Consider the following 72,089-nt stretch of genomic DNA (forward strand, 5'->3'; position numbering starts at 1 on the left):
ACTCGAGTTCCTTTAACATGGTGGACATGGTTAACTGTCTATTGCTGACTTTGCTACATTATCTAGAACACCAACACTGAAGTCGTTTTCCACACACCCCGACTGTCTGAACAGCGAGGGTTCCTGCGGCAACATACCATTAGCATGTTTTAGTGGTTTCCCACTAAAGTTTGGTAGGAGCTGGTTTTTCCACCATTTCTCACTGGACGCTGAGCGATAAAACAGTCTCTAAATCCCCTGGAAGTGCAAATGCCCAGTACATATAAAGACTGATAATGGCACTGAGGGTATCAACAAGTGGGGGTCTGAGTCTGAGGGTCAATAACAATTGTCTGTTTTTTTGTCAAAAATATTTACATTACTTTCACATTTACAGCATTTGGCAGACACCATTAACCAGAGCGACATACAAAAATGTATCTATCAATGAATAAATCAACACTGGTTCACTAGGTTTCTGACTTAAAACTCTGTTCAGTGCGATTATGCTAATTTAAGTGTTTCATGAAAGGTACGGTTATTAGAACACTGGTTATATAGTGTATCCTATAAGACGTGCAGCAGTGCCACCTATAGTTGCAGGGGCAGGAATTTATTCTCATATTTCTAAAATATGTTGTTCTATAAATATTATGCATCAATAAACACAATTCATGAAATTTGAAAATATTGTTACAGCTGCCAAAAGTCTATAAATACAATTGTATATATAAATTATATCCTTGGATTATTATTCCTGATCATCGACCATTAACTATTAATAATGACGTCTTTCAAAATGGTTTAGAGACAGTGGCATTGAGTAAAAGACAGGAGGTGGAGCTGAAGGTAGCAGAGCTGAAGATGTTGAGGTTTTTGATTAGGAGTGAACAATGATGGACAGGATTAGAAATGAGTTTATTAGAGGGCCAGCGCATGTAGGACGTTTTGGAGACAAGGTGAGGGAGGCGAGATTGAGATGGTTTGGACATGTTCAGAGGAGGGACATGGAGTATATCAGTAGGAGAATCCTGAGGATGGAGCCACCAGGAAGGAGGAAAAGAGGAAGACCAAGGAGGAGGTTTATGGATGTGGTGAAGGAAGACATGCAGGTAGTTGGTTTGAAAGAGGCAGATGTATGGGACAGTGGGGGTATGGAGACAGATAATCCGCTGTGGCGACCCATAATAGGAGAAGCCAAAAGAAGAAGAAGAAGAAGAAGATCTTTTAAAAATACTGGTATTTTTATTGACCTTGCTGGTCTTGAAAGCATTAAGTATCAGACTATAATGAAAATCAGTAGCTCATTTCATCTCTCAAATCATCTCTCATTTCTAATAGTAGGAGTCCAGTGTTAAGGGCATTCTGCTGTACAGACTGAAGTACAGAGTAAAGTGGAATCTTATTGAACAGTGCCCTCTAGTGGATGATGACGCCAATGAGCTCTCTTTTGTTCTTAAATTGAGCTTGAAACCGTATAACGATTATATAATAGTCTGTAATTAAAATTGCACTGATTAACAACTGTCGTTATCGATTTCTCTCTCCCTCTCTCTCCCTCTCTTTCTTTTATTTTCCTCAGTTTTCCTGGATAAAGTGAGGTCCCCCCCCCCCCCCCCCCCTCATGATTGTGAGCACTATGTTTAAATGTTGATAAATTGCCCATTTGGGGAATAGTAATAGTAGGCTTTATTATACATAAAACAAAGCTGAATTTATTGCCTTGTGCAATTGTCTGTATATGTGTCTTTGGTTTGGCTTTCATTTGCAGTTTTTCGACGAGGAGCATGTCAATATCCTGTCATGTTTCGGTAGGCGGAGATGATGGTTTTATTTGACTTATGGGAAAACAGTTAATTCAGGACCAGAATTTGGTCAATGTAAAAGCTTTAATCCTTTCCTGTTCTGCCACTCCCAAGTGCAAAATCGGGCCTTAACCAAGGCCAAAGAGTCCATTTTGACCAAAAGCAAATAAATCCTGTGAAAGGAATGAAGACATCTGACCAGAATATAGCATGTCTAAAACTCTTCTCTTAGCCTTTATTTTTTAACTTGGAATAAGAACAGTGAAACTAGAAGACTCAATGTTCCTAGTGTATATATTCATGCACACTTTGGGAAAAATGGGATAAAACCTCAAACGGTGTGAATGAATATTGTTCCAAAAAGTAACAGACATTTCTTTTTACAGCATTACATTATATAATATTAAGGCTAATATCAAGAATTTGTGAAAATTATATTTAAAAAAAAAAAGCAGATCAAAAGAAAAGATTTCACTCTTAAGATAAATTAAATCCTAGACCACAAATTGACCATTCATTCACAATTATTCATCCAAGCCTCACAAGATTTTTGGAAGCAGCTCAGAATTTGCAGTCATGAAACAATGCTGCAAGTATGTGGTTTGTGGTTTAAGTTCAGTGTGATCATCTGTTAATCCAACAAATCGAACTAGAGCAAAAAAAAAAAAAAAAACCCTGGATGCTCAAAAGACTCAAATGTTACTCTGTGGCTAAGAGGTCTGAGCTTATGCAGCGCTTAATGACTTTCTCACATGCATGTGGTCTAATTGTTTATAAATCCTCTACAGCGTCACGCAAACTAAAACAAATCGGTGAAATCATCATGCACTTGGTGACCAAGTCAAAAGCCTCAAAGCACTTATATGTGTTTGGAAAATGAGCATTTTAACTGACAGGCCTGAAAATCTCATTGTCATCCATGTTGACAATGAAGTCATGGTCTCGTCCGGTTTGATTGAAGATGAGCATCTGAAACCTTCCCTCTTTTTCTCTCTGCAAAAACACTTTCAGAACTGGGCCTGTGAAAGTGTCAGTTAGGTCATGGTGGCATGTCAGGAGACTGTCCTGAAATGAGAGCCAAACAGACAGGGCAACATTACCATCAAAATAAGAATGCTGCCGTTTCCATTACATCAGAAATTGAACACAAATATAAGATGGTAACACTGAATGTTCTGTCAGACCTCAGGTTTTCGTTTTTTGAACTGGTTCCATGAGCTATAAGATCCTTAGACAACTACAAACCATATGATGTTTTGAATCTGGTTTTGCTTTTTTGTCTCTCTTTTTGATTAAACATTGGCATCTAAAGAAGCTAATTCCAGGCTAATTCTCAGCGCCTGCACTGCCACCCTGTGATCTGCTTCTCTTGAAGAACGTCAGACTTAAACAGAAAGGCCGCATTGCACCTAAAGTTTCCCATGCCCACCAATTATACTTGTGTTTGTTGAGGCAAGTAAACCTGTCTGGGACTTCCCGTTGCTGAAGCGTGGCTGTGTGTTGCTTTCTTAATGCATGCGCAATAAATGCTGGTGACCTTTCGCATCGTTGCCAGGTACAGAACGGCTCGTGTCGGATGATGATAATAGGCTGCACTTACATTCATGTCACTTGTATATTTACAAAACTACTAAACAGAACTCAGAAGGTCTGCACCTTGTCTGTGTATGCAGGCCTTGTTTTAACAATACTTTCCTCAAATTGCTACTTGGTGTGAGGTTACAATTATATATATATATATATATATATATATATATATATATATATATATATATATATATATATATATATATATATATATATATATATATATATATAAATGTGTCTAAGTTAAGCTAGCAGAGCATACATGAACAATGTGCTGAATTTTGTGGATGGTAAGATTCACCAATTCGCTTTGGTGCATCAGCGTAAAAGTTAATGGTGTGATGCATGGATTTAAAAGTCAAGAGTCAAGTTAAGAAGCTTTTTATTGTCATTTTAACCACATATTGCAGACGCAGTACACAGCGAAATGAGACAACGTTCCTCCAGAACCCTGGTGCTATATAAACAACATCAATTCTGTACATTCATTTAAACAATATTTTTACTCTGTACATATTGCATTATTTAATTGTCTGGTTTACTCTATTGTTACATTATGTCTGTACTTTCTCCTGCACTAAAAGCTCCCGATGCCAAGTCAAAATCCTTGTGTGTGTAAGCATAATTGGTAATAAAGCTATTTCTGATAGCTTCTGATTCTTATGAAGCTACATAACAGAAAGACACAGAGCTAAGCACTAGTAAAAGGTCTGCCAGATGGAGGGTCGTTGCGATTGCATCGTCCTTGGAGCGGTTGGGACATTATGCGAACTCCATGGGGTCCAGTGAGTGTGGAAGCTGGGTCTTGATGTGCCTCATGAGCAGCCTTTCGAAGCACTTTATCACGATGGCTGTGAGTGCAATGGGACAATAGTCATTGAGGCAGGAGACTGTAGACTTCTTAGGCATGGGGACAATGGTCATCATCTTGAGGCACTTAGGAACTGCGCTGCTCAGGGAGATGTTGAAGATGTCGGTAAAGACATCCGCTAGCTGTTCTGCACATTCCCTGCCAAGAATGTTGTCTGGTCCAGCAGACTTTCATGGGTTAACTCTGCATAGTTTTCCTCACTTCAGCTGTGGTTAGACAGAGCACCTGGTCACCGCGAGGAGGCATGGTCTTCCTCACCGCCATGTTGTTTTGCACTTCAAACCGGGCGTAAAAGCCTTTCAGCACATCTGGGAAGGAGGCGTCATGGTCACAAGCAGGTGAAGTTGTCTTGTAGTTCGTGATCCAGGTTGCCATTTGTATCATGGTACATCATTTTTACCATATTTGCATCGGAAAAAAACCTCTTTATTTACATACAATTATTAGTAGATGTGTTATACTTTCATTATTTAGAAAGTGACCAATCATTTTGTGACCGATATTTTCTGTGTAGCTTGATTTCTCTTCGCTAAACTGTTAAAAGTTCGCTAAAAGTTTTTGTCTTTATACTTAACTGAAGTAAAATAATGAGCATATTTCCACTTTGAGAAACTCATCTTGCTCTCGCCTCGACTCGCCATTACTGCCGCACAGACCTGAATAAACGGAGACACGCCCACAGTGCGTCTTCTTCGTGGTTACAGTGGTTCATCCACCAATCCTACAATGTGACGCTGCTGTAAACAGGTCAGACTGTAGTCTACACTTCAGCCGAAATTTATTCATTTATAAAAGTAACCGGTAACGCACCATACACTAACGGAGTTACTTTATTTTTAAAAGTAACGCGTTACTACCCAACACTGCACAAAACTATGGAGGCGTGTCCTGAGAGTCACACAGAATACAGATTAACATGGTAGAGGTAGAGCTGCATTTTTCTGAAGCCAGAACCGGAAAAGAACATCTGGTTTTATTTAATCTTTGTTTATGCACTTCAAAGTCCTGTGTGTGAAGGCACTTAAGTAAATGTATGTTTTGCTGTCTGTCTGAACCAAAGAAATAAAAGCGAACTGTCTGTACCATATTGAATTACATTGCACCATATTTTTTCCATTGTATGGAAAAAATATTTACATTGTGTTGAATCAAGTCGTAATCAGATCGCATTGCTTTATAGCAGGGTGAATTGTATCGCATCGCATCGTTAGCTGCTTCATATGTATCGTATCATTGGCATGCATCAAGATGAGAATTGCATCGGCCTTAGATATGGAGATCCTCATCCCTGCTAACCAGCTTTGATATGACACTTCAGAGTATCCACTTTGTAGATAATGATGCAGAGAATTCAACAAGCCATGTACAGACTAGATTAATGTGTCATGCTGTTGAAATATACTGACCTAGGCTTTTGCCCTATCTCTATATTGTAAGATACATTATGTAAGACAAAACCATGGTATATGCTGGGAAGTAGCTCAATAGTTAAGGTAGTGGACAGCAGATTACGAGTTTTAATACCAGCTCAGCCTTTAACCATCAAATACATTAAATATTTGTAAAAAATATATAAATAAATCACAGCAGATGCAGAATTTCGATCTAAAATGCAATGAAATAAGAGTTTCTACCATGTGCCCCAATCTTCTTCTTCTTCTTTCGCCTGCTCCCATTAGGGGTCGCCACAGCGGATCATCCGTCTCCATACCACCCTGTCCTCTATATCTGCCTCTTTTACACCAACTACCTGCATGTCTTCCCTCACCACATCCATGAACCTCCTCCTTGGCCTTCCTCTTTTCCTCCTACCTGGTGGCTCCATCTTCAGCATTTTTCTACCAATATAATTCATGTCCCTCCTCTGCACATGTCCAAACCATCTCAATCTCGCCTCCCTCACCTTGTCACCAAAACATCCTACATGTGCTGTCCCTCTAATAAACTCATTTCTAATCTTGTCCATCCTCGTCACTCCCAACGAAAACCTCAACATCTTCAGCTCTGCTACCTCCAGCTCCACCTCCTGTTTTTTACTCAATGCCACTGTCTCTAATCCATACAACATCGCAGGTCTCACCACAGTCCTATAAACTTTCCCTTTCATTCTTGCAGATACTCTTCTATCACAAATCACTCCTGTCACTCTTCTCCACCCACTCCACCCTGCCTGCACTCTTTTCTTTACTTCCCTAACACACTCTCCATTACTTTGCACTGTTGACCCCAGGTACCTGAACTCCTCCACCTTCTCCACCTCTTCTCCCTGCAACCGCATCACTCCACTGCCCTCCCTCTCATTCACACACATGTACTCTGTCTTACTCCTACTGACTTTCATTCCCCTTCTCTCCAGCGCATATCTCCACCTCTCCAGGCTCTTCTCAACCTGCTCCCTACTCTCACCACAAATCACAAAATAATCTGCAAACATCATAGTCCAGGGAGACTCCTGTCTGACCTCGTCCGTCAACCTGTCCATCACCACTGCAAACAGGAAAGGGCTCAGGGCCGATCCTTGATGCAGTCCAACCTTCACCCTGAACCAGTCTGTCGTACCTACTGCACACTTTACTGCCGTCACACTGTCCTCATACATGTCCTGCACCACCCTCACATACTTCTCTGACACACCTGACTTCCTCATACAATACCACAACTCCTCTCTCGGCACCCTGTCGTACGCTTTCTCTAAATCCACAAATACACAATGCAGCTCCTTCTGTCCTTCTCTATACTTCTCCATCAACATCCTCAAAGCAAATAAGGCATCTGTGGTGCTCTTCCTCGGCATGAAACCATACGGTTGCTCACAGATGGTCACCTCTTCTCTCAGCCTGGCTTCCACTACTCTTTCCCATAACTTCATGGTGTGACTGATCAACTTAATTCCCCTGTAGTTACTGCAGGTCTGCACATCTCCCTTATGCTTAAAGATCGGTACCAGCACACTCCTTCTCCATTCCTCAGGCATCCTCTCACCTTCCAGAATCCTGTTAAACAATCTGGTTAAAAACTCCACTGCCATCTCTCCTAAACATCTAAACGCTTCTACCGGTATGTCATCTGGTCCAACCGACTTTCCATTCTTCATCCTCTTAATCGCTGCTCTCACTTCCTCCTTACTAATCCTATCTACATCCTGCTTCACCAACTCCACATCCTCCAACCTTCTCTCTCTCTGATTTTCCTCATTCATCAGCTGCTCAAAATACTCCCTCCATCTTCTCAACACACTCTCCTCACTAGTCAACACATTTCCCTCTCCATCCTTTATTGCTCTAACTTGCAGTACATCCTTCCCAGCTCGGTCTCTCTGCCTGGCCAATCGGTATAAATCCTTTTCTCCTTCCTTAGTGTCCAACCTCTTATACAGCTCCTCATATGCCTTTTCCTTGGCTTTCGCCACATCCCTTTTAACCTGCTGCCGCATCTCCTTGTACTCCTGCCTACTCTTCTCATCACTCTGTCGATCCCACTTCTGTTTTGCCAATCTCTTTCCCCTAATGCTCTCCTGCACTTCCTCATTCCACCACCACGTCTCCTTGTCTTGCTTTCTATTTCCAGATGTCACACCAAGTACTTTTCTAGCTGCCTCCCTCATCACTCCTGCAGTAGTTGCCCAATCATCCGGCACCTCTTCACCACCACCAAGCCCCTGTCTGACCTCTTCCCTGAACCTCACACTACACTCTTCCTCCTTCAGTTTCCACCATCTTATTCTTCTTTCAAACCTTACTTTCCTCCTCTTCTTCTTCGCCTCCAAAACCATCCTACAGACCACCATCCGATGCTGTCTAGCTACACTGTCCCCTGCCAACACCTTACAGTCTCCAATCTCCTTCAGGTTGCATCTCCTACACAGAAGATAATCCACCTGTGTGCTCCTTCCTCCACTCTTATACGTCACCCTATGATCCTCCTTCTTCTTAAAATACGTGTTCACCACTGCCATTTCCATCCTTTTAGCAAAATCTACCACCATCTGCCCTTCCACATTCCTCTCCTTAAAACCATACCTACCCATCACCTCCTCATCACCTCTGTTCCCTTCACCTACATGCCCATTAAAGTCTGCCCCAATCACCAATCGTTCTTTCCTAGGTACACCATCTACCACTTCATCTAATTCACTCCAGAATCTTTCTTTCTCCTCCATCTCACAGCCAACTTGTGGAGCATAGGCACTGATGACATTTATCATCATCCCTTCAACTTCCACCTTCACGATCATCACCCTATCAGAAACTCTCTTCACCTCCACTACACTCTTACTGTATGCTTCTTTCAGAATCACCCCTACACCATTTCTCTTCCCATCCACACCATGATAAAACAGTTTAAACCCACCTCCAATGTTCCTGGCCTTACTCCCTTTCCACTTGGTCTCCTGAACACACAACACATCTACCTTTCTCCTCTCCATCATATCAGCTATCTCTCTCCCTTTACCCGTCATAGTACCAACATTTAAAGTACCAACCCGAACCTCTACTCTCCTACACTGCTCCTTTTCCTGCCGTCTCTGTAGACGCCTTCCTCCTCTCCTTCTCCTCCTTCGGCCAACAGTAGCCCAATTTCCACCGGTACCCTGTCGGCTAATGATACCTGTGGCGGTCGTTGTTAACCCGGGCCTCGACCGATCCGGTATGAAATTCTCATTTGTGATCCGCATATTTGATTTGGCACATGTTTTACGCTGGATGCCCTTCCTAACGCAACCCTCCCCATTTACCCGGGCTTGGGACCGGCACTAAGAGTACACTGGCTTGTGCCCCCCTAATGGCTGGGTTACCATGTGCCCCAATCAATAATGCTAAATAAATACTATTTTACCACTGTATTGCATTTTAGATCGAAATTCTGCATCTGCTGTGCTCTGAGTCATAGTGTGACTAAACCCTTAAAACACTAATAGTTGGTTCTCTATAATTCGTTTTACTGTAATGACATTAATTCTTAGATATATTGCATACAGATGTTTTACCAAACCACAGGCTGACTGACAAGATCAGGGAGAAATAGTATAGGGATGGTTTTTTTTTTATTTTACACAATGAATCTGGCAGCCAAAAGACCATCTGGCATTTACAAATGATTCAACTTTGATAATGGAGTGGACCTTCACAAACAAAATGTCTATAAATGTAGAAAGGATTAATTATAGCACAGAGCATTAAGGGATATAACAGGAATTTGGCATTATGTACAAGACATCCACTTTTAAATGCTCCAGTATTTATTGTGGATTGATCAAAAAGTTGTATGCATCCTAAGATGACTAGTGAGTTCCACATAATGGAAACGGCAGAGTTGTTAAAAGAGTACCTGAAAAGCATACTTGAGTCAAAGTATAGAGACCTTACTGCAAAATTTAGTACATTACAAGTTAGCCCTTTAGCCCTGTGTTTTCTGTGATGTAGCTCTATGTTGTTTTATGTAGCATCAGGGTTCAGGAGGAACGTTGTTTCATTTTACTGTGTACTGCGTCAGCTATATATGGTTGAAATGACAATAACAGCTTCTAGACTTGACCTGACTTGACTTGAGTTACCAATTTCAATAAGACTCACAGTGTAATATGTATCTCACAGTACTTAAGTTTTTCATGCACATTGAACCTAGGCTCAAAGATATACTAGTCCTCAACATAAAGACATGTTAGTGAAAAGCCAAAACTGTTGATTTTTGAGGTTTCATTTCAGAAAATACAAATCAAATCGTACAACACAACGTTAAGATAGGATAAGATATACCTTTATTCGTCCCACAGTGGGGAAATTTCTCTGTTACAGCAGCAAAGAAAAAGAAATGCAAATATATATAAAAAAAATTAAGAGATAATATAATTTACAGTATCTACACAACACAATGTATAGACCACTAGTAATTAGTTACGCTAACAGACATATTGCACACAGGTAATGTTGCATGTTTTTTTTAAATGTATCTTATTGCACGTGTTTTTTTAAATACTTTGTTATTGTTATTATTGCACAGTTTAACAGTATTAAAAGTGTTTATTAACCGGGATCATCACAAAGGCCTCGTCAACATGCCAGAATGAAACAAAAGCCAAACAAGTCGGGGAAAAAAATAAGACCAAGTAGTTAAGTAATCTTCAATTAGTAGAAAAGTAGAAGAATTACTAATATCAAAGGACAATGGACTAAAGTTAAACCAAATATTTAGAGGTGACTGTGATTTGATGTTCTCCGTCTCAGAAAGGGGCAACATTTTTATTCAAATTCAACAAAAGCTGGTTCTTAATGTTTTTAGAATTATTCTAGCCTTTTTAAACTGAGAATGAGGCTAGCAGTACTAAAATAAATTCACTCAAGTATTAGATGTGGGTAAGGTAGTGTTGAGCTTTAACAACATCTTCAACAGAGATGCCAAATATAATGGGCAATGCTTATTTTCAATTAAAATATAGTGTAGTCAAAAGTACATATATTGAACCATAGTTGTAGCTGTTGTAGTAGAGATTAAATGTTGCTTTCGTGTATCTTCAAAACTCAGTAAAACTAGAAAGTGGGCAAAAATGACTTAAGTACAGTAACAATGTACATTTACTCATATTTTACACCACTGAAAAAGACAAGACTCTGAAATGGCACATTCTTGGCCTCTTCTATTGGGCATGCTGGGTGGATGTGAGAAAGGGTAAATGCCTTGCCATTTTTTGGATCCAGGATCCAAAACTTATGAGTGGAAGAAGCCCATCTTTATTGGGACCCTTCACAAAAATGTGCTAAATGTAATATACACACATACACCAGCCCAAACTACTCGTGTCTCTGTGGTTATGTGCCCATTGTAGATTCAGATTCCAGTTCTTTGCTAACCAGAGTGGAATGTGATCTTCTGCTGTTGTAGCCCATCTCCCTCAAGGTTCAAAGACTTCACATGAATGAATGAATAAAAGTCTGGCTGTTCTAAAGGGACTATCTAATTGGAAACAGGTGTCTTGCATTAGTAATCAGTGACTGTGATCTGGGAAATGAATCATGTGGCTGGTCATGTGGCACACTTCGTAGTCTGTTTGGTTCTTGGGAAATGGAGTGCAATGCAGATGTTTTTAGGACTGGAATTCTGAAAACCCCTACCCCCCCCCCCCCATGCATTTCTAGATGTAATTCAACATTATATTGTTCCAGTGGACTGAAAAGTTTTATAGACTCTTGGATGACAAGTAAATAATGAGCTTAAGTGTTTAAAAGAATGAGGAGGTGCATACATTATCATTGGGATATTTTGATGTAGGTTTTTGGTTTCCCTGTGCGTCCCGCATAGTGTCACCAAAAGACAAGACTCTGGAATGATGTGTTATTGGCCTCTTCTCTGAACATGCTGTGTGGATGAGAAAAATGGCATATTCCTTGTTGTTTTTTGGATCTAGGATGATAGAGAGATTATAAATTAAAACCATAAGAAGAAGAGGCCCATCTTTCTTGTTTGGGGGGAGGGGGGTGTAAATTGTTTGCCAGTTTAAAGATACTCCATGTTCTTGTGGTCTGTGTAGTTGACAAACAGATGTTCGGTTCATTCCAGCCATTGACACTGCTTCTCTAAAACTTCACCGCCTGTTTCCAATGTCATAGTTATGGTCTATTGGGAAACATTTTCTGGGAAATGAAGGCTGTTGGGTGAAGGTTGGTGACATGCCTTCTTATCTCTGAGTCTGTTTGGTTCTAGTTTTTAAACCATCAAGTAGCTTGGTGCTGGGATATAAGGATTTATCTATGATGAACGCATCCTTGGGCTTGTCATAAGCTTGATCTTATTCTATGTGAATTTGCATAGACATTCGGGGTGTGGAAGGGTGTTGGAATGGGGCTAAATCTTTTTTGGAAAAATTTTTGGTGGTCTTTTCATATTTACTAGCCATTTGCTGACATTATTGCGTTTGGAATGGTCCAAAATCATCCACACCAAGTACATAATCCAGGAGCATGATTTAGGAGATTTTATTTTTACAAACATCAATTACATTTACAGCATTTAGCAGACGGCCTTATCCAGAGCAACGTACAAAAAGTGCTTTGAAGTCTCTATCAATGAATAAATCAATACTGGTTCACTAGGTGGCAAACTTAGGAGAACTTAAGCCTAAAACTCTGTTGAGAGGAATTACAGCACACTTTTTTTTTTACACAAAGTTGTAAAGCAAACAGGGAAATGAGACAGCTGCCTCTCTAACAGTCTAGCCAGCACTTATTTGGTTCACTTGACTGTGCATGAATGGAGAATAGGCCAGAATGTTATCAGTGTAAGTTATGAAGAATCTTTCTAGCGTGTCACAAAAAACATTATTAATGAATGCCTTGGGGCATTATCAAGTCCATATGGTACCATCCAGAACTAATTTAAAAATAAGCTATTGTCTCATGATTTCATTAATGGACTTGGATCACATTAGGCACATCTGAGATTGAGCTTCTCCAACATACAAGCATTTCATAGCTGTTAAAGATTGAAATTGGATATCGATATTTGATTGTTAACTATTTTAGACTATTTATAAAGATTATATGGAAGGAATGTTACCCTTGTTTAAGGGGGATCAGAACTGTACTATACACGACCTTTTTGGCAACCACTCTGAGATATACTCCCGATTGGGGCATAGTAGAACCTAAAAAAAGCTTAAGGCACAGTAATTTAGGCTGGGATACCATTGGCTTTGATTAAGGAATACTTCCTTAAAACATTCCTTACATACCATATCTGAAGGTAACATATACAAATATTTTAATCATCACATACCTCTTGAATGCATAACATTTTACACCCTGGATCAGATTTTGGTTAAAACACCTGTGCAGCTGCAAGGTTTCTCAATGTGACTCCCAGATTTACACATTTGAATCTGACATTTTTTCCTATTGTTCCTGGCAGAATTACTTTTTAGATAAACAGATTAGATAAAGACGATTATTTTACAGCAATTTTTAAGACTTGCTATGATTTTACCTTGATTTGGGATTTGACTTGGCCATTTTAACACATTCAGGTAGATCATATTGAACCATTTTAGCACAGCTTTGGCAGTACACATTGGATTATTGTTCTGTTAAAAGGTGTGCTTTTAGAAATCTCCAGTCATGTGCAAGCTGAAACCGGTTGTCTTCTAGGAACCCTGACCAATTTCTCAATCCAGTATAAAAAAAAAAAAAAAAAAAGCATCTTCACAGCATGAGGCTACCACCATGCTAAACTTGCTTGGGTTCTCATAGTAATGAGCATTGAGCACAATTTGTTATGCCAAATGAAGTGCACTTTAACAAAGCCAAAAAGAAAAAAAAGCTAATTTTAATCGGTCCAAAGGACATTTAAACATGAGATTTCATATGAATTTTTTTTTTTCTAAATTGGTTTACTTCTTGCCACAGTTGCATAGTTGTGAAGTGTCTGAGTTATGGATGTCTTGGGAACAGTTTTTCCACTGTCGCTGACTTTTAGTGGACAGCTTCTTCTAGGCAGCATTGTATCTGGAATTGTTTTGATAGCTCACTGGTCTTCAAAATGCTGTTTATTCAGATATGTTCCCTTCTTCCCTAAGAAATTCAGGATTAGTTGCATTTATATTAAAATCTCATGACACTTTAATGTTATATACCGTATTTCCGGACTATTAAGCGACTATATATAAGCCACACCCACTGAATTTGAAAAAGATTTTTATTTTGAACATAAATAAGCCGCACCTGTCTATAAGCCGCAGTCTACACTGAAACTAATGAACTTTACACAGGCTTTAATGAAAGACAGTGTCTGTTACACGGTGTAACGGGTGAAATATGTTGTGGCTCCTTCAAGAGCAGAGCGGTATTTTGGGAATAGCATGCCACTGCATTTTTCCGCTATTACTGCATGTGTGCAAGACCGAGGAATATGTCCTTATTATTTTCTGATGCTCATTTCTAAGTTTCTTTGACTAACCTATAACGCTGTTGCCAAGAAAAATAAAAAAGCACGAGTTTTGGAAACCTGTCTGTGCTTATATGATTTCTGTTGTAACTGGAGTTAGCGAGCTCTCCCTTCACCCAGACTCAACGTGCTACAACGGTTTGTATTTAAACAGTAGCCTACCAAGAAAGTCATTGTTTACTGTCTTCCTCTTTCCTTTCACAACTATTTCTCTCGGAAGTTTATCTTTTGGCATCGTCGTGCGTTTAAAAAAAACTTTTTTTCTTCCGATGCCGTGCAGCTCAGAACACAGGTGAGGTGCGTTTTTTTCGTTTCCGTTCGGAAATTTATATGGTCTAATGTTATGGGGCTCAGTTTTTTGGCTTGAAGTTTGTGAAACCGGAAAAAACCCAGGTAAAATTCATAAATCAGCCACTTCCTTGTTTAAGCCGCGGGGTTCAAAACATGGGAAAAAAGTAGCGGCTTATAGTCCGAAAAATGTGGTATATTATTATTACAATTAATTAAATGATTATTATTTATTATAATATTATGGGCTATTTAGATAAGACATATGCCATTAAATTAAGTCATAAGTCAAATCAGTTTAAGCCAATAAATAATGAAATAAGCCCACTTAAAAAAAGTCAGTAGTTCGGGCAGTGAGGATTCACAAAACAATCGAATATTAAACACATTTTGAAGGCAAATTTGAACATATCCTCAAAACCACACACACATTTTCGATATATTCTGTGTTTCGGTGGTCTAAAGTAGGGTTTGGTGTTTGTATAAGGCCCAGTTCAAACAGCCAGAGATGTATGCTAATAGGTGTGTGAATGAGTTTGTGAGTGATTGTTGAAGAAAGAAAGAAAGAAAGAAAGAAAGAAAGAAAAAAAGAAAGAGAGAGAGAGAAAGAGAGAGATTGAAATAGGAGAGAGAATCAATGTCCTGTAAGCAGGCCACTCCTTCGATAAATGCACACTTTGGTCAATGCTCTCATGTACCAACTCAGTAAACTCCACATGGCAAACTACATGTTCATGTATATAAAGAAAATATGAATGCAATGGGTGGGAAAAAGTTACCAAAAATCAATATTTACTCTTTTCTTTTTGCTGTCGCATATGGCTTCTAACTTCTACCTTGAGTTGCTTAGTAACAGTCAACTTTACAATAATTATACTTTTCTACTCAAAGAAAGGAGAAAAACTATTCAGATTTCTTCTAACAAAAAAATCTTAAAAGAATAATTTTCCGTTACATATGTGGCAAAGAAATTGACACACTTAAAGAATGTTTAAAACAGATGCAAAGCCGAGGCATTGCTGAAAACAGATTGAAGGCTAATGGCTAAAAAGATTAAGGCAGGAATGCTCAGTTTAGTTGATTTCTTGGGTTGGTTGAGTTTCTGAAGGACCTATTAGACAGCACCATGTCTGAATTTCTTCACTGCGATGAAAGGCGAATGTTAGTTGCTAAATACAAAGAAACAGTAAACCCATTGTGAAATATTTTGGTGACTCCAAATCTTTGGTGGTGGCAAATTTTGGTTGTGTATATTCATAAATATACTTGAAATCACTGTGGATGGTTCCACTTAGGAACCAGAAAGATGGATTTGGACTGTAATTAATATATCCTGTTTGCTACAATAGCTTAGGACTACAATCGCTACAAACAGCTTTGCGCTCAAGTGCGCTAAAGTGTCAATCAGCGAATAGTTCATAAAAGTTAACAACTTGAATGGACATTCAGTATCACCCAAATAAGGATGGGTTCCTTTTGGAGTCTCATGGTTTCTTCCTAATACCATCTCAGGAAATTTTTTCCTCATCACTTTCACCAGTGCTTTGCTCATTAGGGATAAACATATACAGACTAATTTATGATTTTATCATTTATAATCTTCATTAATTTATTTTTATTAAAGCTGATTGTCACAATGATCATTGTTAAAGCACTATAAAAAAAAATATATTTACATTTATTGTGGTTGGTGGTACAAGGACCTCTGTAAAAAAAAAAAAAAAAAAAATACAAATAAAAAATTATATCTGACCAGAAATGGAACAACATGTTTCAAAAAGAAATAGAGATTATTAGAAGAATTGTTGAAAGAATACAAATTTAATCTTTTACATTACATTGGCCATGGATTTGAACTCTACATTCACATGTGCAAATGTGGGAATATAAGTATGCTCTGAATGGAGGGGTCACCCAGGATGCATTTCACACATAAGACCTTTAGTGGTGTTCTACCTGAATCAATCCACCTCTTAATTCCATCATTATGATGCCACGGCTATAGAAACCATCAATATTATACAGAAATGCGACAAGACAAGACAAGACAAGACAAGATATAACTTTATTTGTCCCACAATGGGGAAATTTCTCCCTTACAGCAGCAAAGAAAAAGAAATGTGCAAATATATAAAAAAGTAGAAACATAATACAGTAAACACAGCACAATATATAATACAAAAGAAGAAAAAGAGACCACATAGGTCTCTTGCACATAGGTAATATTGCACAGTTTTAAATGATTGGTATTGCACATTTATTGCATAAATTTTTTTATTTTTTTATTATTGCAGTTAAACAATAATAACAGTGTGAAATATGGTGACTGGTTCACTGGGAGCAGCTCTGATTGTAAAGTCGATCGCTTCTTCAGACACTTAGGATGTAACAGTGTGTCACTGAAGGAGCTGCTCAAAGATGAAACTGTTTTATACAGGGGGTGAGAGACGTTCTCCAGCAATGATGATAGTTTAGCTACCATCCTCCTTTCTCCCACCTCCTGTACAGTGTCCAGGGGAATCTCCAAGACTGATTTGGCCTTCCTGATCAGCTTGTCCAGTCTCTTCCTGTCTGCATTAAAGATGCTGTCGCACCAGCAGACCACACCATAGAATATGGCTGAGGCCACCACGGAGTGAAAAAAGGTCTTCAGTAGCGCTCCCTGCACTCTGCTCTGTCCTTTCTTATAAATTGCCTCAGTGTTATCTGTCCAGTCCAGTTTGCTGTTCAGATAAACCTTTTTGTAAATTGTTTCTGTTTCTGTAAATGGTTTTCCAGTGGGTACGAAATTAAAGAAAATTGTTTGTTTCTGTGCAAATTCTACAGGAAAGAAAACCCAAAAGTATAAATGGTTCTCGGAAAAGCTTAACAACTGTTTCGAACTGTTTTGGCTATAAAATCAGTTTGCAAGCTCCGCCGATTGCACTCTCTGACCATCTAATCAAAGGACATAAAAATGCTGTTGTTATTGGATGCCCGCTAGATGGCCTTGTAGTGGCCAGTTCAAAATCTGATTGCTCAAAGCAACAGACTTCAAGCAGCATAATTGTATGCTACAAGCACCCTCAATGTCAATTTGTAAAGGCCTCACAGTAGATTTTGACCGTGGCAACACGTGATGTGATAGCTAAAATCCAGTTGGATAGAAACTCCAATGTAAACAGACACTCCTTGTAGCATACCTATAAGAAACATTATGAGGAATGAAGATAGAATAATACATATTTATGGACAAAATATACCAGATCTTAAAGGTATACCCAGGAAAGCCATGACATGCTGTAATTTTGAGCGAAAGATTCTCGTCATCAAGAAGGTGTGTGAAAAAGCTTATATTCAAATCCATTTTCAACTCTTCATTTGGAACCATTTAGTTTCAATGCACTATTTTAATTGTACTGGACTTCATTTTCAGTAACTGCTTTATCATGCTCTTGGTTCTACTGGATACATAGTAGATAGTAGTTAATCACTGGGCATCACACACACAAACACACAACTGCACACAAATCCACACCTGAGGTCCATTTAGAATGAACAATCCACCTACAAGTCTGCTTTGTGAGGTGACTGAAAACCGAGTACAAACAAGGTCAGTGGTGGGGAATGCATTGACCTCATTGTCTAGAGATTGTAAATCCAAATCCCACAATGACTTAGCTACATGTGATTGCCCAGGAAGCACAGTTGCAGTCTGGGACGGTGGGATGGGAGACACTCGATTTCCTGTTAATCGTGTTGACACTAAGCAATAGGTGGCTATGGGCTCATGTTCAAAGAAGAGGGCAGGTTTGTCATGTAGGTTGATTGCTTATAATAATATAATGTCTTTCTTTCTCAATTCTCTAATAATACGTGTGTATGTTTAGCAACAGCTGGTTTTTATGAAGTGAGTCAGCTAAAAGGACAGGTCTCTAGTTTACTGGCATGAAACTCAATCCAGCCATTGAGCTCTTATCTCCAATACCCTAGCATTCTCACGGTCCATGGCCTCTGGTTGCGAATCCCACAGAGTACTGGGGTCTTTTGTAAACAGCAGTTTTGCAGCACTGTCACCATGTCACAGGCACAGGAAAATGAAATCCCTTTACTCAGAGATAAAGAGGTACAGTAGAGTTTAACTTTGAAGCTGCAGAACTGCTCTAATCAATCTTAGTGGTTTTGGCAAAGCATCACAAGCGCTGTTTGTGAAGGGTAAATCGATGCAGACATCCTGAGCCATGTCCTGCTTGTGAAGTTAAAAGCACATACAGTATCTCATAAAAGTGAGTACACCCCTCACATTTCAGCAACCATTTTAGTATACAATACTGTAGAAATAAAACTTGAATATATTGTAGATTAATCAGTATTTTAGATTAAGGCAGTGCTGGATAACACTGGTGTTCACACAAAATATTGACACTTTGGACACAGTTTTGACATGTTCACTTAGGGTGTACTCAATTTTGTTGCCAGTTATTTTGACAATAATGGTTGTATGTTGAGTGTTTTTCAAACGGAAAGTAAACCTGTACTGCTATACAAGCTGCACATTAACTTCTCTAAAATATATCATTTCTATAGTATTGTCCCTTGAGAAGATATACTAAAATGGTTGCTGAAGTGTAAAGGGTGCACTTATTTTTGTCAGATAACGTACATGATGAAGTAACTCTGTGCTCAAAGATAAGTGAGTCATATTTTAAATGGCAAATACAAATGTACATTTGTTTCCTTGTGGGTTTTATGTGAGTACACATATAGAGTCTTTTTCGGGGTCTTTTAAAAGCTACGCTCATGATGCCCAGATGTCACTGGGTTTCAGCTGAAAAGACCAGATGCACCATTTACATCTGGTTCAGCCAGATGAGGAGGAAAATCAGATGCTAATGCAGCTGTCTGAAAGCCAGAGTATTGCATGGCAATAAACAACAGGACAAAATTCACTGTAAAAAAAAAAAATCACATGTACAGTGTTAGCTTTAATCACCTATTTTACAGTAAGGGGAAAATAAACACACACAAAAAATGAGAGGCATGCTGGAGCATATTTCAAAGACTGATATGACACCAATTTACTTTTCATGAGATGTCTTCTGTAAAGATTTGAGGTTTCCTAAATCATGTTTTAGGAACTTTGGAAATCCGTACGTGCTTTTTGAACGTCCCATTCCACATTTAGTCCCTATTTCCTGTTATAATAACCTCCACTCTTCTGAGCAGATGGTCCACCAGATTTAAGAGTGTGCTTGTGGAGATTTGTGCTCATTCAGCCACAAGGGTGTTAGTAACGTCAGGCACCGAGGTAAATGATTCAAGGAAGCCTCATCTCACAGTTTTTTTACATCCCCTAGTTCAAGTGAAGGGAAAGTTCCTTGATACTAAAAGCAAAGACTTTCAATACAATTGTGTGCCTCCAGTTTTGTGGTAACAGTTTGGAGAAAAACCACATGTGGCTAGAGGAGTCATGTGTGCCAAAACATTTGTTCAAATACTGCATGTAACCATTGATATGAAAATGTTTATTTTTATGAATTGGGCAATTCTTATTGATCATCAGTCATATTGTTCGGATCAATTGTATTATTATTTTTATTATTATATAATCATACATTTATCATTTACCATTTTCCAGTAATTACTATAAATGCATGTGTTCCTACAATGAAACGAACTGATAAGGTATCAATCACATTCATGCTGTTCCAACAAAGCTGCAACAAGCAAACATGTTTGTCATGAACGTCTTAATAGGCTGTAATGTTTCCTTTTAACTTGAATTGAAGGACCTGGAGCTGTTTCATCATGGCCATGCATGCTTATAAATAGAGATATCTAAAGACAAACACCTTTGGCATGAACTTTTAGAGAGTTTAAATGGTGAATGTATCTGGCGATGTCACTGCAATTCTAACCACGATTTGTTTCTCTGAGTCAAATTTAATTCCTAGTTTAAATTATGGAAAATTAAAGGTTCCTGTAATCCGAGGCTAAAATCTGTAGTCTTCGATAGCTGGTTTGAGATGTTAACCAACAGTCGATTAATGGCCTTTGCGAACATTTTTTCCTCAGATGAAATTGTAGCAGTTTTAGAAGTTTTTAGACATTTTCCTGCAGAACTTCTCCAGTGTTGGGCAACGTTACTTTTAAAAGTAATGCGTTACAATGTTGAGTTACTCCCCAAAAAAGTAACTAATTACGTTACTTAGTTACTTTTTATGGAAAGTAACGCGTTATATTACTTTTGCGTTACTTTTGCGTTACTTGTATCTCTTTCATGCCTTACAGGTGTAACAGGTGTAATATAGATAATTGCCATTAAGTAATAAGTTATATTAGGGCAAAAGACATGTGTGGGCTGCACACCGGTGATGTGGAGGGAGAACATACCTTTCGCTGTCATCTCGTAAAACGTGCAATTCCGTAAATATGACCTCGTCCTCGTTTACATCATTCTCTGCTTCATCATCAGCTTGAAACATTCTGAACACCTTTACAAAGTTGGCGCTATTATCAGTGATAGTGGCAGTTTATCTTTCCACAAAGAGCAAATGAGCTGTGAATTTGCTCTCTTTCTCCGCTGTGATGGCATCGTACATGTGTCTCCCACGGAAAACGAGATCTCCCGAGATCTTACACTGTGACATGGGGATAACGTTCAAACAATCAGACAAGCAACAATCGCAAAGGACTATTAAAAATGTCACAGTGTGAGCCTGGCATTAGGTGGGCAGTGGTCAAGACTTCCTAATAATATTAACGTGGTAGAAAGACATGTCTTCTTTAACTCGCCAAATAAGACTAGTTATTTGAAAGGATTTGTAGTAGCTACATGTATTTTACCTTTGTGTATTTGTGTTTGAGTGTGTTTTTGGTAGTACACAGCATACAAGTCAAGTTCAGAGACTTAACATAGCCTTTGAGTTGTACAGCTGTGAACGCTTGATCTTTTTTTTTTCACATATTAATAGAATTAGCCTTGAAAAGGCGTTCTGTTTGAAGAAAGAAACATTCAAAGACTATCTGCAAACGTATACACAATGATGACGTGATCTGGTGTGGTATAAAAGTACACAAAACGAACACATGTCCTCACAATAGTAGCCCATAAAAAAAGTGTCTCGTGTTTGAAGAGTTTAATTAAAGCAAATGAGAAAAATCCCCACCCTTTGTCCACAGGGACAAACAATACCATCTTTTTACAGGAACACTTCAAAAAAACGTGTCTGTTTAATTCCCTTGTGGAAAACTTATACTGACATTTAGTAATACCAACAACCATCTGGTATTAGTGGTCTTATTTTAAAGGATTTTTTTTTTTCTTTTTTAAGAATTGTAAAGTATGGGATTAACAACAAAGGTCCTTTCTTTTTCAGCTTATTTACATCACCGGTGTCTCACTCACAGTGATGAGTGACATGCCCCAAATAAATGGAAGACACAGAAGAAGGTATGAGCATCCATATGTCTCGGATTTTATTAGACTTGTGTATTAGAAAGTAAGATACCTGACATCAACCATGCCTTGAGAATCTTTAATGTTTTTAAAAGTAAATACTTGTAAACAGTTAAATTATTACAAATACGACATCATGTTCATACAAGTATTGCAGAACTACAGTAGGTTATAGTAAAATGCAGCTACATGGCAAACTAGTGGACTCGATGAAGTAATGGTATGATGTATTCAAGTTAGAGAAATACGGAAAAAGAGAGAGAGAGAGAGAGAGAGAGAGAGAGAGAGAGAGAGCTTCTTTAATACAGGTTGCTGTGGTTTGCAGTCAGTCACGCACAGCGGATTGTCATTATAAAGCCAAAATGAATGGAAAACATTTACAAAGTCATCTCACCCTCTTACTATAGGCACATATGAGTATAACTTTCTCAGCACTCACAATATGGAGTGGCTGCATGGTCATGGGTAATGTTAATTATTAATAAGCGGGTCAAACTTATTTATCAGTGCTCATAAGATCAATTGTATTGTTATTATTATTATTATCATTATTATTCCATTATTCAATAAAAACTATGAACTTACACTATATGAGCAAAAACGAATACCTGACCCATTAAAAATGTGTGTGCTTTTTCTGTTATTATAATTTTCTGTTATAATAACCTCCACTCTTCTAGGAAGATGTTCCACTAGATTTAGGAGTGTGATCGTGGAGATTTGTTCTCATTCAGCCACAAGGGATTTAGTAAAATCAGTTATCACATTAATACCTGTTCAGTGTTCAGTAAGGTCACTGATCAGAAATCAGAGCTCTATAGCTCTATACCACCTACCCTTAAATTACCTAAACTAGCTTTTCAACCTGATTCAACCATCTCCAATACAACTACCGTATTTTCCGGACTATAAGACGCTACTTTTTTTCCACGCTTTGAACCCTGCGGCTTATACAATAAAGCGGCTAATTTATGGATTTCTCCTGGGTTTTTCCCGGTTTCTCAAACTTCAAGCCAAAAAACTGAGTCCATAACATTAGACCAATGAAATTGCCGAACGGGTTTAGGTGAACCAATGAAACTCTTTATATTAAATCTGATGCGCTCCCACTGAATCGGGCCGCACCACATCATAAATATGGATGAGGTTCCTCTGACGTTTGACCTGCCGCTCACTCGGACTGTCTACAGGAAATGCGAATCATTCGTCACACTTAAAACAACCGGGCATGAAAAAAAAACACTTCACCTGTGTTCTGAGCTGCACGGCATCGGGAGAAAAGCTTTACCAATGGTGATTTCAAAAGGCACGACGATGCCAAAAGAAAAATAGAGAAATAGTTGTGAAAGGAAGGAGGAAGACAGTGAACAATGACTTTCTTGGTAGGCTACTGTTTAAATACAAACCGTTGTAGCACGTTGAGTCTGGGTCAAGGGAGAGCTCGCTAACTCCAGTTGCAACAGAAATCATATAAGCACAGGCAGGTTTCCAAAACTCGTGCTTTTTTATTTTTCTTGGCAACAGCGTTACGGGTTAATCAAAGAAACTTAGAAATGAGCATCAGAAAATAATAAGGACATAATCCTCGGTCTTGCACACATGCAGTAATACCGGAAAAATGCGGCGGCAGGCTATTCCCAAAATACCGCTCTGCTCTTAAAGGAGCCACAACGTATTTCACCCGTTACACCGTGTAACAGACACTGTCTTTCGGTAAAGCCTGTGTAAAGTTCATTAGTTTCAATGTAGGCACCTGCGGCTTATAGGCTTATTTATGTTCAAAATAAAAATCTTTGTAAAATTCAGTTGGTGCAGCTTATATTTGGGTGCGTTTAATAGTCCGGAAAATACGGTACTTCGATTTTCATTTAGGGATTCACCCCCCTAACTTCAACTAGCTAAACTAGCTTTTACTGATTCAAGTAAAACTCCATTACAAGTAGCATAAACATTTTTATAAAGTATTATTAATTTAAATATTTTTTACCATAGTTAACTAAATTAGCCTTTATTTAATCTCATCTTGCTTAGAAAGAACTAATATATTTGATTTAATCACCTACATCACAACTACCCGAGCCAGCAAACCACCTACCCTACCTAAACTAGCGTTCTTGGATTCAGACACATACCCTACCACTACCTGAACCAGCTTTTATGGATTTACCCGACAACCACATAAACAAGCTTAAATGGATTTAGAAATTTAACTTACAACTACCTAAACTAGCATTTATAGATTTAACCACCTCCATTGCAAGTAGATAACCTAACTTTTATGGATAAAACCCAAACTAGCATTCTTGGATTGAGACACCTACCCTACATATACCTAAACCAGCTTTTATGGATTTAGACATTTACCCTACATCTACCTAAACAAGCTTTCTTGGATTAAGACACCTACCCTACATCTACATAAACTAGCGTTCTTGGATTTGGATTTAGAAATTTACCTTACAACTACCTAAACTAGCATTTATAGATTCAACCACATCCACTGCAAGTAGATAACCTAGCTTTTATGGATTTAACCACCTTCCCCAACAACTACCTAAACAAGCTTTAATGGCTTCAGCCACCTGCCCCGCAAATACCTAAACCAGCTTTTAGACACCAGTTGCCTTTTTCTGACCCCCTCAAAAGCATTTGTGGTTTAAATCGTGTGTGAAATTCCTTTGACACCCTCATGTGCAGCCTGATAAAGTTCGTCCAGCGCACCCAGCAGCGGCGCACATACTCGGTGTAGGCGTGGCTTCAGACACCTGCCTTCGCCTACCTGCCTCCAGGCGGAAAGAACTTTGAGATGTCGTCAGGACACAGAGAGCAGCTCTCGATGCGCTTTGGAACCTGATAGCCTCCACCTTTCCACATTCCGCCGGGAGGGAGAGGAGGAGAGAAAGTGTCGAAGAGGGAACTTGAGAAGCAGGTTCACCTGACGAGGAGAGTAGAAGAAACTCAAATCTGATCAGCTTTCTTTTTCTTTTTTCTCTCTCTCTCTTTTTTGTTAAACAAAAGCGCACGACGGAGGGAACGCCAGGAACGACACGGGCTCACTTCTCAAAAGTGTGTGTGTGTGTGTGTATAAATATGAGTGCGCGCCTGAGCGTGCTCGTGAGTGTGTGCGTATGTTCTACTCCAAACAAAAGACTCGCATAGCATCTACTGGCTTCATTTTAACTTTCACTATGGGTGTCGGATTCCCGAAGCCTTTTAAAGGAACTCGAAGCACCTTGCCCGCCAGACGGATACAGTTGCTTCACCTGTGACTGTACGCCGAAGCGAAGTGCCAATGTGAGAGAAGCTTGTTGGAGTTAATGGCCCGGGCACAGCGCTTTTTAACACCATGCCCAGATCCCTAACCCAGTGGATGATAAAAGTGCTGCTCTGTTTCACCATCATTTACTTGCGCCTCGGGTGAGTTACGCCTTTATACAGTGATCTGACGTCGATCAAATGGGGGGGGGTCTCATGAGTAGAGTGTTTATCAGGTAATGGGCATAGGCATTGTCTATATAACATCTGTTGGCATCTTTGTTGGCATCTTGGCTAGAATAAAGGTCAGTTTAACAGCATGGCACTTCGCGCTTCTCCATTAAAGCACCTGTAACCGGTATTAGTACATTTCTGAACTGCTTTGCATAGCTTTCCAGAGCATGTAGGCCAAAACACCATGCATGTTACGTGAATGATCTGTACATGCTCTCTCTCTCTCTCTCTCTCTCTCTCTCTCTCTCTCTCTCTCTCTCTTTCTCTCTCTCTCTCTCTCTCTCGCTCTCTCTCTCTCTCTCTCTCTCTCTCTCTCTCTCTCTCTCTCTCTCTCTCTCTTACACACACACACATATACACACACACTTTTCATAACCCTCATTAATAACAGCTCGAGCTGTATTTCCACATTCCTTCGCTCACACTGTGCATGTTGCAATCGCCTCACCTGTAGTCTAGAGTGTATTATAAATGAAAAAAAAAAATTTAAATGGATGCAACTTACATAACACTATTGCTAAAAAACTACACAGCTTTCTTTTCTTTTCTTTTTTTTTTCTTTTCTTTTCTTTTCTTTTCTTTTCTTTTCTTTTCTTTTCTTTTTTTTAATAAATGATGTATTACCTTTTTTTGCTGTATTTACATCTTTTTATTAAATCTTAATTAAAATACTCTGCTCAAACCTTATGCAAAAGTTTTGGTCACCTTTTCTTCTATTCAGATGTGTATCATTATTATTTTTATATTTTTTATAGTTTTTTTTATGTGAACATGTTCGGTGCATGCACTTATTTCGAATGCAAATAATTGCACGCACACAAATAAACATACGTGTTGGGATGCATACAATAGGATTGTTTTTTTATTTTTTATTTTTTTTGCATGCCGTATAAAGAAAAGAGGATATTAAGTAACAGACCGCTTTTCAGATAACATTCAGATCTAGGCCGTTCTGGAATTACCTGCAGAAACATAAGCAAGTGAGACAGTCAAAGTCGACAAAAGAGCTACGGCGAGCTCTCCGAGATGTTTGGAATAACTTAGGGGCTGATTTCCTTATAAAACGACACCACAGAGAACCAGTGCCATGTTTTTTTTTAAAGGTGTTAAAGGTTTAAAAAGGGATATTAGTTTTCAGTTATCACCGCTAACATTTTTCCTTCAAAAACACACTATACACAGAATTTCACAAAAGTAAGTACACCCCTTCGCACACCTTCTCAAAGGACAATACTGTATAAATTAAATGTGGATATATTTTAAAGTAGTCAGCTTGTATAGCAGATTTACTGTCCTCTAAAAATAACTCAACATACATACATTATTGTTTAAATAACTGGCAACTAAAGTGAGTACACCCCAAGTGATAACAGCTGTACGTCATGAAACCGTGCAAAGCCACATGTCTTATTCATCATGGTCATGTTTTTGTCTGTTTGACAGAAACATACACATTTGTGTATCTTGTATTAGAACAGTTCAAATGTGGTGCTTTGGGTACAATTCTCTCATACTGACCACTGGATGTTCAACATGACAACTCATAGCAAAGAACTTTATGAGGTTTTGGGAATTAGAATTGTTGCTCTCCAAAAAGACGCCGAGGCGCTAAGAAGCTCGGTAACACCCTGTAACTGAGTTACAGTACAGTGGCCAGGGCCATACAGAGGTTTTCCAAGGCTCCACTCAAAACAGGTCTCACAAGGGTCTATCAAAGAAGTTGAGAACTTGTGCTGTGCGTCAGGTGTGGAAGCTGGCTTCAAAAAACATATGCATGAGTGCTGCCAGAATTGTTTTAGAGGTTGCAGAAGCAGAAGGTCTGCTTGTCAGTGCTCAGACCACACGTTGTAAACTGCAACAAGTCGGTTTGCATGACGTCGTCCCAGAAGGAAGCCTCTTTTGAAGCTGGATCACAAAAAAGCAAGCAAAAGGTTTACTGAAGACAACCTGTCCAAGAGCATTAATTACTGGAACCATGTCCTGCGGTCTGGTTTGGCTCAAATGGTGTTCAGCTTGTGCGGCAATGCCTTGGTGAGGAGAACCAGGAAAATTGTGTCTTGCCTACAGTCATGCATGGTGGTGGTAGCATCATGGTCCGGGGCTGCATGAGTGCTGCTGGTACTGGGGAGCTGCTGTTCATTAACATGATGCCCTCTCTTCAGAAACTTGGCCGAAAACACACCGCCAAGATGACAACTGCATTGCTGTGGAAGCTAAAAGTTAAGGTGATTGAGTGGCCAAGTATGTCCCCAGACCTTTGCTGCTCTGATGAATTTCATGCCTAGGAGTATTAAGGCAGTAAGCGAGCCAGTGGCGACTGTGCCAAGCAAAAACTTCCCGAGATGGCATGATGAAGAAACCTCGAGAGGAACGTCAAGAAATTCAATATGGAACCATCCTCATGCAACTCAACCCTGAAGTGAATAAAGACATGTATGATACAATATAGTTGTGTATAAAGATGTGGCGAACAAACCCTATCAGACCCGTTTGCTTCCCCTCGGGCCCTCACCCACCATGACTGTAGCACTCGGCTGAGATACGAGACAGTGGGTGATGACAGATCGGCTTTCAGGTGCTTGTGCAGACAGATCTGAAATCTGTCTCAGGTTTCATAGTGGAGACCCCCTACCCTGTTTCCTTGTGTGTGTGTGTGTGTGTGTGTGTGTGTGTGTGTGTGTGTGTGTGTGTGTGTGTGTGTGTGTTGGATTCAGCAGAATGGGGAATGATTCAGCTTAAGCTGAAACCTGATTGTTTGTTAAGCTTGGGGAAATTAACTAAAGATATAGGAGGACGCCTTGAAGCATGGCTAAGCATGGCCAGAAACTCAGAATGAAGCTGATGTCCACGATGTGTTGAAAGTGGAGTCAGGGTTGCCCCTTTTTGTCAGGAGTAAAGTGGGCGGACAGACGCGCATCTACCCAATGGCAGCCCCCGAATACGAGAGAAAGAAAGAGACTCTCTTTTTTTTTTCTTCCTCCCCTTGCCATTCGAAAATCCTTAAAACCATCATCGTTCCAGTTTTGGCACACACATGGTGAGGAGCCTCGCCCGCAGAGACATGACACACTCGCTCTCCGCGCTCGCCGCCGCTGCGCCGCGCAAAAAGCTGTTCCGCGGAGCCGCTCCAAGCCGAGGAGACTCCACTCCTGCCTAACGCTCGACTCCAAAAAGGATACACCGAGAAGATCTCCTTTTATTTATTCTATTTTTTTCTTCTTCTTCTTCTCCTCCTTCCTACCGAGTCGATCTGCGAAGCGGCACATCGCTCCATGTCACCATGATCGTGTTCTCGTCGCGCACTGCGCTCCTGTCAGTCTACTACCCGCAGATCTTCCTCATCCTCACCAGCGGCAGCTACCTGTAAGTGCGAGCATCCAATAAGGTTCACCCCTAGTGATCTACAAAAGTCAAGTTCTAAACTTACTATGTAGTTTTGTGCATCTCCTCTGATTAGTAAGTTGACTCGTATGTCTAATGCTCATATTTAATACGTTTTAAAAAATATTTATAATACTGTCACGGATTTCTGCATGAAACTGCTGTGGAGTCGTGATCCGGAAAAAAAGAACTCATTTGGCCACTGAGTGGCAGAAATGTTCAGAGACATCGAAAGGCCAAGGGCAGCTTGAGTTCCTGCACAGGTGCTGTCTCATGGTTTTCATCTCACCTTTGGGTTCTGCCAAAAGGAAACTTTTAAATAGTCACCTGAGACAAGAAACAGAGGAGAACAGAGAAAAAGACAGAAAGACTTTCTGTGCCTGACTCTATCTATCTATCTATCTATCTATCTATCTATCTATCTATCTATCTATCTATCTATCTATCTATCTATCTATCTATCTATCTATCTATCTAAGTAACATTGCTACTAACTTTTTATCCAGTAACATATCTATCTATCTATCTATCTATCTATCTATCTATCTATCTATCTATCTATCTATCTATCTATCTATCTATCTATCTATCTATCTATCTATCTATCTATCTATCTATCTATCTATCTATCTATCTATCTAAGTAACATTGCTACTAACTTTTTATCCAGTAACATATCTATCTATCTATCTATCTATCTATCTATCTATCTATCTATCTATCTATCTATCTATCTATCTATCTATCTATCTATCTATCTATCTATCTATCTATCTATCTATCTATCTATCTATCTAAGTAACATTGCTACTAACTTTTTATCCAGTAACATATCTATCTATCTATCTATCTATCTATCTATCTATCTATCTATCTATCTATCTATCTATCTATCTATCTATCTATCTATCTATCTATCTATCTATCTATCAAGTAGCATTGCTACTAACTATTTATCCAGTAACATATCTATCTATCTATCTATCTATCTATCTATCTATCTATCTATCTATCTATCTATCTATCTATCTATCTATCTATCTATCTATCTATCTATCTATCTATCTAAGTAACATTGCTACTAACTATTTATCCAGTAACATATCTATCTATCTATCTATCTATCTATCTATCTATCTATCTATCTATCTATCTATCTATCTATCTATCTATCTATCTATCTATCTATCTATCTATCTATCTATCTATCTATCTATCTACGCATATTACAGTATATTCGTCTATGTGTTCAGCTGAAATAAATTGGACTGCCAGACGGACACCCTGAATTCAACGGTTATTATAAATGCGGCTTTGAGTCCCTGTGGCCCAGTTTTGGTCAACACTTCAGTACCAGACGACACGCCGTTGTTTCTGTTTTTTTTAAACCTTCTTAATTCAGCATATAGTATTTCTAGTATTTCTAATGTTTTAAGTCACTAGAATGAAAAAGCTCCAGGTTGTGATCAATGAACAGATGTCATAATAAAAATTAAAAAATATTTGTAAAAAAAAAAATCAATAAAATAATGATAATAATATTAATAACAGTGGAATACTTGTACAATAATAATAGGACTATAAAACAATATTGCAACTATAATAGGAATAATAATAATTATTATTAATAAATATAAAACGAATAAATTTGAAATAATAATTATAATAAAAATCTAGTGCTTTTTATTACAATTGACACCACCTTCATGCCAGGATATTTTCTGTATTGTTTATGTCCAGGGCCCACCACGGAATCTCTACGTCAGCGCAGTTATGTTTTAACAAAACTATAATCATCAACAGATTTGCAAATTCAGTTTAATGGAACGGAAACTATTTTTTTTTCACTCCCATTGTGCAAAAGTAAACAGTAGGAGCTGAGAGAGGTTGTGAGGTTGAGATCGGAGAGTTTCCCGTAAGCATGTGGTGCCAGCCAGTTCACATGGGTAGCTTTGAGGTTGTTTAAGTCAGTTTTGTTTTAAGTGGACAGTGAACTGCATGATATCTCAAGCCAAGCACAAAGACACCATTTATTTTCTCTTGTTCAAATGAAGAGTGCATTTACTTGTCCGGCCGGATTATTTATTTATCATTTACCAGAAAGTCCTGCTCAGTTTTTTCGCGTTTGATTTATTTTGCTATATTTTCCGGCGACCGCAATTCCATCCACCGCAGTTCCATCAACCGATGCGTGGTTTACATGTAATGGTACCCCAATTAAATTAATGTTTTTACATTCTGTTTATAGAGCTAGCAGAAAAAAAATTGTCTTTGAGAGCATGTGTGTGAGAGCTTTCGAACAAAAAAAAACTCCTCGATATTTCACCGGTTTACTTTTGCCACGAAGCCTGTGAACCTATTAATCCTTTCCGGACTGCTGAGCCTGTAGAAACGTAGTGTCAGGTCATCCACCTTTGCCGGTCGGTGGAAAAGCACTGCAGCTGAATGTAGAGGTGCAGAGCGAGCAGTACACTGTACACCCACACACACGGGTTTCCTGAAAGCTTCGTCACCAGACCGTGACATGATCAACAAACAGTGTCAACTGCATGCAATGGGATGGTGACATCACCACAGACCTGCCAGCCAGTGATTGTGTCTCGTCCCCACTTTCTTCCTTTTTTTTGTCACAACCTGACCTGAGGTACTACGTTTACATTCAGATTGTTAAACCAAAATCACCACTGAGCAGACATGCCAGTCAGGGCATTATACTTGCTGGAAAGCTGGCATGTCATTATACATAGCCTTTTCTGGACACTGAATAAACAATACGACGGTTTGGGAACGGTTTAGTGTAAAGAGTTCCACAATAATGTCGATTTGGTGTCCGCGAAATTTAGAAAAAACTTATTTACAAATGAGGTCGAAAAGGGATTCTGGAGATATATATATATATATACACACACTGAGATTTTTTGTAGCTGTAGATTTTTCTACACTCAAATAAGTAAGTGAGTAAGAAGAAACAAATATACATTCAGTATGATTTAAACCATACACCAACCAGAGGATGATCAGTTTCAGTATTTTGTAAGCTATATTGCAAATCCCTTCCCTCTTTTTTTGTCTTATTGGGTTCCCTTAATTTCTGGAATGTTCTTTGACCATAGTGACAATCAAAATTCGGTAGCATTTTAACATAAAATCGTTCAAATTTGCATGATTTCTTTTTGTTGTTGTTTGAAATACAACCTAAAATACTGTCGAAATGTCTCAATTTCCTTATTAAGATTAACAAGATTAAAATCTTGTGGTAACTCCAGGGAACCTTCTCTTTTTTGTTAAAAAGGTAATGTTTCTCAAAAATTTCTGACAATATCATAAAAAGGGGAAGCAACAGTGTGCTCTCTGTTGAAAAATCTTGCAGAATTATGGTTCGGAAATTGACTTATATGTGATCCGGTCCTAAAAAATTAAAAGGAAAACTGTCAAAAAAAGCAAACATTTGGAAGGTAGAGAGATTAGAGGCTAGAATATTGGGTGTTTTAGTTTTAATTTCGAGTTTGAGATTGGCCAAAATATTTTTATTAGTTGCTATTTTTATTAGCTGTTTGTTTTTTTCATTTGTGTTATTTTGTGTTGGCGTGTTTTTCTCGCCGGAGTTCATGTTTATTATGGGGCTGTTAGAAGTTAAATAAAACTTGTTTGAGGATGATTGGTTTTGCGAAAGCTTGAAGCGGTAGTATGGGTCCACCGACTCCTTCGTGATGTGGTCTTCGTTTAGTTTTCTTGCAAATATTCAGTATGTGTTAGGGTCCTTCTTGCTGTGACACCTTCCTTTTTTTTTTAAGATTTAGTTGCGTTACCTGCTTGCATTTGCAGTCCAAAACACATGGATTTGATTGTCTGCAGAGACGAGAGATGTCTCCCGATCTTGGAGCGAAGGACACGTTTGTTGGTTCCTCATCTCTGTCTTTATTGCACATGTGGTTTTGTATTTAAGAATAATACTTAAGCCTTTGTGGACATGGAAATGCAACTAAAGTAGACTCAAGCCAACCATATCCAATTTCCAATGAACATTCCCTCCCTTCCCAACAAACCCCCCCAACCCCCCCCAACCCCATCCACAACTTTCATGTGTTTTGTAAGGGAATCCATAAGTAGTAAGTGCCCTACCCCCACCCCCACCTCATTTTTTTCTTTTTTGCTGACACACATCTTGCATGCTGCAGCCTGCCCTGCTTGTGGTGGAGTCCTCGGTGGTCGACGTCATACTTCAAAGCTGCCAGTGTGCTTCCATGGGCTTTTCACAGCCCTTGTTTCTGATATGTTTGAAAAACTTATATCTGCGTGGGTTTAGATGGTTGTAAACACAAGGGCTTGGTTGTTTAGCTTTTTTTGTTACAAGCACAAACTATGCCCAAAATACCCAATGCCTACTTGGGAACGATCGTCAGGAGCGAATCAACACAAGAACAGGGCAGTTTACCGATTTCTGAAAACTCAGCAGAATTTTGTCAAAACGATCTCATTTATTGACATCGTATTACAAACCAATCATCCTTATGTGTTATATTAAATGCTGCTGAAATTCTGCCTGATAAATGCTTAATTCATTTTTAGTTGATTTGTATAGCACTTTTAACAATGGATATGGTTCCGAAGTAGGTTTCAAAAAAATAAATCGATTACAAATATACATTTCAGTAATAAATAATAATTCAGTTAAATCATTAGTTATTTAAATTGTATTTGTTTAGCGCTTTTTACAATGGACATTCTATCAATCTTTACACAGATGAAGCGGTAATATTTGTCCTTGAGATCCCCTGAGGAAGAACCCTGGGTGACACTGAATTTCCATTCATTACAGTTCCATAGTTGTTGAAAGTTATCATTTGTTCACTGATGGACTCTTGAATGCAGAAACTGTTATGAATATATAAAATTATACATCCCCCATTCACATTTGTTTCAAAAGACAACGATGCGATACATTGTAAACGTCTAGAAACGTTGCATGAATGTCTCATGAACTTTTCTTTTTCGTCATACCATTTACGTTTTGTAAATACCGTGAGATACCAGATTTAGAGGAATAACAGTTATGGTGATTTGAGGGACATGGATGTGAACCACTTCTAAATTTGAGAAGCAGAAATTACAAATCGTGTCGTTGCCTGCGGCGTGTCCGCCGCTGGTTAGGTCTGGAAACAATTGCAGCCATGTTACCTAACAATTAGTGTACCAACCCAACTTACTTTATCAGGGACTCGTGCCAAACCATTGTGGCCAGACCTCACCCACAAGCAAATAAACACAATCTCATTTTCTGCTCTGACCTTTCCGACATGCATTGTCCAATGTTTGTCTTTTATACCCTTTAAAATATATCGTGATGTCATTTCTTTTCAGGAGATTGTATTGAGAAACTTTTAATAAGGCTCTGTCTATTAATTGTACTAATATTGTTATAAAATATAAAATAGTTTATGATACTGAATGCAATCACGACAATGTTTTTTTTTTTTTTTTTAAGTCTATATGGGGAAATGTATTGCGTATTGCGTTGAATTGTATTCTCGATTTCCTACATTTATCATACATACATACTTCTGTTTATAATTAAGGTCTCTCTGCTTCTTTTCCCCTTCAAGGGCCCTTTCTTCTGTGGTGGCCCTGGGTGCCAACATCATCTGCAATAAAATTCCAGGCCTGGCTCCTCGCCAGAGGGCCATCTGCCAAAGTCGTCCTGACGCCATCATTGTGATAGGCGAGGGAGCTCAGCTGGGCATCAATGAGTGTCAGTACCAGTTCCGCTACGGCCGTTGGAATTGTTCGGCGCTGGGAGAGCGTACTGTCTTTGGCCAGGAACTCCGAGTAGGTCAGTTCTGTGCTAAAGGCTATTTTTGGTTCACTCTGAGAAAGAAAAAGGTCAGTTAAAGATCTCATTCGATGTAATTCAGAAGAAATCTCTGGTGATTATTTCACCCACGTATTGTTTTTTTTTTTTTTTTTTTTTGTTATGACTGATAACGTTGGTTTTTAATTAAAATAACTAATCCAAATTTTACGTTTGTGCTGCACCAAATTTGTAGGAATAAAAAACAAAATATAATATATATATTTGTATATTTTTGGTGAGATTTTGACGTCTTAAGGCATTTTTTACTGCAATACTTGTTCATTTAAGTCACATATATTTAAGAACAACAGTCTAAAGAATGTTTTTTAAGAACATTTGTCAAATAAAAGTAGGGTTGCAACTAACGATTATTTTGAAAATCAATTAATACGGCGATTCTTTTTCTTTTCTCAATTCTTCAGATAAAATAATAATAATAATAAAAGCTGTTTTCCTTATTATAACTATATAGAACCCTAATTCAGTGTATTTATGTATAAAAGTGTACATAAAAAATGAACAAATTCCTCATGCTGGGTTTTTTCTTTCTGTAAAAAAAAAAGAAAAAAAAATGGCATTTGAGCATGCGAGGTATAAATTGTGTAAATTAACATTTTATTGTTTTTAATGATAATTGCAGATGGCAAGTTGACAACCGTGCTTTAAAAAATACACAGACATTTTGTTTAGTTGTGAAAATATAAGCATTTAAAATATTATGAATTGAATTTTGTATAACCATTAAATGATATTCGCGTAAATTAAATATACAAACATCGAAAACAAGCGTTTCAACGTAGTAAAGCCGCAGTACATCACGTTTAAAAACGGATAAGTTACTAGCAGACAAACCCTTTTAGAGAGAACAGAATGGGGAAATGCAGCACGCTAACGAAGCTAGCAAACAAACAGTTTGTACGATAGCGCTTCATTAAACTACACCATTTTAGCACGATGAGGTTTTTGCTCACCGTGTTGATGTTCCGATTTCATCCGTGACTCCAGTGTGTTTTCTTTTCCCGCTGCCGGTTGACCCCGTACTCTTTTCGCACGTGGCCGTGTTATCTTGCTGTCACGCTGAGCCGTAACTTGAGCAGCCTCGAGTTACGACAACAAATTCGTTGACAACGAATTTCATTTGTACATTATAATTTCATTTGTTCAATAAATACAAGAAAAGTATTTCAGCTGAATGTTTGGAGAGAGACTAATTATCCAGGAGTGTATAAAGTTGTTATTCACGCTAAGGTGGACACCTGTCCATGAGATTCATACGTGCTTTTTGAACATCTCAACCATAATTCTGAGTGTGTCCCATGGATACTCTGGTCCAGATAGTGCCAGTGACTTAATATATATGTTTATAAATGGTTGCATTTCTGATTCTTTTCTCCACTTAATTCATAATTCAGTCAAATATTTTGGATTGACATTCCAGGCAAAATCCTAGAGAAGTATGGCTTTTTTTTATATTTCTCTTCATTTCAGAACACTTTCATAAAAAAAAAATATTTGGAGAAATGTGATAATAGCTAATATGCAGATGTACTCAAAGTGAAATAAATATAGTGCATGATTTGTTATTCATATTGCTTATCTAAAGAGAATGAGAGAATTTGTCTCTTTCTTTTAATTTGCTGCATGTAAAACTTTTGAAATGGCTACAAATGACTAGCAGTAGACATAATAACAAACATGGGCCGGAGAATCGCGTGCCAAAAACGACATATAAATACAATTCTGAAATGTAATAATTAATCAGGACAATATTGTTATTTTAAACTATTGTCACTTATAAAAATTGCATCCAGAGCTTTTTCTCCAGTTGAAGAATATGTTAATTGTGGTTGTAATATAACTGCCAAGCTTATAGCTATAATTCTCATTTCTGCTTTCAGATGTGGTTGTGTTTTTTGTTTCAATGGCAAAATAGTATTTTGTTATGTCCGTTTGCTCTTTGATACAGTCCAAGGTCTAACGTTTATTTATGAGGGCCAGGAGTGCTGTTTCGTTTAAGCTTCAAATCTAGCAATTGATTGCACATAAACTTCACATGCAGAACATCAGTCTGTCATGATTGTGGATAGATGGACCTAAGTGCAGGTTTTTATTAAAACCTGTGTAGCAGACAAACAAAAGAGCCAGACAATACTTAGACACATGAGGCAGGCTAATGGTCCAGCAATCAGATTATCTGGATAAAACAAATGGTCAAACAAATCTTTAACTGGTTCCTCTGAAGGTTTTTTACTCATGCCATCTCAGGGAGGTTCTTCCTGAAATGATTGCTTCTGGCTTACTCATTAGGGATAAATGTATTAAAACAAATATTAGATTGCTTTATTTCTGTCGAACTGCTTTGTATAAAAAATGTCATTTGTTAAAAGCATACAAATAAAACGGAATTTCAACATAATTGAAAAACTGGGCGAATACCAAAAGCTTGAACTCGTCACAGATATAATTCTAAAATGAGACTTGGCAAATGTCATAAACAGCGTATGAGGGATGTTCAACACTGAAGTCAGAGCTCAGTGGTTATGACTCTCATTTACTGATAAGAGGGTTTGGGTTTAAGCCCCAGTATTGCCAAGCTGCCCCTCTTGAGCCCTTGAGCAAGGACCTTATCTCAGTGTTCTTCAGGAGCGCTGTATCATGGCTGATTCTGCACCCTGACCCGAGCTTCCTAACATCGCTGGGATATACGAACAAAGAATTTCAGTGTGCTCTATTCTATTCTATTCTATTCTATTCTATTCTATTCTATTCTATTCTATTCTATTCTATTCTATTCTATGAGATTGGGAATAGTGTATTCCCGATCACAATGTGTTGAAGTGAGAATCCAAAATGTTCCTGGATGATTTACTATTTCTGGAAAGTGTGGATTTCTGGACACTTTTGCAGATAATACCGCTCACAGCTTCTTGTGCGAGGGAGGAGGAGTTTTGTGATAAGAGATGCATTTTAGAGAGGTGTTAATGAAATGTGGGAAAACAGCTCAATGGAATGAGATTAATTAAATTCTATAGTATACATTGAGTATACACTGTACGGACAAAAGTTCAGGGGCCTTTCCAGCCATATGTGCTTCTTCTCCAAACTGTTCCCACAATGTTGGAGGCACACAATTGTATAGGACGTCTTTGGATGCTGTAGAATGAAATGTTCCCTTTACTTAAACTATATATAGTAGTCCAGATTTAAAGTGTTCCAGTTTGCTTGCCACTAAAGTGTTCATGTGCTAGTCAGTGTATCCTAGCATTTGCTTACTCTTGTGCTTAGAAGTCAAAAGTAGGCACTTTTTGTGCATAGTGTAAGTAGGCGTGCTGTATTTGGGACACAGCATGAGACTTGGTGGTTATTTAAAGGGAGTAGAGAGATAGCAAAACAGAGGTCTGTTAGTAATCATGTGACCAGGCTACACATTCTCACTCACAACCCGTCACATACGGTTTGTCAGGATGCCTTGGCATCACTTTTTGATGCTCTGGGTATCGCTTTGGCGTCTTTTTTGAATCTGCAGGGTTAAGGGTAGAGTTAGGGGTATGGTTAGGGGGTAGTGAGAACAGTTTAGGGTTAGGGTTAGTTGGGATTGAGAACGTGTAGCTGAATGCTGTTTCACAGATGGCACTTTGATATCAGGCAGGGAGTGAATTTTCAAATAAAAAATTCATTTGGAGAGCTAGATAAATATGACCTTGGGGCAGTTTGCTTACCTAACACGTCAAATTTCAACATATACATGTTTTTAAATTATTATATTTTATTCGTTACAAGAGATAATCTGTACACAATGTCATCTGAGATTTCACTAATCAGCTCTTCATTGTTCATGCGATTTTCGACTATACTTTTCACAATTGTAGAAATAAAAAGACAGAAACTTTTATTAGTGGTTTGAGAAAAAATTCAACTGTTGAAGTTTAACTGTTCCATAGTCAAGCCTGTCCAAAAAACACAGTTTTTATCTTCTGAGTTTTTAAACCTCTTAACCATATGAATAATTTTACAGCTAAGATGAAGTTGTTTTTAATGGCTTCAGTGGGTTTTTTCACATTTACTTTTCTGTTGACTTGTTTCAGATAGACTCAGAGAGACTCAAGTTTGTTACTTTCGCACTAATTGAAAATATCCTTCTCGGGTTACTTCCAAGAAAATAATTCCTCCTCATTCCAGTTACTTTATTTATTTATTTATTTATTTTTATATATACTGTTAGTCTTCCAGTTTCTATCCAACAATTTTCTTTGAATGAATGGTGTTTCAACTCAAAGAGTTAAAGGTCATTTAACCGCAAAGCTGATTCGCTCTCCGCTTGGCCAGTCTCAGAAAGCTTGGACAATCTCTGGTCGTTCTATTTTGGCTTTTCAATGCAGCACACATTACTAGCCGGGTTATTGGATATTACTGAGCCCCCAGAGATTTTGTTCAAGGAAAGATTCTGTTTCAGAAAATGGTCAGGTAATCCGATCCTCATTTTAGTATTAACCGGGAAATATAAATATCTGTGGAAGGAAAATGGTGGCTAAATATCTTCATATCCTACTGTTAAAAAACATAACTGATACTGACAAGGAAGAAACTAGAAACAGCAAAAGTTAGACTGAAAAAAGGTTGTAATTTAGAATAACAGCTGCTACCCAAACAGCATCAAATAAAAAAAGTTCTAATTCAATTTCAGTCATGTCAATAAAGCGTCTTTGTGCGTTGTAAGTCTGGTGTTTGCAATGGGAGTAATGCAAAGGCTTTTCCAATCTCCACTATGCAAGTAAGTTGTTGAAACTGGAAAACTTTGCATATATTGGTTTGTAATCCTGGTTATTCGGTGCATCCATGTAAAAAAAAAAAAATTGCTTGAAAACAAGAGTATACCAATCTCATACACTTCAGCGCAAGGTAAATGAAAGGGCAGGTGGATGAGTCCTTCAACCGTAAATGTTTTTAGAATTTTATCAAGCATAGGGATGTTAGGCTAGGAGTAAGACGGAGTACATGTGTGTGAATGAGAGGGAGGGCAGTGGAGTGGTGCGGTTGCAGGGAGAAGAGTCGGAGAAGATGGAGGAGTCCAGGTACAACGATCAACAGTGCAAAGTAATGGAGAGTGTGTTGGAGAAGTGAAGAAAAGAGTGCAGGCAGGGTGGAGTGGGTGGAGAAGAGTGATAGCAGGAGTGATTTGTGATGGAAGAGTATCTGTGAGAGTGAAAGGGAAAGTGTATAGGACTGTGGTGAGACCTGCGATGTTGTATGGTTTAGAGACAGTGGCATTGAGTAAAAAACAGGAGGTGGAGCTGGAGGTAGCAGAGCTGAAGATGTTGAGGTTTTCGTTGGGAGTGACGACGATGGACAGGATTAGAAATGAGTTTATTAGAGGGACAGCTAATGTAGGACGTTTTGGAGACAAGGTGAGGGAGGCGAGATTGAGATGGTTTGGACATGTGCAGAGGAGGGACATGGGGTATATGGGTAGGAGAATGCTGAGGATGGAGGCACCAGGAAGGAGGAAAAGAGGAAGACCAAGAAGGCGGTTTATGGATGTGGTGAGGGAAGACATGCAGGTAGTTGTGTTAAAAAAAGGCAGATATAGAGGACATGGGGGTATTGAGACAGATGATCCGCTGTGGTGACTTCTAATGGGAGAAGCCGAAAGAAGAAGAAGAAGATATTCATAGTAAAAAAAAGATTTTCAGGTTTGATGCAAATGACTGAAAGCCTGAAAGCATTTATCAATCCATTTGTCCTCACAGATTAACAAGAATAACAAGAGATTATCTCTATCTCTCTATCTTTCAAAAAAATCTGAAATAAGTGGAATATCGCCAGAGACATTTGTTGTTCGTCATTGTTTTTTTTTTTTATTGAAATGGGATGTTAATATGTATTTTTGACAATTAATAATACAAGAAACCCCCTCTAACAGTGGTCCACTTAGTGACATAGTAAATGCACAGACCTTTTCTGGAAACCATAAATTTCAAATAAATATATTTATCATGCAATATTGATATCACAACATTCTGGGCAGGAGTTATGAGATTTTATTCAAATTCTAAAAATAAATGTCAGAGTTAAATACATATAAATCAATTTTACCAACACAGTCTTTACAACAGATGGAAACACACAGCCTTATTAGTTCCCTTCTCTCCTTAACTAGCAACTAACTTTATTATATAAAGTCACCAATCATCAGAACTTATTATCTGATAATTCTACCATCTGAGCTATAAAGGTTTTAGAGCATTCAGATCGAGGGCGGCGTAAAGGCGCACAGAGTAGCATTGCTGCAGCTAAATCGCACCAAGGTGTGAATGAATGAGTGAATGGTGCACTCTGACGGACTGGGATCCCATTCAGGGCACATGATCACTCCCAGTCTGGATTGTTACCGGCACTGGCTCAGTTACACAGTTCTTGCCAGTTCACAATTCCTGTAACATCCTCTTTCTTTTTTTTTTTTGGACGTTTATCAGTAGCCAGGTGTCCTGGTTATAGAGGCAAAAGAAATGATTAAATAGAGCTGAATGCATAGAGAAAGCACTAAAGGAAGATAAGAATGAATATGAAAAAATGGTGTCAGATAAGTAGCTTGGAATTTCTTGGCATTGGCTCCACTTAGAACTTATAAACAAGTGAAAAGAGAGTGAAAAAATGATATTCTGTATTACATTCAATGCATGCTGTAATAAATGAGACACCTATACTATCAATCTAGGACATATACAGTATTTACCACCTTGATCTATTCTTTTTATATAAGTTTATTCATAGCTACCCATCTTGTACCATACTTAGGACTAAAGAGTTTGACATATTATTTAGATTTGTCCTCTGACAAATGATTCCTTATAAAGAAGTGAATGAACTTCTGTCTTTTTTCTAACAAACTTTTGAAAGTCTTTCACTATCTTTTCATTTTACTGGACTTCTCCAGAATAAATGTCCAGATTCTTTACAAAGAAATCAAATAGTGGTTTATATGCATTTGGACAAGAAATGGGTGATACCATAATTCGAATTCAGTAACAAGCAATAGCAAGATTAGTTTATTTTGCAAAATCTTGTCAGGTGTTTAAAACCAGTGAAAATGTGAATATTAGGAATTATATGTTAAATAATACAGGGAGGGAAGAGATATAGAAAATACATTCATTCAATCATTTTCTCTCGCTTATCCGTAATTCGGGTCGCGGGGGCAGGGGGGGAGTCTAAGCAGGCCCCCGCCTTCGACTGCTGCCCAATCCTCACAGCACCGTCCCTTACGGTCCCTCCTGCAGGTGGTGAGCCCATGGGAAGGCGGCCCCACGTCACTCCGACGTCACGGACCCTGATATTTCCCTCGTAAGGGACCAGAAAATATAGAAAATACAATAAACTGAATACACTGGCTAAAAGTTTGTAGACTAAAGCTTACCATTACACCTTTGTGTGAGCCATCCATAAACTGTTAACACAAAAGTTGGATTGTATAGGGTCTCTATTTGCAAACTGTGGCGCTACAATTTTTTATCACTAGGTGATGGCACACAACCTGCTCCAGCATGACAAGACAACCTTAAAAAGTTGGCCAAAATTGGAGTGAAAGAACTCGAGTATTTGATCCAGAGTCAGTACCACACCCTACACACAGAACACTTTAATAATGAGCTGCCACTCTTGGAGACCCTGAGCAAGCTCTTCAACCCTCAATGCTCCAGGTGCTCTGTATCATTAGTACAGACCCTATCCTAACATCAGGTATGCAAGGAAAGAATGTCAATGTGCTGTAAAAGTTCATGTGACAAATTATAAAGCACCTTTCAAGCAACCTTCTAAACAGTATTGGGATGAACTGGAAGACCAACTGTACCCCAGACTTCCTTACACACATCAACATCAGAACCTGGTCTCACTAATACACTAGTGGCTGAATGATCACAAATCCCCAAAGCCATGTTCCAAAATTTTAATCGAATCTAAAACCTTTCTAGAACAGTTGAGTTTGTTATAACAGTTAAGTGGAATTGAATCTGGAGATAAGATGTTCAAAAGGTATGATGCCAACAAACTTTGGCCATATAGTGTGTTTTTGAGTGTGTCTGTGTTGAATTTTTACATTCTGTTTGATAAATCAGTAAGCAGACAATATTAATATTTCTATATTAAGATTTTGCTCCTGCATTGTTTAAAAGCGTGTGTGCTGATGCAGCATTTTACTTGGTACCCCATCCCACCCCATCCCTGATAGCCAACAAAGCCTGATTGCCAAATAGACTGGGTAGGAAGCATTATCAGTCTAATCTGTATCCGCCTCTGGTGGCTCGGCCAATGTAGGCATGCCTGGAACTTTGCATGGACAAATGGATAGACAGTCGGATAGATGGAAGGGCAGAAAGATGGGTTGTGTAGGCTGTGTTATCGGGCCAAATCTGCGTGCCTCTGTTGGCTTGGACAGTGGAGGTGGTGAAACGGGATGTTCGCAGATCAGATTGCTTAGCTCCACACAATGCGATGAATGCGCTGCATTGATTGGCGAGGGAGAGACTGGCTGGATTCCTATTAATGTTTTTCTCCCAAATGTGTTAGTTAAATACAATTGTATTTTCAGACGCATAAAAAGATGTTCGATTTGACCTTTTTATAGCATTTAGAACCTTCTGGGACAGGGTGGACAGTAATGAAGTGAATTTAATTCTTAAGTGGCTTTTTCCTGTATCTGTACTTTATTGAAGTATTTCCATTTGGGAAACCTTTGACTTTAACTTCACTACATTTCAAAGTGAAATATCGTACTTCTTCCTCAACTACATTTTGTGAAATCAGTCGTTCCTTTTTATTTATGAGTGGATAAAAATGTAACTGGTTATCCACGCAGCAATCCACCAATCAGTGTAGAGGCTGTTTTTTTTAACTTCTTTTGATTGGCACTTGGTGTATCTATTTATCACCAACATACAGTTGAGCGTCAGTTCAACATCAAGTAGAACATTTTAAAAGTAATAAATGATGGAGGAAACTCCTGATTCAAACTCGCCACAACAACCGTGGCCATATTTTTGCGATTTTCTTGTAGTTGAAAAGAAGGTTTTGAGCTCATGATTATTAGAATAAATATCGATCAGCGTTTGACTCACTAATATCATTCTATTATTAGATTGGGGTGCTGAGAGTCACATTAGAGTCTTTTGACATAAACTAAGTTGATTAAGCAAAGACTCTTGTTACAAAAATGATAATATGAACATTATAGCCACAATTAATCATAGTGCTTTGGAAAGGGAGCACTAATATTTTACTTAGTGTGTCTCTACTTTAACTCAACTACATGGTTTGTGTACTTTGTGATGCAATTCAAGACCATGCAAATGTGAATGGGGTCACAATCCAATCATTTCATTGTGAAATACTGTAAAATATTTAACTGCATGCTCATATAGTACTTTAATGTATATAGTATTGTAATGTATATAGTACTGTAATACATGTAATACTGTAATGCATATGGTACTGTAACATATATTACTGTAATTCACATAGATCTGTAGTACTGTAATGTATATAGTTCTGTAGTATTATGTATTTAGGACTGTAATGCAATTCTGAATTGCTGAATTTTTGCTTGGTCTTGAATGGAATAATATCCTAAGGCCATTAACAAGATTTAACCTTTTTTTTTTTTTAATTTGAATGAATTTTATAGCAATGCTTTATTTGAAGGCATAAAGGCCCTGTTATGGTGAACATGTACAAGTAACATGCAAACACACATTTAAACATCTGTGAATGCATCAGTTGATACTTAACCCCCTTTAAGCATTTTTGCATCCTCTAACTGTAAAACTCATGAACCACAGCATTGTATATACTTTTTACAAGAATGCATGTTCAAAGCAATGTGAAGCAGTCTACCTTTTGTTTATATACAAGAAGTACTAAGTTTTGCTTTTGCTTGAAAAAACACTGATGGCTTATTCCCATGTATCTCCTATAAGGGACCCCAAAAGTTAGTGCAAATGAGACATGATTTTGCTCAGCTGTTATATAATAACGCTTATCATAATATACTAATCTACATAGTGTTTTGGTTTGAAGCTTAATCCAAACCTGGTTAACTCCAGACCTGCAGCACCCTATAACCACCAGTGGGTGCCACTTTTTTCTCTGTATTTATTCAAGCATCAACAAGCACCTTGTGTGACTAAGTGGTGCAAAATGCATTTCATGCAGACAAATGCTTCAGTGGTGAATAAACATTTGAGGAAAGCTCAGACCTAGGAAGATAGTATAGGCACAGTGTAGTCACTGGAGATCAACACTTGAGAAATATATTCAGTTATAAACGCCTCCAGAGTTCAAGTGTGCCCAAGCCTCAAGGTGCAAGTGTGTAATATCCCTGTGTTTTTGACTAATATCTTACCACAAAGTGCTCTAGTGTTCTCCCACATATAATTTTGAGGCTGGGGAAAAAGATCACAGTGTAGCTCTCTCAGGTCATTTTTCAGCATTGCTATACTCTGCCAAATTCAGCAGGTACTGAGAGAGCTTACTGGGGTACAAGGAGTTCTGAGTAAATCTTCCAAACTCTTCCAAAGGAAAAAGCTCAAAAATAGCTCCACTGCAGAACTGCATCGGGATAATTACTTTGCCGATGTGGATTATATAAAATCAAATGTTTTGACAGGTTTGTCTTTGTTTTAGGACGTTTCAGTGCTCTTCTATTCATAGTGGCCATAAATGTGTTCTTTAGTTGTAGTAGTATGTATGAACTGCACACTTTTACATTGGACAGCCACAAAATTCAATTCAATTCAGTACAATTTTAAATATGTATAGCGCTCTTAATAATGGACATTGCCTTAAAGCTTTACACAGATAAAAAGGTTATAGAAAAAGTTGTATAAAATAACGTATGCGTATAGTTTTGTTACATATAATTGTAAGTTTATCCCTAATGAGCAAGCCAGTGGTAGGTGACTATAGCCAGGAAAAACTCCCTGAAATGGCATGAGAAAGAAACCTTAACAGAAACCAGACTCAAAAGAGAACTTCATGGATCTTAGGCTGTTGATGTGGAACCATCCCCATCTGCCCAGAATGTCTCCAATAGAAGTGAACTTCATCCAGAGGTAGAGTGTAGGGGTGACTCAAGCAGATGCGAAGAGAAGAAAGAGAAAGGAATCTGGTATATCAGAAGCATGTTTAAATAATGAGGACATTTTAAGAACTGTTTCCTCGATAGTTGTAATGGTTGCAATCTGATCAGTTGTTTTATACAGAGTTTGTTTAGTAAAATACCTCAGCTGCTACACACACCACAGACACACATACTATATTGACAAAAGTTTATGGACACCTGACCATAAGATTCATATGTGATTTTTTAACATCCCATTCCACATAAAGTCAGAACAGGTTTAAACAGGTTTGGGTCTCCAAGTACAAGTGAAGGGAAAATTTCATGCAACTGCATCCAAAGACATCCTATACAATTGTGTGCCTCCAACTTTGTGGTCACAGTTTGTGGAAAACACATTGCTGGAAATTTCAGGTGTTCCAATACTTTTGTTTATATAGTGTATTTTTTATATACATAAGGAGGTCAAACTGACCTATTTCTAAATCAGAGGAGAGAAAAACTATCTGAAGCATCTTTCTTTTTTCCTATTCATCTTGGACTCTTGTCACAGACACTTGCCACTGAACTCTTTGAGCCACGTGGTTTAATAATGCCGTGTTATTCTCCCCGGGCTGCTCCAAGTCCATTGAGGTTTTGCTGGTCAGTCCAATTTTCCACTGGCATAGCACAAGGCTATCCTAGGGTGGTTCCTCCTGGAACAGAGTTACATCATTGTTACTGGACTCTTCACATCCTTTTAAAAAATTCTGGATGTCAGGATACACATTAATGCAGAATGGGGTAAAATAGAGAAAGTGAGAGACAAATGGAGAAAACAAATCCAGACGTAAATATGTTTTTTTTTCCTTGTGCTGATGACGAGATCAAGCAGTCTGTGCGTAAACAGGGACAAACACTGCAAACAACATCAGCATGACTGCAGCAGGAAAAGTTGTACTTTTTAATATAAGCACTGTTGTGTGTTTGTATGTATGTATGTAAGTGTGTATGGGTGACAATAGCATATGGAAAGAAAGTCTTAGACTTTCTTTCTTGTCTTAGACTTAGACTTTGTTCGAAGACCACCGAACAAAGCTGTATGCAAAAATGTTTAGCCAAGTGCATGAAGAATATGTTATAAAAAGAATCATAACCATTAGAGTAAGGTTGGATATGGGTGCTATCTGGGTTTCTAATCCATTTAAAAATTAAAGCATTGTCAGAAGATAAGGCTTTACATTTGCATGCTACTTGCTTTAGGTACTTTATATACTTTGTGATCTATTTAATAGCATTAGCAGGAGCACAGGATTCTGGTTGGCATACTGTGTGTGTACTTTCGGGAAAACTGTATTCATCCTTGGAGACAGAGAAGCATGTGGCTTTTTCTCTCTTTCATGTGGCCAGCATACAAGGTGCTTTGCTTGAGGAATTCAGCACTTTGGACAGCACCTGCACAACTTTTTTTTTTGCACTGTCAGTGTGCCATGGCTTTGTGCAGACTGTTTGTTAGACTACAATGTTTTACATTTTAAAGATTTATGAGAAATTATTTAGAATATTTATATATATATATATATATATATATATATATATATATATATATATATATATATATATATATATATATATATATATATATATATATAAATTACTATAAATACCAATCATCTACCAATCATACTAAACAAAACATGAATAGTACAGTTTAAGTTTTAGGTTTCAGACCCAATGCTTCTAGCTATTTTTAATCTTCCTTTAGCATACAGTGTGAATGAGTGGAGCAGATATCACAGGCTAATCTCTTTTTCCCCAGGCAGCAAGGAGGCTGCATTCACCTACGCCATCACAGCTGCCGGAGTGGCCCATGCGGTGACGGCGGCATGTAGCCAAGGCAACATGAGCCATTGTGGCTGTGATCGTGAGAAACAGGGCTACACCAACCAAGAGGAGGGCTGGAAGTGGGGAGGCTGCTCCGCCGACATAAAACACGGCATCGAGTTCTCCCGGAGATTTGTGGACGCTCGGGAGATTAAAAAAAATGCCCGCCGACTGATGAACCTGCACAACAACGAAGCAGGGAGAAAGGTAGTCCTTATAATACACACTCTATTTGTATATGGTTTCAATTGTTTAGTCTCTATGAATGCATACTGGCTTGAATTAAGGTTTGGTCATGAGTGACTAGTAACCAATAGGTAAATATGATGCTTAAAACAATTCAAGATTGCTGATAATTTGCACAGGATATAAAGAGATGATTATGGTAAAGCTCAGGTTAGTATACCGTTTATTGTAGGGATGTGGGGGTGTAGTAGCTTAGTGGTTAAGACATTGGACTTTGGATCTAAAGGTTGTGAGTTCAAATTCCAGAGACACCAAGCTTCCACTCCTGGCCCCCCTGAGCAGGGCCCTTAACCCCATAGCTGCTCAGTTGTTTCAAAAAGATCAATGTGAGTCACTCTGGATAAGGGTCTCTGCCAAATGCCATAAATGTAAATAAATAAGTGTGGGAAAGGGAGAAAAAAGAAAAGGAAAAAATATTCAAACACAGAATACAGAATGCCTTATGCAAACTGGCAAATGAAAATGGCCTTCATTCTGTTTAAGAGCCGAAGAACCCATGGGTAGGAACCGTTCTTTAGCATGCATGTCTATAAGTGGGTACTAGGGGTGTAATAGTACACAAAATTTACGGGTCAGTACATACCTTGGTTTTGAATCAAGGTTCGGTTAAATTTCAGTAGTTAGAGAAAGAAATGCAAAATTGCTTGTCGTTTTTTTATTAACACAGTTTATTATTATAAACATTTGTGAACAGTTTTCATTTTTAAAACGCTTTTAAATAAAATTCATATTTTAAAACTGCGCTCAAGTGCGAGGTGGAGACTAAACCAACCTGCGTTCCGCCACTTAATACGTTTGTGAGGAAACTCCGATATTTAACTATGTTTGCTATGTAAAAAAATGTACCGTTACACCCATAGTGGATACTCCTATAGCATTTGACTGATGGGAATCTGACGAACACTTGAGTTTTAATTTTTTATTTTCAGGGACATGTCAGCTGTCTTGTATCTGATGAGAGTTTGTTGCCACCCTCGAGTTTTCAACTTGTAGCTGTGGAGGAACTTTGATGTGGGATGCTCTCTGTGCTACACTGGCATAAGTTGAGGATGAGTAGAGACCAAGCTTCTCAATATAGAGACTGTAGTGACTCAGGAAGGCAGATAATATAATCAGGTCATCGCTGATGTGTACACCAAAGACAATGACACCATTTTGGCAGAGCTATGATTCTAAAAAAAAAAAATTACTTTGCATATCTACAGTATTTGCAGTTTTGTGTGAACATGAAGTACAAGAGGGGGATGTGTATATATCTTTGAAGGTGTATCATCTCTGTTCAGGATCAGTGTAGAGGAGGTTCCCCACTAGCACTTGGAGTCTACTTTTGAGGAAATTCCATGTAGGGATGTTTAGGACCCTGATCTTCATTATGAGGTTTGATAGGAATGATGGTGTTTAATGCCAACACATAACATTTATGCATCTCTGGATGCGTGAGATCCTTGTGCATTATTATATGTTATGTTAGGTTTCAGTCGAACAAGTGTTTGAAGAGAATTCCATATGACTATGAAGCACACTAGGCAACTCCCCATACAACGGCGCGCAGGGTGCGATTTTGGAAAAGCTTCGGCTGATAAGTAACAGTCAAAACATTTTTGACAGCTTGTGTTCCTTTAGCCAATTACTGTGCGCTTTCCCTCCACCATCTTGTGGCATCCTCCCCAATTCCAGCACTGGTTTGGCTTGGCTCTGCTCCCCTTGGCCATGTTTGTTTGTTATTAGTCATCCAAAAACATAAAATAACATGCACCCTAACAGCACAGCTCTTCTGCTTCAGAGTGCACTCTGGTGGCAAATGGATCTAATTAATAACGCAGCTCTTTATTGTGTGTGCTGGACGAGCCAGGCTGAGCGAAGTGGAGCGGAGCCCCGGCTGCAGTTGCCAGATGGAGCCCCGCCATTCACCCCCCACCACCCTTCTAGTTCATTGCATGGAATCATGAAGTGTAAAGTCAGTAACAGGATATTATTGTGAGCCTCTTTCTGCTGCCCTAAAAACACAGTATTCGCATCAGTGCATCAATGTTTTTTTCCTATGCCTTTTTATAAAGAAGCCATCATTGTAATAGTTGAACGGTGGCATCACTGAGTACGAGGGGAGGTTGGGAGGGTTTTCATTGACCATGTGACTCTGCAATGAAACAGGGGCTCTGCTGCTTCTCTGGAATTTCAATTGCTATCAGACGTGTGTGTGGTTTCAGCTTGCTTTGAAGAACTTCGGGCAAAACTGGTGTAGATCATCCGACTAAACGTAAAACGTACTCTCTCAAGTGCGTACAGCTGAGCTGCCATTAATGAATAAGGACTTATGTGGAGTTAAAACTGTATAATCCATCTTGGATGGGTTTGGATATTAGTGAAAACAAGCTGAATAAAGATGTTTTTTGGAAAAGACGTTGAAAATTGTGGCTAAATGCAAACAATCTGTGCCAAAATATGGCGAGGTGATAGCTCAGCTTAAGGCATTGGACTCTGGATCCAATGTTTAAATCCCAGCACCACCAAGCTGTCATTGCTGGGCCCTTGAGCAAGGCCCCTTAACCCCCAACTGCGTAGTTTAAGTCACTCTGGATAAATAAAAGAAAATAAATAAATGTTTTACAGATTTGCTGTAAGAATTAATGCATACAGGTAGTGATGTTGGAAAAGCTGAATTACTCAGATAATTATATTTTATATATATATATATATATATATATATATATATATATATATATATATATATATATATATATATATATATATATATATATATAAACAAACAAAAGGAATACAAATATACTTAGTTTAAAGATGTGGTTGACTGAATGATCCACATTGGTAAATGATAACCAAATTCTTGGTCTTCACCAAGGCAGAAGGATTAATACATGAATGTAATATGACTAAGTACATGTCTATAGTTTTATTTCTTTTATTTAAACCTCTTTTCTGGCTATAATTATTACCCTGATATTGTAAATAAAAATGAATTACTAATATAATGACTGTCAAAGGATTGGACAGATAGTCGTTCATCGTTTTTGAGAGACACGGGCATGTTCTTCGTGATCTTCGTGATCTTCTCCCAAGTTCCTTCTGCAAAAATTTTTTTTTTTTAATCATCTGTCCACAAAACCTTCTTCCAGTCATTCATTGTCCGTTCTAGTGTGCTTTATTATTGGCAGGTACTGTAAAATTAAACTATGGCACACGCTTAAGAGAATCCCATCACATAAAATCCTGTTTGATGCTCTTCTCCAGAACGCTTTATCGTAACTCCTGTCTCTTTTGTCCTCAGGTGCTGGAAGAGCGGATGAAGCTGGAGTGTAAATGTCACGGCGTGTCCGGCTCTTGCACCACGAAGACATGCTGGACCACCCTTCCAAAGTTCAGAGAAATAGGCTACGTCCTGAAGGACAAGTACAATAAAGCGGTCCACGTGGAGGTCGTCCGAGCCAGTAGACTACGCCAGCCTACTTTTCTCAAGGTGAAGAAAATCCACGGCTATCAAAAACCAGAGGAGACAGACTTGGTGTACATTGAGCGCTCACCGAACTACTGCGAGGAGGACGCTAAGACGGGCAGCGTAGGAACGCAGGGACGCTTATGCAACAGAACGTCTCCGCATACAGACGGCTGCGACCTCATGTGCTGCGGCCGAGGCTACAACACTCACCAGTACACCAAGGTGTGGCAGTGTAACTGCAAGTTTCAGTGGTGCTGCTTTGTCAAATGCAACACCTGCAGCGAGAGGACGGAGGTTTTCACCTGCAAATGAACAATAGTGTATCGATCAGGACGTGTACGAACCAATATGGTGGAAGAATTACTGACAGAGAGAAATTATTTTTAAGAAATATATATAAATATATATTAATACAAATTTCCCGAAACCTAATGGAAATTTGACGGTCTTCAGCTCTTCACAGCATCGTTTTGCACAGCAGAATGTTCATACTTGCTTTTCTCACAGAGGTTAAAATCCTAACCTCACTACACACCAGTCCAGCTTTTCTTTTAACGAGTTTAAACTCTCAAAAGCTCATGCACTGATGTATCCATACTGACTCAAAGAATAAAGGGCTACTTGATGCATGCTATGCCATGCCTGGGACAACGCATGCATTCTGGGGACTGTATTTTTATTATTTTTTTTTTTTTCATTGAATATGATGCTGAGAAATCAAGGACCCAAAGGAGGCCATGAACATTAGGATATTAAGAAAAATCAAATAAGGATGGGCTAAGGTAACCACATTTATAATATAGGGCTAATCCATCCTTAACTCTGTAATAAAAGAGAGGTTAGTACAATCTGAAAAATTGAGTTTTGCTACATGAAACCTCCTACTGCCAACTGGAACTTGGTGAGATACAGTATGTTAGCTGTCCAGTCACACTGGAACTGTATGTTTGAACACTGAAAATGTTTATTTATGTAATAGTATCTAAAAAAAAAAAAAAGAAAAAAAAAAAAAGCGAAGCACTAACGGGTAGAAAATGTTCTTATTTTGTACTAAATGTAAATAAACAGAGAAAGATGGGGGAACAAAAAAACTGTATAAACTTCTGACTGAAAGTGAATGACAGACTTCTTAAGAAAAAAAAAGTCCTGAGACAAACTTCTATTTTCCTAACATGGTTCAACCCATGAATAAGTGTGTCGTTTTCCGGAACCACTTTTCTTTTTTTTTTTAAAGACTAAATATTTAACATTTAGCTGTAGCCTAGGGTCAGAGTGCAGTGAGCTATGCACTAAAACTTTTGAACATTCCACTTAAAAAAAATAGAATAAAAACCTTAGACAATAAATAAAACGCACTCCTTAATGACCTTTTCTCAATTTGCTGGATATGTTGCTGCACTGATCTTTTTTATTTCTAGAAACGAAATAAATTTGCATTTGACTGACTTTGAGATTTGATTGGATAAATACGTGGCCTAGTTTGCTTTTCAGAATCAGGATATTGATCCCCTATGGAAATAGTTTTTTTATTGTTTTAAATGTTTTATATTGTTTATATACATTTACCTTTATGGCAAAAGTAACTGTATATATACACTATATGAGCAAAGTTTGTGGACACCTGACTAGAAGATTTATATTTCCCTTTTAAACATCCCATTCCACATTTAGTCCCCATTTGCTGGTATAATAACTTCCACTCTTCTGGGAAGATGTTCCACTAGATTTTGGAGTGTGCCTGTAGAGAGCTTTAGTCACAAGGGTGTTAATAAAGTGTGATGTAGGTAAGGAGGCCCTGAGTGCAGTTGTGAATTTCAATGAATCCAGAATATACTGTATCTGGTTTATTTATATATTTAGCCTTTATAGGTTTATGCCATTTTTTTATGCTAATAACAATCAATGGTGAAGTATTTTTTACTGTATTAAAGTACATTTTAAAGGTATCTGTACTGTAACTTCAGGAAACCGACTTCACTACATTTTCATCTCGTTTTTAACTTCACTACATTTCAGAAAAAAAATCATGACTTTCCTCACTACTTTGAAGTGAATGCATACACTGTGTTGAATGAGAAATCTGTCAGAAGACCACAAGTGTATTGGTTCTGGTCAAGTGTGTGTGGAGTAAGTGTTCTCTCACTGTATGTCTGTAACTATAGAAAACTTTTCTGATGAAGGTCTGGTGTGCAGGTGAATGGCACGCTGAACCCTGTCCGTTATTCACATAGAGTTCTTATAGATCAGTACTTTAATTTTTAAACTAAGTTCTATTTAAAAAAGTAGTATTTACTGAAATCGGAATGTAAAAGAAGTGCATTAACTGTTCCTGAAGACATATTTAAACCTAGGATTTCTACTTTTCCCTTAAGTGAAGAAATGGTGTGCTTCGGTCACCATTGATAACAATCATAATACAATAGTATACTACAGTAAAACCCTGTTGGACGAGCATAATTCGTTCGTGAAAATTGCTCGTACGTTCGAACTGATTTTCCCCATAAGAATGAATGTAAAAGCGATTTTAATCCGTTCCGAGCCCTCATTCGATCGCTTATTTCTGCACTTATAAAGTATTTGTAGCCTATTTTAACAAACAAACCGCAAATTACCGTAATGTAAACATAATTATGTGGTAGTGGTTGATTGCGAGTGTAAGACACACACCACACTTGTACTTTTCCACTATTTCCTTCTTGGTTTCCATGGTAATTCTATTTACTTTTGTTTTCCCAGCACCATCATTGATTTTCTTGGGAGACATTTTTCAAGATTTCTCGTATCTCCGTTTGCTCGTACCATTAGTTGCTCGTACAACAGGGTTTTACTGTATTAGTTTATTATTCAAAAAGGACCATTACCCTTTCCAGCTGTTATGTATTGCTAGTCAAAGTCGTCCGCGTTGTTTCTCTTGGTAAAAACCTGCTTTCCACAGTCATTAATTGAGACCCTATTTGGGATTGTTCCCCTAAGCAAGGCAATAATATTCATAATGCAAGAAAGTTGTGCCAATTCTTGTACACTGAGAAAAGTCCCTTATTCTCCAGATGTTCCAACCACCTCTAAATACGACCACTGGCCATGTGGACGAAACATAAATCATTAAAAAACAAGAAAACACAATAAATCTGTCTAACTTGCTGACTTGGACCTTATTTTGTACACACCACATGGTCATAATAACTTGTGGTCACATCCCTTGATTATGGTATGCATGAAAGTTATCTCTGGCAGGAAAAAACAAAATACAAAAAAAAAAACAGGAGCCCATCTTTTACTGAGCTGTTGGATGGGAAGGATGGGAGTTCTACCATTTCAAAGGTGTTGTGTAATTCTTTGACAGAATATAATTTTAAGGTGTTGTATGAATGCTGAAATCTATCCTAGTTAGGATTCCAGTGGGCACAAGGAAAAAAATTTATAGGGAAAAAGCTTGGCAACTAAATATTTTAATGAAGTCCCTCAGAATATATTTTTATTATTTTATTTATTTAAATTTTACTTTATTGATACTTTATATATAGTAGGTGGGGGGTTCAACCACCGATATCGCCAATCTGCTCTCAAGGCCCATAACCCCATAATATATATATATATATATATATATATATATATATATATATATATATATATATATATATATATATATATATATATATATATATATATATATATATATATATAGTAGGTGGGGGGTTCAATCACCGATTATGGCTTCATAATGGCACTTGTCAGTGGGTGGGATATTATAATTAGGCAGCACGTGATTGTCCTTAAATTTGATGTGTTGGAAGTAGAAAGAAATAAGATTGAGTGAGTTTATCAAGGTCCAAATTTTGATGTCTAGATGACAGAGCATCTCCAAAACTACAGCTCTTGTGGCATGTTCCTGGTCTGCAGTGGTAAGTATCTATCAAAAGTGGTCCAAGAAAGGAACAGTGGTGACCCCGCGACAGGGTCATGGGTGACCAAGGTTCATTGATGCACGTGTGGAGAGAAACTGGCCCGTGTGGTCCGATCCAACAGACGAGCTCCTATAGCTCAAATTGCTGAAGAATTTAATGCTGTTAATGCTTGACAGGTCAGGACTGTTTTGGCAGCAATATATATACAGTATATACAGCTTAAAGGTCAACACTTTCTTTTCTCCACATCATATGACACATGGGACCACCCTGAATATAATCTCCTCTTAAAATTACGTTTTGCAGCTTTTTAACTGAGCATTCAAGTCAAACTGTTCAAACTGGCATCAAAGAGAGTCTTATCCTTTCTACATGATTGATATTACTCATAAGGATTGCAGCATTTATTAGGCCTGTATTCCTGTTCCTGCACTGATTATACTGATAGGCCAAAAAGACTAAGATTACATACAGTTACAGCTGGTCATGCACCCTTGGTAATTATCTAATTTAATATTAGATGTATTTTAATATACAGTGTATGTACTTTCAAGTAAAGAGAAATAAGCATGTTTGCCTTTACATATTATGCCATCTATATACTTTATTTTGTCCAAGAGATAATGATGGTTTAGGTCAAAGACTCACAGGCTTGAAGCTTTAAAAGATTAAGATCTGAAAACTTTTTTTAAGGTACTTCATGTCATTTTAATAGAAATGCAATGATTTATAAACACTTAAAACTCTATGACTTAGCTAGCCAAGGTTCATCCAAAGGATAGCTTCTGAAGGAATAATAATAGAAAGCAATAAAGCATATCAAATAATTACCCCTAAAAACCAAAAAAATAAAAATAATAATTAAAAAATAATAATAATTATATATATATATATATATATATATATATATATATATATATATATATATATATATATATATATATATATATATATGTATAAAATTATTATCATTTTTAAATTTTTTAATTTACATTTTTTTTTTAAAACCTCGCCAGTATCTGGTTTTACAAATAAGCAGCAACACAGAATTAAGTCTTTTGTTATTAGTTCCCCAAACCCTTGTAGTATACTTAGATTTGCCAAAAAAGGATTTTGACAAAAAACATTTTAAACATTAAAATAATATGAAAGACGAAAAAAAAAGTACCCTGCTGCATGTATTTACTTCTAAAGCACTTTATGCCAAGTTGTCAGGATCATTAGTTAATCATGAGTTTTATGCTGATAGCTAATGCCAGGTCAGTGGTCATTTATCTGCAGTGTGGTTTTAGAACAGGATTACACCGGTCAAGCAGAAAGCTTACAGGAAGCTGGGATTTATACTGTATTCTCTAATAAGTGATACTGTGACATTCACAGTCTTTTCAAAGAATGAATTTAGAAGAGAGATTAATCTTTAGTTTTTGTGCTGTGACACTGTTGAGAAGCCTGAAATAAATAGGGTCGAAAGCTCTTTTGAACCTTGAATCATGGTTCTAATGCCCTGGCTTTAACACTCTGATTAATCTGAGAAACTGGGCTCAGATCCTTGTTCCTTTTCAATAGCTTCATGGGTGGTTGGACTAAACAACATGAGCAAGACAATCTGTTAACGTCTGCCAGTAGTTTCCAAGTGAGACAATTCTAATCGGAAGCCCAGAATACATTTAGCAGGCAGTAAACAGGTAAAATTTGAGTAACTGGGAGGTCTTTAATTGTGAAAAGTGCAAGATGAATTGTCAACCGGCTGCCAACTGTCACTTAGCTCCCATAACTAACTTTTGGAGGCCAAGAACAAGAGAGAAAAATACAAACCAGGATTCTAGATGCTGTTGATAAAATCCTCCACTGTTTCCTGTGGTGATTTGGCTCATTGGTATCGAAAGAGTTGCCCATGGTTTGACCCGTCCGTGCTCTCTCTCATCCTCACACAAAGTCCTTCTTTCAGGCTTTTAGGAAATGGGCCCCATCAGTCTGCTTCAATGAAGCTCTGGCAGTGTCGTTGAAGCCAGTTGCCAGGCATCAGGCAGACAGCGGGGCATAGATTCTGTAAGTGTATGGGCAAAGGACAGTTTGTGTAGTCGTAGAAAAGGTTGACCGAGTTCACGTTTGCTTGACGTATCCAAGCACTTATTTAAGATAAGAATACGTTGTAGGGGTGTTTGTCTTGGGCATAAACTGAATGATTATAATCAGGTGACGTGGTCAATAGCATGTCAATTGGTGCCTTTGAGTGCAGTAATAGCAATATTATATTTTACTAGTAATTATAGAAATATAGTATTATAGTATAGTATTTGGGATGCCAGTATCACAGGTTTCAATACATCTCTCACTTTCAGTGTTTCAGGCACTGCTTTCCAAATACTTTTCCAAGGTCGCACACATAAAGCACGATAACACGACCAAGCAACACATTTTGTGGCACTCAAAAGCGGAACAGCAAATCTCCCGGTAATCTGAACGAGACCCACAGCCTTCAAACAAGCTGTGTTTTGCTCTCTGTGGAGATAATACACAGCTGTGAGGGGGAGACTTGCGAGAGTGGTGAAAAATAAATTACAGCAAAAAAAAAAAAAAAAAAAAGAAAAAAAAATGAGGAGGGAGTGATGGGTGAAGTCTAAGAAGTCAAGGGGTCTTTTCAGCTGACAAGTGAAATTTACCAGAGTGGTAAAGAAAGCGGCGCTGTCCTCCACTCACTGCCAAATCTGTTTCAGAGCTGCTAAAGCCTTTACCTCAGTGTGTGAAGAGGAACTGGGAAGCAGTGCATCTCTTATACAGTTTCTGGGTTTTGTTTTCTGAACATATTGGCATGAAATTGAGTGATGACTTACGAAGCGAGAGCAGAATTTTATCTGACTTACAATGTTTCACAAAGAAAAGGATTTGAAACTTGTTATCGGTTGCAGTTTAATATTGATTTAGAAAATTATAGTTGAATTTTTAATTATCTACTAAATCACTGAAAAAGTAACACGATTTGGAACGTACTTGTATTTCTGAATACTACAGCAATTCATCATCCAACTGCATCCATGTCAGACTGACTTCCCCAAATGTAACTGTTTAAAAAGTCCTTTGGGGTAAGTCTGGGAAATTACCAATTGCAGTTGTTTTCAATTGTCATGCTAAGTTGTCCCATATGTGTCTGATACAGGATTCTTGCTTCTAAACAGTTCTGGGTGTCCTTTGTTGTGTTTTTCGTTTCATGATTGCCAAATGTTAGTCTAGGCAGGCCAGTTCACCACACATACTATTTTACTACGAATTCATGCTATTGCAATAGACGCAGTATTCAGTTACATTGTCTTGCTCAAAAATGCAAGACCTTCCCTGAAAAGAAAAATGTGTTGCTCTAAGACCTGTATATGCCCTCCAGCATTGATAAAGACCTTTCTGAAAGTGCAAGCTGATTATTACACAGGCACTAATGTACTCCCATACATCAGAGAAGCGGCTTTTTAAATTGAACGCTAATAACAAGCAAGACGGTCCCTCTCCTCTTTAGTCCGGAGGATGTGGTGTCCATGGTTTCCAAAAAGAAAATAACATTTTAATTTGTCTGACCACAGAAAAGTTTTCCAATTTGCCTTTACTATGCTTACACATGCCTTCTTTGCATGATAAATTCTGCATTTGTGGATAATATGGCAAATTGTGTTCACAGACAATATTATAAATTTCTGGAGGTGTTAATTAGCCCATGCAGTGATTTCCATTACAGAATCATGACTGTTCCGACATGACATGAACATCCAATTGTGATTTTCACCCTTGTCTATTGTTCACAAAGATTTCTCAGATTTTTTGAAACTTTTAATCATATTATGTACTGTAAATAAGCAAATATTCAACTGTTTTTCAAGTTTATGTTGAGAAACATTATTCTGAAATTGTTCCACAATTTGTAGACACATTCTTGCACAAATTGGTGAACCTCTGCCCATCTTTACTTCTGAGAGACTCTGCCTCTCTAAGATACACAATCTATACCAAATTATCTTACTGACCTGCTGCTAACTAGTAGCAATATGTTTCTTCAACTGTTTATTTTTTAATAACTTCCTTAATTACTTACTTACTTAGTTTTTTGTTTCCCGATCTGTGTTGCGTCCATTAAATTCTAAATGACATAATTTTTCCCTTAAAATGGTACATTTACTCAGATTAAACTTTTGATATGTTTTTTTTTTTGTGTTCTATTGTGAATAAAATATGGGTTCATGTAATTTACAATCAATGCATTCTGTTTTTATGTACATTTCACACTGTGTCCGAACTTTTTTGGTAAAAATAAACATAAATAAATTAGTAAATATTATTATTATTATTATTATTATTATTATTATTATTATTATTATTATTATTATTATTATTATTAATATAGCATGTGTGTTCTTCCAGCCTTTAGTCAATACGTTTCATCGTTATTTTTTTTTAAGCTGTAGTATTTTCAGGATGTTGTTTTGAGCTCAAATATGAACAAAAGTGACACCTCAAGTTTCGTCTTTCCCCACATTCCCACAGTGGCATTGTTCAATACTTCCAAGAATTTTAACCCAGCCTTGAGCCACAGTATGCATAGCCCTGTAGCCTGGAAACAAACGCAAAGCTTTGTCTGGAAATTGTGCCTCTCATGATCCTCGTTGTTTTGACTGCTTGTCTCATTTAAAGTCTATCATTTCGAGGTTCCATATCATCTGTTTAATATTAGCGGTAAGGAACACATAGTCGTTCAAAGGCAAAGGACGGGTGACATCATGCGTGGTACGATGGTCGGGAATGAAGCACGCATGGTAGATGGATAGGAGGAGGGTAGAAAGAAAGAGGGATGAAAAAAATATAAAAGAGCAACCTGAATGTTCCCACAAGTTTACACATACAAACATATTTACATGTACAGAACATTTCATTATTTAAAGCAAACAGATGTTTATTACAGGCCATTTAAACTTTGGATAATCGTTCCTTGAAATTTCTTTAACATCTCTCCTTCTTACGTCTGCTGGTGCATTTGGACAAACAATCTCAAGCAGATAACTGCAACTATCCATTATGGCTTGTTGGAACTCATTTCCACTACTGGGAAATAATAGATTTATTGCAAGCACTCCCTGGTGAGAACGTTTAATAACTATGGTTTAATAACTAGCTGTTCTCGTGCATAACAGCAAAGCATAAATAACGTTGAATAAGCAGATATATTGCAGGGAATATATATGTACAAGGCGAAGGACAGGAGAGACAATAGAACAGTAAAGAATTGCTCTCAACTTGGCCAATGTGTCTATTTATGTTGGCTGGGTTGGGCTAGCAGTACTTGCAAAACTCAAGTGGGGTTAATGTGTGTGTGTGTGTGTGTGTGTGTGTGTGTGTGTGTGTGTGTGTGTGTGTGTGTGTGTGTGTGTGTGTGTGTGTTGCCTCCCTCCAACCTCACACCACGACTAGCATCAGCAGTCTGAGAGGGTGGGATTGTAAAAAAGGCCAGAGGAAGAGGCTAGTGTGTGTGTGTGTCTGGGTTTGTGCGGTTGGGTTTGCATATATCTTTGGTGTCTTATGCAATATGTGTGTGTGTGTATGTGTGTGTGTGTGTGTGTGTGTGTGTGTGTGTGTGTCTTTGCCTGCCTGTTGTAAAATTGTTTTCTGTTGGTCTCTAAGAAACCTGTATATAAGAATACCGGTGTGTGTTACTTGTGTGTGTATATATGCGTGTGTATGTGTGTGTGGGTGTGTGTGTGTGTGTGTGTGGGTGGGTGTGGGTTTGTGCCCATGTATTTCTGTACGAGAAATTTTCGAGGACGGCCCACACACGTCCGGATCCCACAGCTACCCCGGACTCACCCTCCCCTTTCTGCAATCATACTATAATATAGTGAGAAACTTTCACGATGTTTTCCCGTTTTATGATTTCTGTCTCTTAGAGACAGAGCGAGTCCAAATGTCTCAAAAGATAATAACTACTGCTCTGTCCATTAGAAATAAAAATGGAAAACATTGCATGGCTAAGAAGATACATTTGAATGACTTTAGATTTAATGAAATAGTTTTAATAATAATTTGAAAATTCATAGAACCATGTTAGAATGCCAATAAAATGGCATATAAATGTGTTAAAGGATGCCTTGAACTACATTGTATAAAAGGAAATATTGGGACACAACTAAATAGGATGTATATGTACAATTGGGGGCACACAATTGTCTTTGGATGCGGAAATACCAGACTCAAAATCAGTTCCAGCGTGACAATGCCTCTATGCACAAAGCTCCATGAAGATATGAATTTCTATGGTTTGGGGTGGAAGATATTAAAGCTCTGACCTCAACCAAACCAAACTGAACACCTTTGAAATAATTGGAACTTTTACTGCACCCCAGGCCTCCTCATATCACCTACATCAGTTCCTGACTTCACTAACACACACTTGTGGCTAAATGAGCACAAATCTCCAAAAGCACACTCCAAAACTAGTGGAACATCTTTCCAAAAATGTGGAGATTATTATAACAGGAAATGGTGACTGAATATGGAATAGGGTGTTCAACAGCACATTTCAATTGTATAATCATTTGTCTATAAAAGTTTGCCATTATAGAGTTGTTTAGTGCGGTTTAGTTCACATTAGTGTGCTTGGAAACAAGCTAGATTTAAAGTAAGCCAAATGGTACTGGGGTTTTAGTAACTTGATATGTTGGATAGCTTGCTAGGTACAGAAGGTTGCTTACAACATCTGTGCTCATCAGCCTTTTCTTTATCAGCAATTCAGGATTTTATATAAATTTCCTGAATCGTGTTGAAGTCTGTCATCTTAATAAAAACATAGATATAGTGCCCTCCACTTATATTAGCACACTTTGAATATATCAGTAAAGAAGGCTGTGAAAAATTGTCTTAATTGTTTAACAGTCTAATCTATTCTTCCAAAAACTCACTCTCATGGATATCAAATATTTGTGAAATATATGTGCTGTTAGCACGCTTTTAGTCAAACATTTTGTGCTACATCTCTTGGCCAAGATAAAACCTCTGAGTCCTCTTATATAACACCTGATGAGGTTGGAGAATACATTACAGAGATCTGAGATCATTCTTTTATACACCATCTTTCTAGATCCTTTAAATTTCACTGATGGTGGTTTTTGGTTATCTCTATGTTAATATACAGTACCATTCAAAAGTGTCACTTTTCACCATGCTGCTTGTAAAGCTTACCAAAGGCATTCTTTATTAACTGGAGATTTCATTCTGACCTTGGTGACTAGGCAGGCCATTCCATTATCCATAACACTTAACAAAACCAACTGTTTGTTCTGTAAATAACACTTACAGAAATTACTGCATGTCATTGGATTGTATGGTGAAGCTGGTTCCAATTAGACACAGTAGAAACAGAATTGCATTGTTTTGAAGTACGGAATGGTTGCCATGTTGGTTCAGTATTTATTTTCACCACCTGTAATAAGTCTCCAACCTTCCTTGATCCAAAACAACTCCAAACCATTATGTTTCCACCTCCATGTTTGACTGTGAGGGTGAGGCAGTCCGCTAACATTTTCTCTCCAGTTATCTGTTTTACAGAAGTTCTTCTTTTAGAGAAATTTTGAAGACTCATTTGTCCACGTAACATTCTTTCAGTCATTCACTGTCCAATTCTTGTGGGTTTTTGCCTTTTATCGAGTTTGTTTTATGGAATCAATAGGAACATGCATGTGCCTCTAAGACTAACTTTCCAAACTTTTGGCAGGTACTGTATACAAATTATGACATCTGACATGAAATATTTTTTACATTTTATAAATTGTTATATAGGTTTTGAGTGTTACAGACATAACAATGGGCTGTAATTCAAAACAGTTACCCATTCAGTCATGTTCAAACAGTAGCACTTTTTATTATTTTTATTAGTAGTAGTAGTAGTAGTAGTAGTAGTAGTAGTAGTAGTAGTAGTTGTATATTTGTTTTATTAAAACTTGAAATTTGTGGAGGCATTTAAACGCATATAGACTTTAAGTAGTCCAGGCAGGGCTTTTGCATTTTAAAACCGCCTGTTTGAATGCCATGTTCTGAATACCACTGATAAAGCTTCAATGTGCAGCACAGCTGAGACCGCAAAACTTGATACCTCAAAGCAAAAATCCCAGGACATTTGGAAAATATTTGCATTTTCAACATCTTGGTTAGGTCTCAAAGCATGCATGATGTTTCCAGTAAAAAAAAACACATTCTAAAATATGTTTGACATATGAGGATGAACATCCTGTAGGGAATTCAATTCAGTTTCAGGCTTTGTAACAGATTATGTGGCACATGAGTTGGATCAAATACAGACATGGATTTATATATGGTCCAACCTACAATTAAAACAAGTCTATCATCCGGTACTAATCCCGACAGTTTCAAATCTCGCCGTATTTCAGGTTTCTATTTCCAGGTCCAGATCTATATGAATCAAATGCTAATAGAGTTAACTGGTAAACACTCAAACGTTACACATCAAGTCCTCATTACAACATCTCAACAACCTGGTATCCCATGTGGAGCTGCAGGTAGGAGCCATGCTTATGTGGCACACTAGGAATAAGCAGATCAAACCTAAAGAATTCATATGTTTACTATTGGTGTTGTATCAAGTGGACCTCAAATTACAATATCAATCCAATTATCAATCCTACCTGCAATTTTTTAAACAATTGAGTTTAATATTCACTTATTATAAATAGGAATTACACTTCTTGGATAAAAAATAAGGACTGGGACACCTGCCTTTCCAGCCATATGTGGTTCTTCCCCAAACTACTACCACAAAGTTGGAGGCACACAGTTGTACAGGATGTCTTTGGATGCATAACATTTTTCCTTCACTTGATATTTATTAGAAAACCCAAAATACCCCAGTGCACATAGCAAACTCTATGCAGATATGCACCACATGGTTTGAGTGGAAGATCTTGAGTAGCCTGCTATAGAGAACGCTGAATGCACCTCAGACCTCCTCACCTCACCTACATCAATATCTGCCTTAGTAAAGTCAGATATTGATGGAGGTGAGGCAGATCACCTTTATCCACACAATGTATTTCCTCTTGCACTGTGCCTCAGTTCATAGAACAAGTCAGTATTCTGTCAATAAATCATATATCTTGAAGTGACGATGTCACCTGTATGTTATGAGCAAATGACAATAGGATTATGATTTGTTAAAGATTTATATGATAATAATGACTATAAAATCCCAGAGAAAAAAAAATTCATAGAAGTATTGGTATTAATGATATCGATACCAATCCCTATTGCACACCTAGCTGACTGTATGTGTGAGAATCTTTTATTTGTAATTGTGCTATTGTATATCATCAAATCAAGTTTTTGTCAACTGAAAAAGAGTCACTTTGTGTTTAAAAACACAATGCATTTGGTTCAGCGCATATCCACCAGAATGTCAGCCATAACATTAAAACTAATGACCAAATAACTTTACATTGATTACCTCACTGCAGTTACATCTGTCAAAAAGAGGGATATAATAAGCAACAAAGGAACAGCTAGTTCTCAAAGTTAATGTGTTGGAAGCAGGAAAAATGGGCAAGCATATGGATCTGATGGATCATTAACAAGTGCCAAAGAGCCTGATCCAACACTGTTTGCTATTGCATTGGATTTAAAGGTTGAGCCAAAGCTATAGAGATGGAGCTGACGGTGATTAGCCATTGCCTTACAGTCTTTGGTAGTTAACACAATCATTACAAAACCCTAGACTAACTCTCAGTGTTAGCAAATAGTCAAAAAATATTTAAGAAACCTTTCTCACATGTATGGCATAATGACATGTTTAACTGATTCCCTGGGTTTTTCTGGTTATTTGGTGTTATTAAGTGAAAATCTGATTTAGCTACCACCATATACAGTGAGCATAACAATAACAAATGCAGGTAAAGTATACAGGACCAATGATTGAAGAGCATATAGGGTGGTATCAAAGATTTAGAGACTCGGGCACCACAGATCTGGGCGCTTTCGCAGAATGTCCTGCCTCAGATGCCTGCTCAAAGACGATGAGCATGCACTTGGTTTAGCTGTGGACCCAGTTTCACACAGAACTTGGTAATGTGTGTGGTCAAAATAGTACCAGTTGCACAGCTCTCTATATGCACAGGACTGACATAAAGGTTGGTGCTCCCTGTGACAGGGCGTGCAGCCTTGTGCTGCCATCTGTTGGTGTGTTAAAACATTTTGTTACCACCTTTTTGCCCTGCACTTGGGGAAAATACATAGACTTATCAGAAATTAAAATGTCAGAAATGTGGATTGAGAAATGTGGAGCAGAGTTCTCCAACTGGGTGGCCAGAGAAGCTGTGCATCCACCAATGAGGTCGCACTGGGAAAAAACACAAAACTCTCTCTTACCTCTGACGAGCTTCCCAATCATTCTCTTCACTATGCATACATGAAAAACATACTTTACACTTATACTGTAAGTGATTAACTTGCCAAGAATCCACGTGTGTTCATGGTAGGCCCTGAAGACAGACAACATCACAGCAACCAGATCATTAGGGGTTATAAAAGATTAAGAGAATCTGACATGATGTCAGAAAGACTATTTTAGATGATGTTAGTAGGACTATGTTCATTAACCATTTGAATAGCTGTAGGTTTTCATGTTTTGAAAACCATACCTAGTAGCATATACATTATACAGACAAAAGTGTGTATACAGTGAGGAAAATAAGTATTTGAACACCCTGCTATTTTGCAAGTTCTCCCACTTAGAAATCATGGAGGGGTCTGAAATTGTCATCGTAGGTGCATGTCCACTGTGAGAGACATAATCTGAAAAAAAAAAAATCACAATATATGATTTTTAAACTATTTATTTGTATGATACAGCTGCAAATAAGTATTTGAACACCTGTCTATCAGCTAGAATTCAGACCCTCAAAGACCTGTTAGTCTGCCTTTAAAATGTCCACCTGCACTACATTTATTATCCTAAATTAGATGCACCTGTTTGAGGTCATTAGCTGCATAAAGACACCTGTCCACCCCATACAATAAGTAAGAATCCAACTGCTAACATGGCCAAGACCAAAGAGCTGTCCAAAGACACTAGAGACAAAATTGTACACCTCCACAAGGCTGGAAAAGGCTACGGGGAAATTGCCAAGCAGCTTGGTGAAAAAAGGTCCACTGTTGGAACAATCATTAGAAAATGGAAGAAGCTAAACATGACTGTCAATCAACCTCGGACTGGGGCTCCATGCCAGATCTCACCTCGTGGGGTCTCAATGATCCTAAGGAAGGTGAGAAATTAGCCCAGAACTACACAGGAGGAGCTGGTCAATGACCTGAAAAGAGCTGGGACCACCGTTTCCAAGGTTACTGTTGGTAATACACTAAGACGTCATGGTTTGAAATCATGCATGGCACGGAAGGTTCCCCTGCTTATACCAGCACATGTCCAGGCATGTCTTAAGTTTGCCAATGACCATTTGGATGATCCAGAGGAGTCATGGGAGAAAGTCATGTGGTCAGATGAGACCAAAATAGAACTTTTGGGTCATAATTCCACTAAACGTGTTTGGAGGAAGAAGAATGATGAGTACCATCCCAAGAACACCATCCCTACTGTGAAGCATGGGGGTGGTAGCACCATGCTTTGGGGGTGTATTAAAGAGAGGATGACCGGGGCCATGTATTGCGAGATTTTGGGGAACAACCTCCTTCCCTCAGTTAGAGCATTGAAGATGGGTCGAGGCTGGGTCTTCCAACATGACAATGACCCGAAGCACACAGCCAGGATAACCAAGGAGTGGCTCTGTAAGAAGAATATCAAGGTTCTGGCGTGGCCTAGCCAGTCTCCAGACCTAAACCCAATAGAGAATCTTTGGAGGGAGCTCAAACTCCGTGTTTCTCAGCGACAGGCCAGAAACCTGACTGATCTAGAGAAGATCTGTGTGGAGGAGTGGGCCAAAATCCCTCCTGCAGTGTGTGCAAACCTGGTAAAAAACTACAGGAAACGTTTGACCTCTGTAATTGTAAACAAAGGCTCCTGTACCAAATATTAACATTGACTTTCTCAGGTGTTCAAATACTTATTTGCAGCTGTATCATACAAATAAATAGTTAAAAAAATCATACATTTTGATTTCTGGATTTTTTTTTTTAGATCATGTCTCTCACAGTGGACATGCACCTACGATGACAATTTCAGACCCCTCCATGATTTCTAAGCGGGAGAACTTGCAAAATAGCAGTTTGTTCAAATACTTATTTTCCCTCACTGTACACCTGATCATAGTTTTGTTGTTGCTTTTTGAACATCTCATCCCACATTTGCTGTTATAATAACCTCCAATCTTTAGGGAAGATGTTCCACTCCACATTTTGGAGTGTGCTTGTGAAGATTTACTTAGGCCATGTTTACACTAATTTGTTTTCATTTAAAAACATATTTTTCTCTGCATTTTGGCCTTCCGTCCACAGTGAGATGGCGTTTTCAGTCAACGAAAATGTAGCTTTTTGAAAAAAATGGATACATTTAAAAATCTCCGTTTCATATCTTGCAGTGTGGACTGTGAAAATGGAGGTTTTCCGGAATTTGATTTTTTTGTGATTTCTGCAACATTTCAAAGAGCCGAAAAGTAAACAAACGCTAGGTGAGGACAAAGCTCTATAGCAGGCCACTCAAGATCTTCCACTCCAATCCATGTTCACCATATCTTCATGGAGCTAACTTTGTGCACATGGGCATTGTCATTCTGTAACAGGTTTTGCTGTTTTATTTCGAATGAAGGGAACATTTCATTCATAGCCATCCTATACAATTGTGTGTCTTCAAGAACCTCCATATAGCAGGAAAATTCAGGTGTCCAAATACTTTTCTCTATATAATGTATTGTGGCATTGCTTTGGTATTCAATAGATAATAAGATATTAGATTCAATGGAAAAATGCAGTAGTGAATAATGTGCATTTGTCCAATGAGTCCTGAATATGGTAAAAAGCCTAATGTGATTTGACCTGTCTATGGGAACATGGCTCGCATAATTTATACAATATAACAGGGGCTTTCTGTACAAACGTCCAATTGGATTACAAGGTTATTTTCCTTGAACCCTAAAAAAATAGTAATTATTCTGTAATTTCTGTGTGAAAGGATAAAATATGAAAAACAAAGTCCATGGGATGTAGCCTATTGGCGCATTTGGTATTTTCTGGATTATTGTGGTCAGCGATAATAGGGAATAAGGATAAGATGCTTGGCTTTTCTAGCCAGTGTCTGCATTCCATAGGAGAAGCGATGAATGTATGAAAAGAAAAACACTGGTCATAGTTTAGAAATTACAATATGAACTAGCCTACTTCTGAAACAGACCATTGACTGCTTATCCAGTTATGATATTATGTAAATAATTAAGTGATCCGTAATGTAAGGGTTTTAAATGACAACACAACATTAAACATTGTTTAAATAAAACATGTTTAAAAACAAATGGCCAGATAAAATTGTATTTAGTCTCTCTTCTTCAACATAGATGTAGAGCTGTGTCTCAGGGGAAAAATATGCTAGTTTACTATGACATATTAACATCCAACTAATTTGACAGAAGCTTTTTTCCAGAGTGACTTAAAAAGTGCTTTGCAGTCTCCATCAATAAATACATTCTAATTATGGTTTACTAGGACAAAAACTAAGAGTCTAAAGTTGCAATTAGTCTAAAACCTGTGTTGGGTGAGATTTAGGAAGTGCTAATTAAGGAACCTCTAAAAGAGACTAAGATACTAATAAGATACTTGAAGACCTGTGACTTAGCTGTTCAGACATCAAGTGGAATTTTGTACCGCCACCTTGGTGCCAGTACATAGAATAGTCTAGAAGTATATCTTCTTTGTACCTGGAAAGATAGTGGGACCAGTTGAGCAGTGGTTAAGAATCAGAAAGAGTATGGTGTGGTATGGAGGGAGATAATAGCTGTGAGGTAGAGGGGTGCTGGCCTATTTTTTGGCTTTGTAGCTAAGCATTAGTGTTTTGAATCTAATTTAGGCAGCTACAGGAAGCCAGTGAAAGGAGCGTAACGGTGGATTAATGTTGGAGAACTAGCGGTTGAAAACAAGTAATTCAGCTGCATTGTGGATCAGTTGCAGAGATCAGATGTCTTTTAGAGCCAGACCTGCCAGGACTGAGTAGCAGTAGTCCAGATTTGAGATGCAGTGAGACCGAACAAGCACCTGGTTGCCCTGTGTGGAAACAGAAACAGTCAAATTCTTCTGATGTTGTAAATTTGAAATTGGCATGAGCATGTTACATTAGCAATGTGAGAAGAAAGAACAGTTGATTGTTCACGGTTACCCCCAGGTGTTGTGAAGTGACCAAAGGTGTTTACTTACATTCAGCATGAATTGTTCTATTATTATTGCCCAGATAAAATTATTGATATTTTGGGAAATAGAACCAACTAACTTTGTTTGGCAGTATAATACGCATTTGCAAACCAAAATAATAATTCACTCATTTTTAAGGATTAGTTTTCAATGAAAGTGGACTTGAATGTGATTAAAGCCCAAAATAGATTGCAACTATTAATTTAACACAAATCCCCACAGCCATGATCCAAGTGGTAAAGGAAAAGCTTCTGTAGCAGGAGCAAAATCAAGTCTTATTGTATTATTGTCTGGTTTTATTGAGATGCTCAACAAGCACATATGGGTGTGATGGTCAGGTGTACACACTTTTGGGCATGTGTAAGTATAGAATTTTGATGTAAATGGGGTTACAAATGTTATATTAAATTAATTTTAAGAAATTCCGATCATTATGATATTCATATATTAATAATACTAATTACAAGAAACCAATTAGTCTGCATTGTTTTATTGATTTATTTATTGATTTATTTATTATTTTGTTTATTTAACTATTTATTTTATTATTTTAGACATTTTGGGTTATTCCCAGGGTATAACTGCTCTTTATATTTTAATTAAAGGTTTTGTTGTTTTTAGAACATTCAATTTAGTATAAATAAATTCTATAACAAATACTATTATTTCTATTTATTTTATGGCTACTATTATATCTTTGGTTGGTTTCACATTAATTACTACATTGCTTCCTCTAACACATGTCCTCTCTGCATCTACAAACTAGTAATTACTGCCCAGGAATGTTCTTTTAGTCAAACACCAAGTCAGGTCAATAGGGCCTCTGGAGGAATGCTCTCCTGAGCATTCCACTGATAATCATCCTTAAGGTTATGGTATTGGGGAACTGACCTGTTCAACAATGATGCATAGGTCAATGGTTAGCTCTTTCTCACAGGCCTGGTGGTGTGAACTAAACATTCCTAATGTTAAGCCAACTCTTTGTGGTCATGGCCCTTTACTGCGATTTGAAAAAAAAAAGGAGCCCAATTTAAATCACGAGGTCCATCTATTTCCCCATCAATCAGTTGTGGTTAGAGATAAATTGCTTTGACATTCCAATGACCATGAGAAGCTTCTCTGACAGATGTCTAGAGTTACCCATCTCTTACCAGAAATCCTCTCAGCTGCTTTTAAATGCGCCTCTCATGCTGTGAAGTTCACCTATTGTTAACCCCCTTCAACATAAATGCAAAGGCTTTGCATCAATTAATCTACTATATAAGCTCAAGTAAAGGTGCTTTTAGACAGGAGAATAAGCCATTTCAAATTAAATGATAAAAACAATTTGAAAATGGAGATGACCTTTGAAATAATTAAACCGCAGCAAATAATGTCTTCTGTCTGTTTTTTTTTTTTTTTCTGTCCCTTCTTTAAAACGTATAAAATAATAAAAAAGAAATAAAATTTTTTTTTAAGTCATAATGGAAACAAGGATCTCCAGAGAGAGGCATTAGATGTATATGTACATTTATGCTATTCAGCAGTTATTTATTTTCATTATATGTCTATTTCTTAATCAGAGCACAAATCATACAGTATAACAAGACAAGTCTGGGACTAAAGTAATGGCCATCAGAGCAAACATGGTTTAGAACATATGCAAACATTAGGAGTTGCAAATGTTTGTGTTAAGACAATGCAATTGATGGCTTTATATACACCACAAAGCAGGAAGTAACCTGGGAAGTTACAAATAAGTGGTAAGCTAGATATCAGGGGGATAAGAAAGCTAAGCTATGAATTCTTATTGATTCAATGCAATGAATGTGTGTTTTTTCCAGTAGCTTGGTAAGGACATACATAATTAGAGCATGTATATCATTCATATATACATTTACTTAACAGCTAATAATATCACAAAGCACAGAAGGCAAAAGAAGCACTGACTAGATCATGAAACATATATTCACAGTGTACCAAAGATTGAGGATTTCTGATCATTTTAAAACCAATACCACTAAGAGGTCACTGCAGGGCTCTTACACAAGGCCCATAACCTTCAACTGCCCAGTTTTATAAAAAAATAAAAAATAAAAAAAAAAACCAGAAAGTTCTGGATGAAGGCATCTGCCAAATGCCATGAATGTAAAAAAGCTTCATTTGCTTCTCTTTTCTGATTAAAATACGTTTAAATGCGCTATCATGTAAATACAGGTATGACATGGTGTAAATATACTGTATGAGCAGTGCATTATATCACACACACACACACACACTCACACACACACACACAAAAAAGACGCAGTTGGCTTCATGTCTTTTGTTGGGTTCTTAAACACCATATACAGGTAGCTTCAGAGTTTTAATGGTTCGACAAAAAGTTTTTCATTTTCTTATGATACGTTGGGACGCTGCATGGATGTTTGCATCCCCCGCATTGCCTTAACAGACACTCATACAGAACGCGTCTGGCTCCACCATCCATTCACAAACTGGTGCTCATCGACTTGCCAGCTGGAACA

General features: G+C 37.9%; 1 protein-coding gene across 2 annotated transcripts; it reads left to right on the forward strand.

Annotated features, from left to right (window-relative positions):
- The first annotated feature begins 24,718 nt into the window (after positions 1-24,718).
- wnt7bb (wingless-type MMTV integration site family, member 7Bb) lies at positions 24,719-52,389 on the forward strand. 2 transcript variants are annotated; one of them, XM_083546469.1, is made up of 4 exons: positions 24,719-25,318; positions 34,375-34,601; positions 47,534-47,805; positions 51,131-52,389. In XM_083546469.1, the coding sequence occupies exons 1-4, from the start codon at positions 25,248-25,250 to the stop codon at positions 51,608-51,610; spliced, it is 1,050 nt and encodes a 349-aa protein (XP_083402595.1). In that variant the 5' UTR covers positions 24,719-25,247; the 3' UTR covers positions 51,611-52,389. The 2 variants fall into 2 exon arrangements, with proteins under 2 accessions (XP_083402595.1, XP_083402594.1); XM_083546468.1 differs by lacking the exon at positions 24,719-25,318 and adding an exon at positions 25,970-28,753.
- The last annotated feature ends 19,700 nt before the right edge of the window (positions 52,390-72,089 follow it).

Source organism: Silurus aristotelis, assembly GCF_946808225.1.
Source record: "Silurus aristotelis genome assembly, chromosome: 7".
Classification (NCBI taxonomy): Eukaryota; Metazoa; Chordata; class Actinopteri; order Siluriformes; family Siluridae; genus Silurus; species Silurus aristotelis.

Coding starts and splice junctions, on each gene's coding strand:
- wnt7bb (XM_083546468.1), top strand. CDS start 28,671: ATGATCGTGTTCTCGTCGCGCACTGCGCTCCTGTCAGTCTACTACCCG. Junction 28,754..34,374: donor CTCACCAGCGGCAGCTACCT/GTAAGTGCGAGC, acceptor TTCCCCTTCAAG/GGCCCTTTCTTCTGTGGTGG. Junction 34,602..47,533: donor TGGCCAGGAACTCCGAGTAG/GTCAGTTCTGTG, acceptor CTTTTTCCCCAG/GCAGCAAGGAGGCTGCATTC.